General features: G+C 40.4%; 1 protein-coding gene across 1 annotated transcript; it reads left to right on the top strand.

Annotated features, from left to right (window-relative positions):
• Positions 1-12658: 12658 nt before the first annotated feature.
• OFCC1 (orofacial cleft 1 candidate 1) lies at positions 12659-41745 on the top strand (the record flags this gene model as incomplete). Its single annotated transcript, XM_010086934.1, has 6 exons — positions 12659-12670; positions 18792-18858; positions 19174-19350; positions 32651-32737; positions 35940-36023; positions 41576-41745. Coding segments are annotated over exons 1-6 (597 nt in total), but the record flags the coding sequence as incomplete, so codon positions are not given.
• Positions 41746-56639: the final 14894 nt, after the last annotated feature.

Here is a 56639-nt window from a genome sequence, read left to right as displayed (position 1 = left end):
ACCAGAAGGGAGAGAGGAGACATGATCTGGCTGGGAAGAGTTGCTCTAGGTGCTGCTGACAGACCAATTGCTTCTTGATACTAAACAGCCTGGAGCTGGAGGAAAGAGAGGTTTCTCCTGCAGAGCTGGGGAAAGACAGGAGTAGAAAGAGAGGTAAAATCACTTTCCTTATCCTCCTAACAGCCTGGAGCTGGAGGAAAGAGAGGTTTCTCCTGCAGAGCTGGGGAAAGACAGGAGTAGAAAGAGGTAAAATCGATTTCCCTATCCTCCTTTCCCCTTCAGAGGACTGGGGGATTAATGTCTTCTGAGGAAGGGATACAGTGAGGCATGGTAGAAGAGCACAGCTTAGAGCTGCTATCATGACGTTTCTCTTGGTTCACTTTCCTTTGACCACCAGTCCCAAGAATTCCCAATGTGAACTGAAACCAGAAGATTTCAGAGTCCTACTTCTGAACTGAGTCATGGCTGAGTCACATCCTGCCTTACCTGACATTGCACAAACCATCCAGAGACAACAATATGATGTGACTCCTCCACGGTAATTTAAATGAGAGGGATGGTTGCTGGCATGCGTTTCTCAACATGCAGTACAGCAAAATACTTTTCTGCAGAACTGTCAGCAAAGGCCAGCATAGAACAAAGGAGACACAGGCATTAATCTGGGATAATGATGGACAAGAGGTGGCAGGAGGAGCTGGGAGGATTTGAGTCTTGTAACTCGTGACAATTTTTACTGGAAAGCCAGGAGCACAAGTTTGACAAGTTCCCAAATGAGTCTGAATTTTTTGGCTTGTATTTAAGAAGTAACTTACAGTATTAATGGCAGCAATACAAAGGAAAAGAGGAAGCTCTTTATCAGTCATTTTTACTTTGGTCTTATTGAACTTTATATATAAAAATATTTAAATATAACTGTGTAAGCACACATCACTCTGTGTTGTTAGTATCTGAGTTAAGGTACTGTTACATGGGAACAGGAACAAGTAGGAGCAAAGTATTTAATTCCACAACATCTGCAAATGCAAACAGAGGTTTGGCTCAATGCAGCGTATAGTGTTGGCTGGCAGGTTCAAACCTGGGACTATCACTACCACCAGCCTGTAACGTTTAGGGTTTGAAGTGCACTCTCTCCTTAGGTAACAATTGCTGGGAGAAATTGCTTTTAAAAAAAAGAAAAAGTCTAAAGAGTTCCCCCACAAATCAGAGACATCCTCTGTGAGTACAGGACGATGTAGCTCTATTAAAAATTGTGGTAACAGCTCATGGAGGCTGAAGACCTGCACCAGATCCCTGTTAAGGTTTATGATTTTTCTCCTGTTACTTATAACTACTTCATGCAAGAACAGGCAGATTTACTGCTGATACAAAGCCCTATCTGATTGGGTTTCATGTGCCCTCCTTCTTCTGTATCCGTGATCATGGCAACCTATTTCACACCCACACCCAGTTTCTCAATTTCCTCCACTGCCCCTTTCAAGTATCCTTCTGCTATATAAAGCAGCTGCAAGTGTTTAGTAACTTTCTGCACCTGTGGTGCTATTGGTTTAGGACACAGCAGTAGATTTTCCTCACTTGGGCATGCTAAGATACAAACTGTGCACCTGGGCTGAGTGTGGGAAAATATTTGGTATATTCAGTAGCACCATCTGCAGATGGTGTGAAGAAGGCTGCTCTCAAGGCATCTTGTCAATGTCAAGGCTGAACATTCATGGTCCAAGCTGAAGCAAATTCTTTGACACCCTGATACGAAACCAGCCTGTTCCTGTTGTCTGTGTGCCAAAGGAAGCTGTTTTTTTAGTTGATGAATAGGGTATGAAGTGTAAACTTCACAGTGAGACACATGCAATCCCCTTGTATGTTTTCAGGAGAAGGGGGATTGTGAGTTCCTGGTCAGCTTGCACCCAGATGTCAGCATAGAGGTTGAAATTTCTTTTTGAAGAATGGCATACACGCTTGCTCTTGATTGAAACTCAAGCAAGAGTTGCATCTTGCTGAAACTCTTCAGGTTATTTCCCTTCTCACTCCAAATTTAATTTTTAAAAATGCCTTTCCCCCAGCACAGGAAACCTGTGACTGCAGTAGCTGTGCCCAGGTACAGTGATGGCCGTGCATGGGACAGCTCAGCTCCAGTGCCAGTCCAACTGTGCTGGGGCAGAGCACTGCATCCTTTCCTGCACTGCCAAAACAGCTTCGCCTCCAGGGAACGTCTTTGATGCAAGGTTGTTTTCCCAGTGGCTATTCCAAAATCCAGTCTCTGATTCAAGCAGGGAAGTCTCTTAAGGGTTTGAAACAGATCCTCCAATCTGGCCAGCTTGACCCAGCCTTTCCCAACTTGTATGCCCATTCTGTCCACCAGTCTTTGCAGTTTAGCTTGGAAACTTGTCCAAGATCACACAAAGCTGAAGCAAAGCCAAAAACTGAATCTAAGTTTTTTGGGTCCAAGTAGAACATCTTGGTCCTGAAGCCTACCTCATTCCTGTGATTTTTCTCCTTGGTGGGAGGGAGGGATAGGAGGAAAAAATGAACAGATAATGGTTTTAATACACTGAATGTCTGCATGTTCTTTGTTGTGGGATATATGGTGTAGTGAATTTGGATCCATCTTTTTGCTAAGGTGAACCCATCTTTGAACTTAACCATTCTGTAGTCTTTAATATTATAACTCTTGTAAGAGGACAAAATAACCCTCTTGAAATATATTGTGCCTATTGTTTTTGAAGATGGGATGATCAAGATGACTATTGGTTCTGATCTGTACTGTTGCTGTAAATGGCTGATGGAAAAAAAGGAGTCGATACACTGATGCATCATTGTTAGCATCATAAAACCACCCCCTTAAAAACTTGTCATGCATTCCTTCCATCCAAAAGTATTGACTTCAGAATCTGTAGCCTAATACCATAGATGGGTCTCATTTATTGGCATCAAACAATGTATTTAGGGCAGGAACAAAGTGCCAGGAAGTTTATAGCATGCTATTGAGGGCCAGTACTCATATTTATTGCCATCTCAGATACATTAGCATGGTTTAGTACAAGGGAAAGAAAAAAGTCCTCTGAGTTAAAGGCAAGCTTTGTAATGCCCAGTCTTCCTCCTTATTCACATAAGCTGAAAATCCAAAATCTGTTCATCTGATGCAAGTAAGTAGCTGAAGGATCTGTGTATGAACAGGCAGTTAGAGGTGGTTAGTCAGCCTCACAGCTCATAGTCTTGCAGTCACGCCGTTGTGGAGGACCTTTGGGATCTCACGAGGTCCTGCTGGATTTTGCTTGAGGAGTGGCTTGCCAACGCACAGCTCACTGCAGCATAAACTCCTGAGATGGGTTATGTTTTGTTTTCTTTGGTCTTAATTAACTGAAATGCCCAACAATCAGTTGCAAGAAAACATGTGAAAGATCCGTCAGCTTCACCCATTCAAAAGATGAAGATATTTCCTAATCCAGTTATTCGGTGCTCTGGAAACATCTCCAAAAACTCTTGAAAGACAAGATTTGACGTTCTTAATTCAGACATTAAAAAAAGGACAAAAAAACCTCAACCCAACCCAAAGGGAATTTTTTAGGCATTCTTTATGGATCGTAAGAAAGAAGAACAGGCCAGAGCCCTTTCTTTTTCACCTTAAAGATCACCTTCAGGGAAGTGTGAAGTATTAAAAGTAACTAACCAAAAGCTTAAACTTAACCTATGGGCATATCAGTATCTTCAAACTGAAGTGTCATTCTTTGTGTTTCATGAGAGTGAAGTGGAAAATGGAGAAGAATTAATCCACCCATTCAGAGACAAACAGCCACTTGCAATACGGTTTCCAATGGCAGCATGCGAAGAGCACATCAGCGAGCCAGGGCCTGCAATGGGCATTGTAAGCAATATATTTTGCACTTTACTACTACTTCCTTTCTGTGAGGGCTCAAGTACAGAGAAAAAACATGGGGGTGGGTCAGGTGGAACTGAAGATCTGCTGAAGGCTTCTTCCAAGTCCTCACGTGATAAGGCATGGTGGCACTGTACAGACTCACCCCCTTGCCCACATGTGGTTCAGGGCTGTGTTTGTCTTTTCAACAGATTTATGAAGTCTGAGGGAGAGGTTGAATCCACAAAAGTTTAACATGACCTTATGCAAATTCTAGTTTAGTTTTGGTGTTAGCAGTTTAGGAGATGAATTGACTTTATAGAGAAGGAAGTAAAACAGAGATGGTTGCGTTTTAATATTTTGAGCTATTGTGAGAAAAACCCACAAGAAAATGTCACCTAAGGTAAGCATGCAGTGTAAGTGTTCAACCTGAGACACACCCCTGTGTGAGTATTAGTACTTTACAAAGGTCACTTCTGCTGTTTCTGCCAGCTTCTCTGGACTTCCTGAGGTTTCTAGTTGTCCCTACGTTTTGGACAGGACTTGTGTAGTTTTGACAGCATGCTCTAAAATTTTTCAAAAGCAATGGTAGTCTTCTCATTGATTGCAGTGGGCTCTGTGCCTTATTTGACCTCTGCACAGCACCATGCATGGGCTGCAGTGGGATAGTCTGCAGTGGCAAAATCAGTCTGGTCTAAAAAGTTGCTGCTCATCAATAGCTGGAGGTTACTACTGCTCTGAGCTGTAACTAACAGGGACCAATCTGTGACTCGTGTTGCAGGTATGTAGTAAATCAGGGCAGCATAGGTTCCACTTGATAAGCAAAAGCAGTAGCAAATGGCCAATGGTAAGAATTTTTAATCTGTCAATTATAGTTTTTTTGATTCAGTTAGATAGCTACTGCCCTTGTCAATAAATGAACATGAATTATGGTAACAAGAAAGCATGTATGTTCTTGTCATACCAGCATTCTGTTTAACTGTTAGATCTGCTGTTAACATTTGCATTATGGAACCCTCGGGTTTTTAGGGTGGGAAAGAATCATGTTGAAATTTCAGGTGGAAGAGGGCTCAGTATTTGAGCTATCTTATATCCACTTTAACGCTTTTAGTTTTTAGAGTGTGACTGATCAGCAGTAAGTATCTGAAACTGCTTTCATCTTCACCAAATGAGAAATAGTTCTCTCAAGTCAGTGAAGTTATACCAGCCTGATACTGCTGAAAATTATGTTAGAATGAGCTCCTGAAGTCCTTAATCTGGTATTTGGGGGGAGGAAGGAAGGAAGGAAGAATGAGAGATCAGGAAAAATGAGATGCAATCATGCCTTTTTAGTTTGACAGAAAGTTTTACACATTCTCTTACTACAAATGTTCTCAGTTGGGAGTGGGTTTATGCTGCATTCAGTGAGGTAATTCCTGCAAACAGAAGTGTGTGCATAAGTATTTTTCAGGATTGAGACCTATAAGGTATAGACTTCGCTTTCAGTTCTTCTCTTCCACTTATTACATAATATATTTTTAAATTATAGTAATTGTTCAAACCAAATCCTAAATGGGCAATCAACTTGTAGACTGTAGTACCTTAAAGGAGTAAATGACAAGCTTTGTAGAGTTGCTCTTCAAACCCCTTTTCAGTAGTGGTGAAAAATCCAATGTCAAAAGCTATTTTTTAGATTGGACTTTGGGTGTGACCCAAGCTAGTGAAAGCCAAGCAAGCAGAATGTCACTTAGTCTCCAACCAAGCAAGTGATGCTGGGTAAACAGCTTCTTCTGGCTCAGCTTACCTGCTTCTCCAGTGAAACTGGCTCTTTCGAGAGAGGCTCTCAAAACACCAGTATGCTGTTAAAACCTCAAAAGACTTCACTGATCTGTAGGCCTTCTGCTTACTCTTTACAGAAGGGCATATTTCCTGCCTTTTTACTTGCAGCCTGCCCCAGTCCAAAACTGAACAACCAGCTGTGGGGCAGCAAGTGGTTCCTAACAGGGTGAGAAAGCAGCAGGGCTGCCCCATTCTTCCCCAGGCAGTGGACAGGTGAGAAGACATGCTATGTGTGGGCATCCTCTCTGGGGACAGGTGGTCTGGACTGCTGGGCTGTGTTAGTATGTTTTCTCACTGGTTCTATATCCTCAAGTCATTGCTGCATGCTACATTGTTGAAGTCTTGCCTTTGCCCCCCCTGCTTTTACTTTTTTTTTTCTTCTTTTTTTAAATTAGCAATACCTTTTGCAATAGGGAAGTGTTAGTAAATTCTGTCCTAGCTCTCACGACATCAATCAGTGCAGTTTTCTGCTTTGTTGTGATGGTGGAGGAACGTAAATATTCTCAGATCCTTAGTTTACAGGGCTAGCAGCAAACTCTAACGTCATTACGGTGTCCGTTTTCAGGATACTTTTTCTCTGATGGGAAGGGTCACTTGAGGAGCTTCTTTTTCCTTGCTGGAGTTCCTTGTGCCTTGGTTGTGGTGGTACAGCCGTGTGCAGGACCAGTGAAGTGGTTCAAGGTAAATAACAAAAAAAGTGCTTTGGGGACAGGTATTTTTAACCTGGCTTATATCTACAGTAATATCAGCCCAATGAGACTGCAGTGAACTGCAGCCCAGGGGTGAGAATGAACGGCTGGAGAGAGGAAGGGGACAGAGAATAGAAACTTATTAAGCTGCTTCGTCACCAAGGAGAACATCATGGGAATGCTGCTGACTTCTGCTCTACCAGATGATGTGCTAGTCATGCAGAGCACATCTCATTGCTACAGCCACTCCACTGGTTATAAACCAGCTTCAGGCCTATTAGACCTGCCACCTATCCCAAATCGCAGCAATTTGGCCGAAGACATGTTTGACTGTTCTTTGCCTGCTCAAGGTGGCTGTTTTTTACACATAATAAATGAAACATTGGTAGCATTTTTTTTTTCAAAGGGAGATTTGGTTCAAGAATTCAAATCCCAGAGTCAGAATCCCAATTGCTGATTTTCTGTCTGGAACAAAGAAAGTGCACCTAACCCTGCTGGCTGAGGATACCCAGTTTTGAAACATGCTAGGGATGATTTTCCTGCTATTATTGGTTGAAAACTAGTGGAAACTATCACAGAGTTCAGGTTGTGTGTGTCCAGATCCAGCTAACTGGATCTTAAAAACCAAGCTGCAGGTCTGTTTGCTTATTGGTCAAAATACGTCTTTACACAATACTGTTTCTAATTACTAGTATGCAAACAGTGGTGTGAAGTGCCTATTTTGTGTCACTTACTCAGTTATAAACCTCATGCCTTCAGTTTTCCTTCATTTATGCTCCATGGTTATGTCTCGTTAACAAGTACCTGACAGACGAATGCACTCACTGGGTTGAATATATTGATATATATGTATAGTCAATGTCAGCTGGCATGCAGAACAACATAAGTAGGAATAATGTGAATGTATAAACAAATGGCCGCTGTTGGTTCGTGTTGACACGTCTATGACACTAATCCAGCAACTCATGCCAGAGGCAAGTGAAATATGTTTTGAACCACCAGAGGTGTTCCTTCTGGGATTGTTCATATGGTGTGATTTCTGTCTCTTTGACAGAAAAAAAATTCTACTGATCTATTAGCAACGGTATTGATATGTGAAGTGGTATAGGCGTAAAAAGTGTTACTTTTCCAAGATGCATTTTCTTGTTTTTTTCCAGTGTATTCTTGCTTATATGCTTGCTTAACTCAGAGAGAAGACCCTTTAATGTTACATTTTTATACATATATTTGAAATTGTAATCTGTAACAGACAAACAGCAAAGCTGACATTTTCCCTAGTGCAGATCACATCTGCTATTTGCAGGGAAACTTTCCTGGAAAATGGTGTTCCAATAATCAGAGGCCGATTTGCTAAACTGTGGAGTTGCATAAAAATAACTTCTGATTGCTTGGCTTTTCTTTGTAGCAATAGTGGAAAACACACAATGCATAGTAGAAGTTCCACAGGAATTGCTGGTATGATGTTGTGTATTGCTTTTGGCTGACAGTTAAATTTCTTCATAACAGCTTGTATGGGGCTGTGTTTTGGATTAGTGATAGAAATGTTGATAACATGGGGATGTCTTAGCTATTGCTGAGCAGTGGTTATAGTGCCAAGGCCTTTTCTGTTTCTCACCCCACCAGTGAGTAGGCTGGGGGTGCACAAGAAGTAGGGAGGGGACGAAGTTGGGACAGCTGACCCCAACTGACCAAAGGGATACCCCACACCATACGATGTCGTGCTCAGCAACAAAACTGGGGATGAGGGCATCAGTGAAGGTTGGCCAGGGTTGCTGTTGCTTGAGGATGGGCTGGGCGTCAGTTTGTTGGCAGTGAGCAATTGCTTTCTTTTGCATCCTTTGTTTTTCTTGTGTTGTGTTTTGTTTTTTTTTTTTCCCCTCTCTCCCATTCCACTGGTGAAGCGGTCAGTGAGCTGCTCAGTGATACTTAGATGCCCACTGAAGTTTATAGATAGAAAAATAATTTATCTACTTTTTCAAGCACATAGGAGAGGGCTAGGAACATTACAACCTATCAAGCAAAGTAATTGAATGTGAGCTTAATTTTGTATGTTAAGTATGTTAATGATCTTTATAAAAGCATATTTGTAGTAAACTCCTTACTTTTTAAATTAAAAAAGAAAAAAGAGAAAAGATAGAAAGGATTTGAGATTACTTTCAAGGACCTGCTCCAAAAATTGGTGATTAAAGAAGGATAAGCACAGTGCTTGTGGCTCTGCTGAATTCAAGTGACTGATGGATTCTCTTCACCAGAGGTGCAATTTTCCCCTGAAGAAATGCTTCTTAAAGACCAATGCTGGCTAGCTGGTATTTATGAGAGAGTCCAAAGGGAATTACAAGTAGGCTGTTAGGGTTATCATTTACTCAGTGGTTTCTGCTGATATTGTAGCACAGAGATCCCACAGCACTTCTTCTTAACATGTGATAAATTGCGTACCAGGTGAAGGTAAGAAAGGAGCGAGGGCAGCTGCTGTGATGACAGACTGCTGCTTTGCTACTCCTGCTATGAACCCGCTATTTCTCCACCAGCAGTCACCAGCACCTTAGCTGTGCCCAGAATTACTCTCCTTGGCCTGTGATAACACACCTGCATGTTTGTGAGAGCTTTAAGGAGATGCTGGGTACATAGCTATAAGCAGGACAGTTTTTCTTTTGTATGCCAGCGTGGCTGTGACAGTACATTTTACGGGTACATTTGCAAAACCCTTATTGTATACCAGCTCCTCATGCAACCCAAGTGACTTCCAGTAGCTGATACAGAATAAAATATCAGCTAGTGTCAAAAAGAGGTACGTCAGCCTGCGCCAGGGGAAAGGTGTGTTGTTTTGATCTCTCCTAGATCTGTGACTGGTGACAAGAGCCCGTCAATGGGGTTGTGGTGCTGTAAGAGTAATTTTTGTTGCACCTCTCTGTCTCTAATTCCTCTGTTTTTGGATTAAAAATAGATTATTTTCTCTTCGTAAAGCTATTCAGGTATCCTGCATATTTGACGTAGCTTCCTTAGTTATTCCTCTTGGGGAAAAAAAGCATAATTGGCAGAAAAATTAAAGAAAAAAGAGCAGGTGAAAGTATTGAATTAAAGAACTTCTAAGTGCTTGTTTTGCTTTGCCATTTTACTACAAATGTACTTTTAACTAAAGTCCACCCCTAAATCATGCAGAACGTTGTGTCAGCTGTGTATAAGATAAAATATCTGGTGGGATCTGAAACAGGTTTTAAGTTGGTTTTTGATTGACAGAAAAATCATGTGCTTTGTTTTTACCGTACCCTTTCAGGACTGCAAGACAGTTTAGTGCTAATGATTCAGCTGTTATCCAGCTAAAGTAAATAGGCTGATTAGGTTAAGTAAGGCCACAGTCAACATCAGTTAATGCAGTGTTGAATGTGTTGCCTGATTGATATTAAAAAGAAAAAAGGAAACGCAGTGTCTAGCACCTTCATTTAAAAAACCACAGTGTTCCCCACTCAAACAAATTCCCCAGAAAATCCAAATAAACAGAAGTTCCTAAGAAAATCACTGTTAAGGTACTAATTATTACTAATGTCTCCTTTAAACTTGTTGTTGAGGTTTAAGGCTGCCTATCAAACTAAGCACCACAGCAACCTCTTGCTAAGAACCTCATGGGCTGAGGCAAGGACAGGGAGGGTTCACTCACCACTTCTAGTCACAGGCAAGAAACAAGACTTGACTTGGGAAAACACCAAAACCTCCCCCAATTTAATTTTTTAACAATCAAACACAAAGCAAGACAATGCAAAAGAGAACTACATCTTCGAAGGCACCTCTCCCCCACCCCTCCCTTCTTCCCAGGCCCAAAGGCTTTGTTCCCCATTTCTCTATCTTCTCCCCCGTGGTGGCACAGGGGACAGGGAATGGGGGTTGCGGTCAGTCCATCACGTGTTGTCTCTGCTGCTCCTTCCTCCTCGGGGGAGGGCTCCTCACAGTCTTCCCTGCTCCAGTGTGGGGTCACTCTCATGGGAAGGTCCATCACAAACTGCTCCAATGTGAGTCCTTCACACAGGTCACAGTTCTCCACTAACTGCTGCAGTGTGTCTCTCTTCAACAAAATTCCCAGCCGCCTTCAGGCACAGCCACTTCTTCCGGTGTGGAGTCCTCCATGGCTACATCTCCATGAGCTGCAGGCGAGTTCTGCTCTCCATGGGCTGCACAGTGACAACGTGTGTCACCATGATCTTCACCATGGGCTGCAGGGGAATGAATCTCTGCTCTGTCACCTCCTCCCTCTGCTTTCTCTTCACTGACTTTTGTGTCTGCGTAGTTGTCTCTCTCACATCCTGCTCCTCTCTCCACCTCAGGTTCTTTCACTAACTCCTATATATTCTCTATATATAGAGTAATATATAAAAAAATGTTTGTCTATTATTATTAGAGAGCCTTTGTTTTCCTAATTTCATCAATCACACTCTTTAAGATGAGACTCCAAGTCTTCCCATTAATGTTTGGATACTCAGGACTATTGTGGTTTTGATAGTCCTTATTGCTGCGTCTTTGGCTCCTCTTCAATGAGCAGATGTTGACCATGGATGAAAATGCTGAATTTACAGCTTACCTCTTTATTATTTCTTTCTGCTGGCAGCTTCTTGCAATTCTACTTTGAAAAGGAAATGAGCCATTTCAAGCTTTTACTGTCTTTGGTTCATACAGGTTGCTCTTTTTTGCTACTCCTGTTTGAGTCATAACAAGGAATGTGCCATGTCATGGGGCTCGAAACTAGTTACCTGTTGTGTTCAGTTGACTTGCAATCAGATTGGAGCAGCAGCTGGAAGAGCGATGCGGATATTAGCTTGGCCTGGAAACCCATCCCAGGTTTTGGAATTGAGACTCTGGGGTTGTTTTCTAAGTCATATGATGACTAGATGTGTCACCTGAGCCTACCTGCATGATCTTGGTGGGGCTTTATTTTCAATATCGCAGAGTGCTATGGAGCAGGGGAGCTTAGGCACGGTTTCTGCAACAGCTGTGGGCTACAGCACAGGGCCTGTTTGGGCAGGGCTGGTCGGAGGAGGAGTGGGAGTTGCTGGAATTGCAGCCCCTGGCATTGCTGCAATGGCCTTGGCACCCCAAGGAGGGCACTGAAATTGAGGAGCGATGGCAAAGGTCAGCAGACTCTCAGCGTCAGCAAAGCCTGGGCAAAAGCTCAGCCCTTCATTCATTACTGAGCAACCAGAGTGACAATGCAGCCTTTTTCCGTGGGGAATTTGTGGCCCCGTCCACTGTCCATTGTATTGATTTCAATGAATCTTAAGCACATACTCAGAATCAAGCACTTCTTTGCCTGGTGCCCTCAGGAGAGTTTCCTCAACTGGGGCCAAACATGTACTTTGTATGGGGCATCTTCTGAACCAGAAGGTCAATTAAAGCTTCTGAGGGACTCTGAAGGGATATTTTTAATTGTTAAAAAGTCTTGTTTTGTTTTCAGGCTCTGCAAAATAATCTGAATGTGTGTTTGTACAAATGCACAAGGGGAAAGCTGGCAATGGAAGAAGGTTGCTATTCATTGTGGTTCAGGTCCTGCGACTGCAGGCTCAGACGGATTTTGCCATTGATTTCAGTGGGCGCAGGGGCAACCCGTCTAGCTGTTCTGAATGAATAATTTTCTTTCCCCACATAAAGACAAAAGTAGCTGATACAAAATTGAGTCGTTTTTTGCTGATGTGGTATAAAACTTGTAAAGTTATTGTGTGTTTGCTTAACAGTTATAACTGCAGAGTGGAGGATAATTTCCATCCTTCTAATGGAAATCCTAACACAGAGTGGGGCACAAGTGGGACACACCTAAATGCCAGATCACAGAAGCGTTCCTGAGTCTGGTTGGTATTGTAATCTTCAGGTTAGGTGTATTCCACAGCAAACTGTCGTGTTTCATTAGTTAGTGTCTGGGCATGGGAATTATCTACTTCTGGGCTACTTCATCTCAAAACCCCATCTTTGGTGTTAATTCATCTGAGCTTAAACTATGTTTTTTTCTAGTTTATCTTTGTTTGTTAGCTGTTTTTTTTTAAGATGATCTGATGTAAAGTTGTTTTCAAAAAGATGAAGTGAAGAAACAGCACTATATCCTCTCTTTGGCAAGGCAGGAGCAGGGGCTGCAGCAAGAAAGGACAACTCCCCTCACCCTCCCCTGTCCTGGCAGGTTTCTAGGCTGGTGCTCTGTAAGTCTGTGTGTTAAACCTAAGGGTATTAATGATTGTGTGCAGGCTTGAAAACTCAGATGCTCTTTCTCTCCTTTGTTGCAGGAGGAAGCGTTTTCTGCTGCAGCATTGAGAAAGAGCAGGCTGGCATGGAGAAAGAGGTAAGTGAAGAAAAACCCTGTTTTAAAACAGAAAAATGAAAGGGGCTATTCCTAGCATTGCTATTTCATAATATTATTTGTAGTGTGATGGGAGGGAAGTCAGAAGACGCGTAGGCTCCTTTATATCATTGACAAGTCAAGGAGATGATTAACGAGAGTACCGGACAATGTAAGGGTAGGAGAAGGCCCACAGAAGTTAAACAAAAGTGCCTTCAGAATTTGGAGAATTCCCATGATCCATAGTAGGACCTCATTGTGCTTGTCTACTGTTTCTATTTTTGATTAGATTTATAAACACAGCACCACATATTTTCATGTGGCTCGTAGCCTCGGGGCAGAAGGAGATTGACTGTGCTGAAACTGTGAGGCTTGTGAATTTCGGGCAAGGGATGGAGTGAAATAAGTAGTGTAATTGTTTTTGTGGAGTGACCGTGGGACCTCCTCTGTTCTGAATTACACATGGTTCAACCCTTTGACCTAACCAACCTCGGCAATGCCTGGTAGATCTCCTAAAGCTGTGCTGAAAGGTCCTATCAGTGACATGTTGGAACATTATCTGTCAAGTGAGATGTGTGCCAACAACCATATTAAACTACATTAATTACTAGTGAGGCCATGTTTGTGACAATCTCAACTTAATTTAACCCATCATCATGTTAGTTATTGTTTAAACAGGAAGTACAAATGGGGACAATTTATGAAATCAAAATGCAGCAACAATGTTTTCTTTAATGAATTGTATGTTTTACTTTATTTCCCTTCTATTTTTTTTTTCCCCTCAGCATTTTTGTTCTTGTCATCAAGATCACTGTAGCTTGAGTTTTTTGAGGACTTTTCTATATTAAGAGCAAGCAGGAAAAAGAGTATTACTTAGTAACTAAACTAATATGCCAGTGAAATTGGTGTTTCTTTCAGTGCAATTGTAAATGATACCGCAGTTGACTGAAAGTGCCATGATTGTTTTCTGGCAAGAAGCAAACATGTTAAGGTAGTTTATGTAAGGCTGAAAGATCACATGTGGGTTATTTGCTTGATGTTTACCTTCACTGGTTTATGCTCCAGCTAGTGCGTCTCTGCATGGCAGTGCTTGCACACCTCTGGATCAGGAGTGAAGCATGCATTTCTCTTTAATTCTCAGAGAACAAATTCTCAGAGAACAATTTTCTCATAGGCCTGACCCTGTAGGATAGCAAAGCATACAGTGAGTCCTCAAAAGACAGCCCAGTATGTAGAAATTCAGAAGGTTTCTTTGGACATGATTGTTCACCGAAACAGTTTTGAATTTTACAGGGGAAGTGGAAAAAAACTCTCACACGTGCTCCTGCACGGGCAGTGTACACAGTCAGTCATGCCCAGCTGTGCCCAGTGTTGTATTAGACTGGACGGATAGGGTTATGTCTTCCACCTACACACTGAGCTCTTCTTTTCCCACAAGGCTTTTCCTTTAGCCTCATTCTCCACCTAGAACAGGATTAAACGAAGTGGGTATTTATTTATTTATTTTTAATTGCTGCCGAGTCAGCTAAAAAATACATTTGACCCTCCTAAGTGTCATTCTCATTAGCAATGAAGAGTTTGCTCTCTGCAAAATCTAACATGGAGTGCTTGAAGCAGTCAGGTGCAAATTACAAGCTGTTTCTCTTTGGCTGCCATCCCTTAAGTAGACAAAAGTAATAGGCTAGGAGAAGGGAAAAGGTTCCAGCTCCAGCTGCATAAAGGAAAGCCTTAACAGGGACTTAGGAGCTGGTTGCAAGATTTAAATGCTGTAAATACCAACTAACACATTTGTGTGTGCATGTCCACGGAGGAATATGTTTTTAGTAGGGCTCCATCCTTGTTTATGAGAGAGAGGAACGTTCTTTGAAAACTGTGCTTTGCTTTATGTTGAAAGGCTAATGCTCTTGCTGAAGTGAATGAGAATGGAAGCCAACATACCTGTTCCTGTTTACCATCATTACACTCCTTAGAGCATTTCAGGCATTATTAGGTTCTTGGAGCCTGACCAGATTGACAATATTTCCAGCTACTTCTCTTTTGGCTGTATTCAAACAAGGCCCCAAAGGAAAAAAAAAACCAAAACAAAACAACCAACCCACAGACAAAACCATGGATGAATCTGCTGAGCTAGTTTGCTGATGTTAGAAACAGTTGTTCATATTAGAAACACCTAATTTAATTTCATGAAAGAGACATAACATGCCAGTACGTGTATGAATCTAAGGTATGCATTTCCTAAAAGGAACTAAAACTCTGTCATTCCAAAGTTGCTCTTCTTTTTGACTTCCAGCTTGCGTGGGGACTGCTGTCTGGAAGCAGTAACTTTAACTTTAACTCTAAGGCTGCTGATGAGGTCTGTCTGTGTGATCTTCGTAAGCAGATAAGGGTAGGGAGACAGCTCAGAGCAGAGCTTGTTTACAGCAGGACAGAAGAAAACAGCTAGACATAAATGAGGGCTGACGGTTTCATGAAGCACAATTGGTTGATCACAGATTCAATATGACTGCCCTGAACTGAGCGATGATCCGTACAGTATGCAAAATTCACTTTCTTGCTGGTCTGTGCCCACCAGCCTTCCAGCAGCTTTCCCAGAGCCCCTCAGAGGTGGCTTTGAGTGGAACCAGAGCTGAATGCAGCGTTGTTGTACCCAATTCCTTTTGACAACAATCACATTCTTTTAAAAACTTCATAGGTTTTAGTTGTCACTGGTTATAAATGAGGGTTTTTTCCCTCACCATTGCTGCTGTTGCTGCTGCTGTTGCAGTGCTCGCTGCTCTCCTGCAGATCCGACCGAATACGGTGGGTTCTGGTACTCCTGGTTTTCCTTTGTTTCAGCCGGTATCGGAAAGCGGGCGGTGCGTTTTAATGACGATGGCATGCAAAAAGGCATTTAAAGGTTTAGGTCGCTTTTTGAATAGTATGGTGATTAGTCTGCACTGTGCTCAGACACTTCTGACTCCCCTTGTCTTTGCCATAATGTAGCACACTCAAGGTAAAAAAGCATTTAAAAAAAAAAATTAAAAGGCAAGACTTTTTGTTTTCCAACAGCTGTGAAGCTTTGAGGTAGGATGAACTGCTAGCAGCAGCAGCATCACCCTTTAAATTTGACTTTGCAAGCAAAGGACATCCCCTTTCGATGTGCTGGTTGTGGATGGACAGGTCTGACGTGTATTGTTTGGGGATGCAAGTTGGACCACCTCCACCGCAGCTTGGCCTCAAGCTGTGTCAGTTGGCTTTTTTTGGTAGGAATGCTCTTTTTATGTTTATTTTTGGATAGCGTTCTGTAATTAGAACGGTGGATTTCTGTAGGGGCGTGTGCTCACCTACAGTCATCTAGGTATGCTCACACAACTGGACTTCGCCTGCAAATATGGCAAATGGTCACTGAAAGAGTTTTATTTAATTTGCCATTGGAAACCCAAGCTTTGCAGGTGCATGTGAACTGATTAAAGAGCAATTGCTTTAGACATAAATTTGCATAAATACTTAAATTAACGAGTACTGAGTAATGATAAAATTAATATAAAATGCCACTGGATAATTTCCTGCCTATTCTCTGATGAGAAGGCAAAGTATTATAAAGGTAGGGGGGCTGGGGAAGGAAACCTAAAAAGGAGGAGGGAGGGAGAGTGTAATTTACACTACTTAAAGGTGCTCATGTATAAAAAAGAGAAGGATGAGGAAATTGGCCGGAGACAGGTATGAAAGGAAAATGTCTTCTAATTTCCTCTGAAGTACCGTGTCAAGAACATGTGTTGATTACACAAAGGCCACTGCTGAAGTACCCCGTTATTCTGTTATGTTGAGAAGTAAACCTGTAAGAACTCCTCTCTGCTGTTGAAAATCAGGTGTTGCTTTCATTCTAAAAATAAGAATTCATGAAAAGCACCTTTTCAAAATCTGATCAAATTAAGGGACAAGGGCATTATTTCTTTTGAAGTTTTTTGTGAGTAATTAAGTGCCTCAAGCCTGCACATCAGCTATTTAAAAGTACTAATATATGTTTGAGAGAGTGAAGTGCCAAAGAATGCAGTCCATTGTGTCCCTGAAAAAACAGCACTTGGCGCTATCTATACTGTCTGCTTTAAAACAAGAACAAAATCCAAACACACACACACACTCCAAAACATCAAAACCCACTGTACATCTTTATTAGGTAAGGGGGAGAAGGAACACTTTTTATTCTCCCTGCGGTGAAAGGGGTTTTTATGTTTTATGGACTACAACCATTGAAAGGTGACTATGGCCAATATAGCCTGCAATTGTTTTTGCTAGGGAAGTCTGACATGCAGAAGGAATACATGAAGTGGAATGCAGATCATCTTAATTCCATCAAAGTTATGGATGTATACAGGTTTACACCAGTTAAAAATTTGTCCCAGAATTTTTGTCTAGATGTTGTTTTCTTTAGCTGTTAACGTAAAGTTTAAGGGTTTATGTGGGGATTATATGCAGCATAATAAGAATAATAATCACGCAGCGATGTTGCAAATACTGCTGGAATCTCTAAAATGGACTCAATTAAAATTTTATGGTATGCAGGAATGCAGCCATACCTTACTATTGCAAAAGGGACATAATTCTAAAGATACTATCTGGGCTAATATATAATTGTGTAAGATTTTTCAGTTAGGAAAAAATCAGCAGCAGTAGGGTGAATTTCTGAACCTATTGAACTCCTGTCAAAATTATCACTGACTTCAGTTGTGCTGCATGTGGCTTGTAGGAATTAATTCTGTTATGGTATTTATTTACTGCAGTTTCTGGAATGTGCCTAGTCATTTTTACACATATTTGCTTTCTAGTAGGACAGTAGTGTTAATTTAGAGGAAGGCTACTGTTTTTAGACTGACATATACGTGTGTGTGCATATATACACATGTGAAGATATTAATATATGTATTAATCTGTCAGTGCTATGGTTCAGTTATTTTTGACAGATTTATTGATCGTGTCTGCTTCAAGTGTTGGTTTTTTTACTGGAAATTGACACCTGCAATCAAATGGAAAAGATGGATGCTGTAAAAACTGCAATTTTTCAATGATTCTTGTAATTAATCCTTTTGTATTGACAGTTTCCAGGAGCTATGTTGCCAGGAGTGGTCTTTATCACTGGACAATTAAGCAACTGGCTTGAAAAAATAATGCTATATTTGGAAACTGCCACGTGACATTCGAAAATAAATGGGTCTGAACTGTTTTCTTACTTGGGTTTTGGCCTTGATTAATAATCCCAGATGTGCTTTCTTTTAGGCAATTTCTGCCTGCTTTAACTGTTAGTGTCTATTATAGGAGTCGTAGCCACGCACGTGCCCACATGTGACTCTCGTGCTACACTGCTCAAGGTGTTATACAAAGATGGAGTTTAGTATTTGGGTCTTCCTGATGGTAGTAATGTGACTGAGGTTTTTTTTGAGCCTTACTTCCCCATGTGGAACATGTCAGAGTTTAGGTCCTCCAAAATCTACTGATATTTGTCTTCGCTGTAACTGTTGCTGACGTCTCTCTAATATTAAATGAGCTTTTCGTCATTGTAATGAGTCCCACTTCCCCTCTCCCCTGGACTGTCTCTTTTGTGACATCTCATTGTAAATTGTTTTTGGAGTTATTTTTATTTTATTGCTTTGTACAAAAGGGTAGAGCTCATTCATTTTTAGCTGCTCTGTGATGAACAAATGCACTGGTTATGTAAGTGGACCTAGAAAATAAGAGAACAGGGGATGTCAGGGAAGTGTGTCTATAAATATGCTGCATAACCAAACTTTTCTAAATGAAGCGCTGCTGTTCTGCAAGTGAAATAGAGCAGTTGCTGCCGAATGTGTACTGTAAAGACAAGGCTTATAATGTTCTCAATTTGTTGAGGTTTCTTTGCATTAATTAAAATTGGGAAAAAACAAAGTATTTTAATGTGACCTTCATTTGGCATTTGTTTTAACTTTTCTTCTCCTATTTTATTTAATTCTTCCACTTCTGTTGTTCAATTAGTGTTTGACCCCTTTAGCAGAGATGTAAATTAAATGACATTTCAATACCATCCCATATTTAAAATACTGTGTTAGTTGTGGATCATAAAGGATGATCTTCGTTCTTTAGCTAATTTATTCATTTAACAATTTCCCTCCAGAAGTTCCAGCAGAAGGCTCTGAAGCAAACTAAGCAGAAGAAATCCAAGTCGGCTGAATTTCTGATGGGTGAGCCTTGCTTGATGAGTTATTGCTCATAATTTGTGTAAGGATTAATTAACTAATTACAGACAAATGGCTGTGGGCGAAATTTTGCTCTTGCTTGTCAGGGTGCAATTTGTAATTATTTTAATCATTTATTCTTTTTTTCTTTTTTTTTTTTTTTTTTTTTTAGAGTTAATTTTAACCTAGTTCTGTTTTGGCGACATTTGAGGACGATACACTTGAGTCTTTCAGCAAAGGAATTACTAGAAGGAATTTTCTGCTTGTCATTGAAATACACTTTGCTATAATGTGCTCTTCTGACCTCCTTGTTTTCTGCAGTAAAAGAAGAGAGAGCAGCAACAGAAGGCATTGAAAATCCAGCTTTTAACATCAGTAGCACAGATCTTTCAGCAGATCAGCCTTTAGAAGAGAAAGTTATTCGACATGACAAGTCAGATAGCACCCTTGCAGCTCACCAACAAAAACTCAGGCTGCAAGCCCATGCTCAACCAAGAGGTGAGACATCAAACCCGATTAACCTCAAACGCAGCGACAGCGGTTGTGTTCCCCATCCAACCTGCGTGCTCCTTGGCCCACACTGGGCGTTCCCGTCCTGACACGTCCCAACAGGCGCCCCTGGAAACCTTGAATGCGAAACCCAAAATGCTGCCAAAAATACTGGCTGTCTAAATATTTAGACACCAGGGCTGTGTTTCCATGCTGAAGCGACTCCCCGTATAGGGGGGTGCAGGTTGGGTGGTGCTCCCTGCCAGTGGGGATGGGGGGAGCGCAGGGAGCGGGCGCTCGTCGCAGCGCTTCCCCCTCATTTGTGTCAGCTTGGCTTTTGGAGGCAGTGCAGCCAGTCCGAGCGCACAGATGTTGCTCTCCCTCGCTGGCTCCCGAGCATTGAGTAGTTTTAAACAGCTTACAGATCCATGATTGATTGTTGTCTTTAGGTCCCCCATATGCCCTCAGTCAATCAGCATCTTGCCTCTGCTTCATCTTTTGTTATTTATTTTTTTTTTGTTCAGCCAGTGTAGCTCAGATACTTGGAATGGAGAGTCCTGTTTGCTCTGCTTGTCCAGGAGGAGTGATCCTGGCTTTTAAGCTCAGCTTTGCTGCAGTACCCAAAAGAGACACCGCCTCAGGAAGCAGTCTTTGTTTATTATTTAGGTTCATTCACACAGGCTATAAGGATCTTCACTCATGTCAGTTTTCCTTTTGCAGATGTTTGGTGTCTTTTACCTATTGTTTAATTACTCCATTTTGAATTATTATTACTGATGAATGTTTCAACAAATGGTTACTTTTACTTAGTAATCCAATGAGTTAGAAGGTGAGGAAAAGAATTAAAGGCATTGTGAGTTATATGAAGAAAATCTTCAACCAAGATTTAATGTAGAAGAAAAAAGGCCCAAATTCGGACTCAAAATCTTCCCTAAATACCCATGGAAAAAATTACCTTGTTGGACTGTGTGGTCTCATTAACTTTAAGTGGACTGTGTGCATTCATAAACACGTAAATGTGCATCCAAGGTCAGAGACCTCCCAAGGTACCAAAGTAACTCACACGGCTTTGAAAAGTCCTTATCACCTAACATTTCCCAATAAACTCACAAGCCTGGATGCTGCTCCCTGAGTACCATTGCGTGCCAGCCCAGGTATTTAAATAGGTGAGGAGCAGAACTTCAGGCATTTGCTTTTTAAATGCTGGACCTTGTTGTGTTAAGATTTTATCCTTGTGGGACTGGAGAGCCCACGGCTCTTAATGGCCCCTTGGAAAATTAGGTTTGGCTTTCCATTTAGCCTTCATGTGACTCTGTGCAGCGCCGCACGGAGCAGGAATTCTTCGTCTTTCCTTTGCGGCCTGTCAGAACAGTGATTAAGCAGACAAAGGGATTGATTGTTTTTTAATGAAATAGTCTATCTGGCAAAAAATGAAGTTGAGCTCGCTGGAGACTATCCATGCTTTCAGTCGCCTCTTCAGAAATTCATGAATAGTTCCCTCAAGAAAACAACACTTTTTTTTTTTTTGTTAAAAAGCCTGAAATGTGTTTTTAAACATTTTGATTTTTCATCCTAAGTAGCATTTTGTTCAAAAAGCCCTAACTGAATATAATCTTTGTGAAAGAAATAGAAATTGTTACATTTCGTCTGGAATGAAATGCCTTTACACTATTTCTGTAATGGGAGAGGAAATCTTATTGAGAGTTGGAAAATTTTGTTTCCCAACACTGTGTCTTCCTCCTCGACCTCTGTTCATCCAGTTAACCAAAAGATCAGTTATTCATGTAGCTCTGCCTTTAAGTCATGCAGCTATTAAAAAAAATAGTCATCCATTTATACCATCATAAAAAAGTCTAGATTGGAAGGGACCTCTAGAGATCTTCTGGTCCAACTTTGCATTAAATTATTCTTAGTCTAACTTATGTCCCGACTTGTTTGGCAGTCACAGGGGCCAGTTTAAATTTATAAAGGGCTGCTAACAAAAAAAACAGCTTCAAGCCTGTCCAGAAACCTGGGAAAAAAAAATTGAACTAAATCTTCTGATACCTCACGAGCTAATTTTCCCCATTCCAAGTGTAAAAATACTTCATTAAAGAGCAAAAGGGAAAAGCCAACTGCAGAGGTAAGTGCAGCATCACACGAAGACTAGGTCTACAGGTATCTTACCCCTTCTTGTGGCAATCTGTTGTGGTTTGGGACTGCCAGAGCCAGTGGGATCGGTTCCTTGAGCCTGACTTCCTTTGCTTTGCTCCATGTTCATAGCTGCTGTCATTTCAGCTCTCAGCAGAAACACACGTGGTGTTGAAAACTGTCACCATCCTCTAGCATAGGGGCAACTCTTCTACAGCTGCTTCTCTCCTGCCCTGCAGATCTCAGGAGCCACTTTGCAGTTCACGAAGATCTTAGCACAGAAGTCTCTAGCCCGCCCCCCCTTCCCTGGGAGGCAAGACTTGCACCCACACTGGAAGATATTTTTCTAGAAGGGGGTGCCCACACACACCAGCGCAGCTTGTTGCCCCAGTCTTTACTGGTAAAATGGCACTCCTTTCTCCACCTCATGCCGGGCTTTAAGGGCAATGCCTGCCAACACACCACCACAGCCTGTTAAAAATGTGTTTTGGCCCCCTCAGCTACTCTCTTTCACTTTACCCCCCCTTTTTTTCCCAGATGCCAATAAAATACTACTTCTTTTGGGGTTTGCTCCCCTCCAGAGCTGTTGGATGCTCTTCCAGCTCTTGGGCTCTAGGCTTAGGTTTGGTAGCTTAATGGGGAATAGTGTTTGTAAATTCTAACTCTCAGTGCTAAAGTGTACAATTTAAAAACAGTTATAACCTTAAGCACAATTATTTAATCACAGCATTTAGCAGATTACAGGTTCAAAACACTATATAAACATTAGGCAGGATTTTCAGGCTATGCACTTGAAGGCAGGACACGGAGATGGCACTGCCTTTCCATTACCTTTCAACCCATCACCTGTGTCATTAATGGCAGCAAATAATAGCTACAGGGGTGCTATCATTTCTTCCATCTTGCAACAGTGTCACAGCCTGTTCCTCTGTCAGCAATTGCTGGAGGGAAGAGTTCTCTAGAAAAACCTCCACCTACTTTTGAGATGCCTTCTCACACACCTCCGTGCTAAGGATACAGGGAAGGAGCGTGAATAGTCACCTGTGTGTTCAAGACAGCCTTAAAACCTATTCCTGGAATTTGGCTATGTCTGCACAGGATGCTGCTGTGCAGACTACACATTGCTTGGGGATTGAATAGCCAGTGCAGAGGTCCATGATATTGCAGCTTGTCTTGCATCTGTCCCCTAAACAGCTCAATTCATAGGTATGTTTGTGCTATATTGACTTTTCCATTTCTTATTCTTGGTAACAGAACATCTCCTGAAAAGGAGAGTTTGTGAACTGATTCTTGTTTTCAAAAAACTGATCATTTTTTTTTTCCAGAGTATTTTTTTCCTGAGTTTTTTTCACCTTTCAAGACAGATTGGTGGAGCTATTCTTGTGAATCAAAGTGCAAGGCTCCTGCATGCTTTGCTTGTGGGGAAACTGAGGCAGTGCAAGAGGCCTTATCTGCAGTCACACTGCAGGCCTCTGGTGGAAATGGAAACAAAACCTCGGATCCCTAGTCCATTGCTCTGTCTGTTAGGTTGTTCTGCATCTCACACTGTCATATTTTCCATGACGGACAGTATGTCATATTTTATCATCATTAGTAGACCATTGTTCAGGAATAGGCCATTAAGCAACACTTTCTTCTGTATGCTTTCCATCAATGCTCTTACGTGATGAAGACCTGGTACTGCTGCTAAATGTTAGAGTGAGCCAGGGAAGCTGGCTGTTTACTCAGATTAATTTCTGGATTTTCAGCCAGCTAATTGGTTGCAGCGGCTTATTATAGAATCATTAAGGTTAGAAAAGACCTCAAGGATCATCAAGTCCAACCATCAACCCACACCACCCAACCCACTAACCCATGTCCCTAAGCACTACATCTACACGTTTCTTGAACCCCTCCAGGGATGGCGACTCCACCACCTCCCTGAGCAGCCTGTTCCAATGCCTGATCACTCTTGCAGTGAAGAAATTTTTCCTAATATCCAGCCTAAACCTCCCCTGGTGCCACTTGAAGCCATTTCCTCTTGTCCTATCACTTGTTACTTTAGAGAAGAGCCCAGCACCCACCTCACTGCACCCTCCTTTCAGGCAGTTGTAGAGAGTGATGAGGTCTCCTCTCAGCCTCCTCTTCTCCAGACTAAACACCCCCAGCTCCCTCAGCTGCTCCTCGTCAGACCTGTGCTCCAGACCCTTCACCAGCTTCGTTGCCCTTCTCTGGACCTGCTCCAGCACCTCAATGTCCTTCTTGTGGAGAGGGGCCCAATAGGCTTCTACCCTATTTTCTCTTCTTGATTCTATGCTGACTCTTTGCTGATTGCTCCTCACCTTCATTTTTTTCACGTAGTGCTCATGAAATTGTTGTCCAGCAACCGTCTTGTCTTTGCCAAACTGCACAATTTATTTGTTTCTGAAAGTACTCAGAGCTTCCTTGTAACTAAATCGAACCAACTCTCCTGCCTTTCTTTCCCTCAGCAAATATTGAATTTGCTGGAAATTTTCAGATTGACCATCTCAATAGGAGGTCCAATAGACAAATTTCTCTGAGAGAAATATCTGGGGTTAGATCACCCAAACCCACAGTGACAGGAACCTATGCCTACCTATTCTTCCCTTGCCAGGCACCTGATCTCAAGGTGAGCTGGATTTGGCTTTTGTCTTTTCTTCAGAGGAGTTTAAACCCCCAAAACACTTTGGAGAGTGCCTTAATGTTCAGGCTGGCTTGGTAAAGTCTCTGCCCAGCAAAGGGCTTCCAGCAAACTGTCATGACGGAAGCACTAAACCTCCAGGACCACACTGTCTTTGGCTGATGGCAGAATATGAGGGCAGTTGCTCAACCTCAGATGGATGATGTATGTCACAAGCAATCCCTTAACATAGGACTACTGTACTTAGCATTTTATCAAAGGCCTGTAAAACACATGTTAATCTATTTTAACATTTGATACATTTTGTCCTTGGCTGTGATCAGAAAATGTGCAAGTGGTTTACACCAATTTGTACTATTTCATGTTTGCCACAGCCACTTAGTTACACAGATTTGGTCCAACTAATCCTGAGAAGAGCCCTGTGGGATGGCATTGCTCAAGTTTCTATAAGATAGGTAAAATTTCCAACCTGTGCGTGCAGAGGGAATATGTGTCAGAACAAATTAGACTGTGATCTTTCTGGGGTGCCCACCATGCATGTGAGCCACAGAATCCAGGCAGCAGGCTTTTTGAGCATCCTCCCACTGTGTGGTCTGCCTTGCACCTGGTGGTTGCACAGACACCTTCCGAGGCTGTGATGCTCTGTTGCTTTTTTATGGAAGATGAAAGAAAGGCTAATTGTGTTCTCCTCTGTCCTGCACACCTTGTACAAAGGCTAGAGGAAGTCTGACCCCTAAATGTTGAAGGTTCAAGTTAATAGTCTCTAGATGACAAGAAATGTTCATTTTTTCTCTGATCATCCCCAATACACAAATCTTTTTTCAAAACTACTAAAATAAAAAGCTCTAATTAATTCTACCATTTTTATCTGCAACAGGCACTGTTAACATCTCACATCATGCTCCAATAAATTTGCCCACAGAGGTTAACAACATGTGAGGGGGTGAAAAAAATGGGGAAAAAGAACCCCTTTCAACCGAAGACCAGAAACTACTCCTCTAGTAAGCCCAGGTACGGCATGACATTAACATGGCTATACTGCTTCTGTGAGTAAATTAGCGTGTCCACATGGCACACTGCTGCACCACCTCCCCGCTGCAGAGCTAGGTTGGGTTGTATCTAACACAGAGCTGCGTGAGTCCTGTGGGGAAATCCCACTGTAAAATAGAGCAGTTCTGCTCCTTATCAAAAGCTACAGTAGAGAGAAGCCTTGCTAAAGAATAGTTACTGCTGAAGGGAGTTGAGCTGCGGCAGGGCAATATAAGCCCTTTCTTGCTCAAGAGTGTAACTGGACAAGGACCGTGATGCGGGAATACACAGGCAAAAAAAAACTATGTGAAGATGCTGTGTGGGATATCAACTTGATAAAAATATCAGCAAGTGCATTGAATTCAGTCTGTTTACAGAGAACTGGGGGCTAAAGCTTCTAATTTAATTCCAGAGAGATGGTAGGTATGCACTGGAGGAACAGTAAATGTGGATGGAAAAAAAAGTATCTGCTGGAAACTCAGGTTTGTGCTGCACATGAGGGAAACAGGAGCTTGTGACGCTGGCTTTTTGTGTTGGACAAAATGATTCGCATAAAGGGTGGGTCCAGAAATATGAGTCAAAACTATGTCCTTTTTTTTTCTTAAACAATGGCAAAGTCTATATGTAATAATTCAAGCTCTGTGTCTGTGGTTCCATGCTTTCTGATTCCAACAGGGACTTGAAATGGAAATGCCAAACCCGGTACGCAGGGCATGATGGATCACCATGTATGCATAGGAATAAAAGGGTTGTCATTGGAAGTAATTTTGCGTTGAATTACACAATGTGTAATCCAATTGAAATCAGCAGAACAGCGCAAGGTGTAATGTAGTGTGCAAAATGTGATCCATTGCACGCAATTTTGACAACATGGATACCGCACCACTCATCTAAGTAATGTGCTAAAATTGAATTTGTGAAAGGTAGGGGGAGAAGAGCTGTGAAGAATGGATGCGTTTCGTAATTGGGAAATAGTCTTTCAGAAGGTGGATGAAAACGTGTTTTTAAGGCAAATTTATTATACTTGGAAGTAGTTTGCTTCATAATAGTGCTGCTGGACCCTCAAAATTCAGCAAGTTCACTCTCTGGCATAGTAGGGGACCAGCTGAGCCTGCCAGCCTGGGAGCACTCAGTATCTATTTTCCACATTGATGCATGTCACTTTATCTGACAGTGTTCTTAAGTTAATTCCTTCATCACCAGTAAGTCTTTCTCACACCTTCAACCAACAGTGTTTTCCCAGGAAAAGCAGCAGGTCTCACACTGGTGTCCCTTGGCACAGTGCCCTCTGTTGCTTGCAAAAAAAAAAAAAAAAAAAAAAAAAAAATTCCTATGCTGTACTTGTACTTAAAGAGCAGCAAATGTGGTAAGTCTTCTAGGAGTGGAGTGGGGGCTGGAAAAAGTGGGTGCTGTGAGTACGATACGGTGTTTTTCACGTGTCAGGGAATATGCAGCATGGTCTGTGCTGCTCAGGCTCATGAACGGCCCATTTGCCAGCATCCTGTCAAAGCTGACAGGTGAGTTAATTCAAGGCTTGCAATAGAAACATGAGACACAGTTATGTGGTTTGGTCATTGCCTACGGTCTCCGCTGAGCATAAGGAAAATGACATACAACACCGTTAAAATGAGAGTGGTTGCCTGGTGATGGTAGCATTTAACAAACTGTGTTTTCAAGATATCATCTACTGTCCAGTCACTTGCTTAATGCTCTTCAGTTTGAGAATGCCATTAATGTGTAACTTTTTGTTGAGGTCTGCTTGGTACTCACGAAAATTTGAAGCTCTATGTAAAATGCTCTACCCCTCCGTGTATTCAGCAATAATCTGGGATAACTTTGTGCTTCCCAGGAATCTTATTTTAGATCTACACCTAAAATAATATAGATAATATTTATCTATACTTGTAATATGGATGGTAATGTTAGATGTAAATCTAAAATAGTAATAATATATCTTAATTAAGGTATTCAGCTTCTTTATGTAACCTTGATCAGCCTATATAATTAAAGGCATCTGTAATGGTCATGAGCTGAGGTAAATGTAACAGATATCACGGTTCAGTAATGACAATTAAAAATCCCAACTAAAAATATAACTTCTGGTTAACTCATAGTAATGCTCTGGTTTTTTTCTTAACAGAATGAGAATGGAGGGTTAACATTGTTTTATGTATTGCATATCAGAGAATCACAGAATGTGAGATTGGAAGGGACCTCGAAAGATCACCTAGTCCAATCCCCCTGCCAGAGCAGGAACACCTAGATCAGATCACACAGGAACGCATCCAGGCGGGCTTTGAATGTCTCCAGAGAAGGAGACTCCACAACCTCTCTGGGCAGCCTGTTCCAGGGCTCTGTCACCCTCACCATGAAGAAGTCTTTTCTCATATTCAAGTGGAACCTCCTATGTTCCAGCTTGAACCCATTGCCCCTTGTCCTATCACTGGATGTCAATTCACCAAGTTCTTCAAAACTAAAGTTTTATTTTTAATATCTTGACACTGTTTAGATGTGATTAAATCTGGCAACACAAAATTTTGTAGTAAAAACTCAAAATGTTTTCTTGTGAAAGTTTCAAACTTTCCTAAATTATTTTCCAGTTTTAAATCATTGTTTAAATCAACTAAGAACCTAATTCACTGGAAATCCAGTCGGTTTGTCACTGACCAGGAACTCTCACTGTTTATGCAGATTTGGTTGATGATTTTTATTTGTTTTCACTTCTTCATTCTGTGAATTATTATTTTTTTTAAGAGCAGGCTTCTTTCTCCTCTTATGCTTTAATTGTATTGAATGATTTTTAATTCTATAGAGATTTTTTTCCAAAGTGCAGATTAGAAGCAAAGGCCTATATCTACAAAGAAGCAACTTGCAGCTAACAACCTTTGTAGGTAATGAATCATGAAAACTGGTAAGCAGGAGTGCTAGTCCCAGGGCCCACCATATCTTGAGGAAGGGTGAATAAGTGAAGCAATTGAAAATGCAGGAGGTGGGACCCTTCTCTCTCCTTCCTCCTGACCCCAGGTCTTACTTCTTGCTGGCCAAGTTGAGGTGGGCACCTATCTTAGAGGGGATTCAGCTCTGACCCCAGGATGCTGCTTTGGCTCATGTGGTTGCATACTCTTCTCATAAGAAAACTGGGAAAACTGCTAGTATAGAATCTTACATTTGGGCTGCCCAAAGTGACATATCTGCGCAGTAAAATGAAAAGTATCCCTAGGGAAATAAGTTCAATTCAGCTGAATGGAGACACTGAGGATTTACCATGATGTTCACAAACAGGAATTGCTGCTGAAATCAGTGCTTTAAGATAGCTGTGTGGAAAGGAGGACTACTCTTTTCCATTCCCAGCTATGTTGCTATATTTCAGAACCACTTTGGGTCAAAATCCTGTGTCAGACTGGAATTTCATCTTTCCAAGATGCCTCTGTCTTATTCTATCATATGCAGAAGGCTTTTACGAGTTGCCCCAGTAATGTTCTACCAAGTCATTGGCAGGGACATGTGTTGACCACACTACTACGTGAAAAGGTAGAGCTGTTACTTAAGGCAAGTTTACTCAGACCATAATCTATGTTCTGTCTTCTAATGAACGCTGGCTCATGCCAAATTTTTTCTTTCTTCTCTAAGACCCACTGTTACTCTGGAAACAAGCACCAGTAAATGCTTATTTAAGCTTTTGGTAATCAGTCACCTGGCTACTAATAATTCTTTTGTTTTTACATTGGCCAGGAGACCCTTAACAAATCCAACAGAGTTTTGTCTGTTTTTTCATTGAACTAAAAACGTAGATTAATAGCACAATATGAATGGAATAATTGTCTGTCATCTAAATTCTATGCCATACCCTTTGATGTGATATTGATATAAGCTACCTCATCTCTTTATGGAGAAGACGTTGTAGAAATGCAGCTTAGTCGTGTCATTTCTGTGGTATTCTCAGGACATAGACTCTGTAACTGACTTGTCCTGGGTTAAGTTGAGACAGAGTTAACATTCTTCATAATAGCTAGCAAGAGGCTGTGTTTTGGATTTGTGCTCAGAAGAAAGCTGATAAAGAGTGATGTTTATGCCGCTGCCAAGGTCTTTCAGCTTCTCTGGCTGTCTGCAAACAGGAGAAGCTGGGAGGGAGCACAGCCCCAGTTACTAGCCCAGGATTTGATTTTAGGTTTGGGATTGAGACACAGAGTGGCCAATAATCTATTCCATAACATACACGTCATGCCCAGTATACAGGTGAGGACCCTCTGGAAGATCGGCCCTTTTGGTTCCAGATCTCTTTTGCTCTGGGTCGTCCTGCTCCAGGTGGTCGCTCTCCCAAGGCCTCCTCCCCCCTCCCCCACCCTGGTCAGTTCTCCGGTCAGCCCTCAATCTGGGACGCTCGGACTGTTATCTCTGTTCCGTGAGTGCGGTTTCGGGACTCTCCCTGCTCCGGGTTCATTATCCAGGAACAGGCTGAGCCTTGGTAATCGGGTGGGGGGCAGTATCACTGTGTATCACTCATTTGTATATTTGTGTATGGTATTATATTCAGTATTATTGTAGTTTAGTTATTAAATTGTCCTTATCTCAATCAATGAGTCCTTTTTCCCTTTACCCCTTTAATTCTCTCCCCGATCCTCGGATGGGGAGGGGCATTGGGTGAGTGGGAATGTGGTTTAGCCCCCAACCAAGGGCAAACCCATCACATGACTACAGACATCTTAGCTTAAAAGACATTTTAAGAGTTTCATCCAGTCCTTGTAATACATGTGCAATCCCATGGGCTGTATCCAAGGATTATGCTAATTTTATTAGCAACTCCTCTTGCTTTAATTAAACTGCAAATTCCCACCTGGTCACTGTAGTGCCCACACCCTTCTTTTCATTTTTATTTGAATGTATAGATAATCTGTCATTTTGAACATAATTTCTGATTTCCTGAATTATCCATTGTGCTTTCCACATGACATAACAAGATTTTGAGGGGTAAATAGAGTTTTAAAATTGAGTTAAGAGGTTTGAGCAGACATCTGTATCAAAGCAAAGACCTAAGTTTCTAAAGTTGGCCAGGTGGTTGTGGGAGAAGGTTTTCAAAGTAACTTGCTGTCTGAAAGCACCAAGCTATACACTGCTGTTCAAAATACCTGCCAGCAAGCTCTGCATTAACATTTACTTTACTGTGTTTATACCATGAAGGAGAGCAATGTGAATTCCTTAGTGGACTGTTAATTTGCATGTTCTACACTTTCATATATTTCCAAAAGCAAACGTGAAATGATTAGTAATCCATTCACATGCTCACAAAATACTATTAGCAAAATGCCTTGGGCAGTATGTTATGTTGACTAAAATTGATGATTTTGTGTTTTAAAACTAAAGTAACTCCACCTGTCCCCAACAGATCTTAGGACCTTCCCAGAGCCCAGACCTCCTGGGCACACCAGTTCTCAAGGTATATATTGAGCTGAAGAGGGAAAAAGACGAATAAACCCCACAAAAACCTCCCAAGAGCAGCGATCTAAGGCTTGCAGTGATTTGACTCTTCAGAAAGCCTCACTCAAAGTCTTCTGTGGAGTCCTGTGGTTTAAAATGGCTTGTTATCTATAAAATCACCATAAGGAAGCGATTCAGGCATTTACCACTCATCCTACCTACACAGGTTTTAAAGTGCGTATGTTGCTCTGGAGAAAGCAAACCTGGTTCTTCTTTTTACTTCTGCATAGCTTTGTCTCCAGCTGCGTGCAGGTCTGACAGAGCCAAAGACCTGGATGAAATATCTCATACTCCTCAAAGAGTTCTTTTTTTAAAGAGGACCAAAAAACCAAACTGTTTTGTCAATGCATCTCTTTTCTGAATAATGGTTTCCATGCCTTGTAGACTCAAATAAAATGATGTTTCCTCCTAAATGCTAATTATTCTGTCCAGAAGAGTTGCCCAAAAGTGTACTCTTCAGAGTTTCACATCAGACCCATGGGGGGGTATTAAAATTCAATAAGAGCTGTTGTGATATTAAGACTGTATAAAAAAATCTATACGCTAGCTGAGTATTGGTTATATGGCTGCAATGCATTTTTCCAGCAATTTACATTTACAGCTATGAAGTAATTGAATATATGAATGCATCATCATTTTCTTTTTTTAGCACATGGGTGAATTATTTTACCAACATGTGAAGGGGTGTTCATATAACATTGTAGTACTTTGTGCTAGAGAAAAACAATTACAGTGAATAAGGTAGAATGGCTCTGTTATTGCAGTACATAAGACTTTGATTACATACTGCCAGGATTCATACCAGCCTAGTAGTTGTTGACAGATAAAGTAACAAAAATGAAACTCATTTATTTTTTCTTTATTGAGACCTCAAGGTAAAGCAAATTTTCAGTTCTTGTACTTACTACATTGAAGGAACAGAGACTGACAGTCAGAATGTGCCAGTCCAGAAATATAAATTAAACCTAGTTTCATATCAAAGTTTCATTTAGTCTCTGAAAAGGAGCTGCTGTTTGGATTATTTTTGATCCTAAAAGAAATACACTGTAGACTACTGTAGTTTATCTCGGATGAATTAACCCCCTCATACATTCAGTTCTTAAGTATTTTCTAGGATAGAGATCTACATCTACTCAAGAAACTTTAAAATTTGGCATGGATTTAATTATTTCACTTTTTTTATGTTTAGTAATAATTTAATGTGTTTGCAACCCCAGTAAACATGAGGATGGTTTTAACAGAGTGTAGCACTTTTGCTGAAGGAAGCATGTATTTTGAGGAAAAAGCCCTCCCTCTCTCCTTGTGTAAAGAAAATTATTCTGGTTTTTACTGGGAGTTCCTCTAGGCAGTTAAATGCTGCATTATTCCTTGATAAGTCTAACAAATTACTTTTTTTCATAAACTTGATTGGTTTCTAAAGAGCAAATAAAACTAGCTGTTGAAATGGAAAGTGCTAAAATGAGTGTTTTTATCCCATCAAAATCTTGGATTAGTTACCCTACCTAGCCCAAATGAATATAATTGCTGTTCAGTTTAATGAGGCAGTATTCTAGTATCTCCTCTGTAATTAAACACTTCTCTGGTTGAATACAGTATTAAAGATGCACCAGACATTGAAACCTCAGTGGTAAAATTTAAAACTGTTGAAATTGGATGGGTCAGCTGTGAAACACAATTTCTTCTGCAGCTTGGGTAATTTACTTGTAAGATATGTTTCAAGAATAATATGGCTTATCTTGGGGATGCTGGATTTTTAAAATTTTTCTTATCTTTCCATCATCTAAATTTGAGAATTTTTTTCATTAGTTCCTAAGCAAAAGTGACATAGAGCGCACTTGTTTCCAGAATTACCTTTTCTGACCTTTCACAAGATGATAATTGCAGTACTAGTAGGCTTAGAGGACTTGTTAAAAAAATTAAGCTTATAAAGTAGCAAAAAATGCCCCTTTGCTTGCTGGTGTCAATTTCAAAATTAACATTTTGGTTCATGTGCTTCTAATAATCGCTGACCCTTACTTCATGTGCCTTCCGCAGGAAATGAATACAGCAAAAATTGCTTTGACCCATTGATGGATGAGGAAATAAACCCAAGGCAGTGTGGGATGGAGGTCAGTGAAGAAGGTGAGGCAGAATTAAGTATGTAATTTTAGTGTCAGAATATTATTTTCCATTCATGAAAATGAGGTGACAGAGATCACATATGCAGTTCTATTTAAATATTGAGGTTTACAATTTAAATTATAAGCCTTAACTGCTCTGAACACGGTAGGCAGTATACATAGTCTTTGATCAAGGACACAAAGTTAATGGACAGGTAAAAGTGGCGTTGTGCTATATTCAGTTCCCTACTGTAAAAAAATGAAGCACACTCCGAGAACATTGTCTACACCATGTTCTCTAATTAAAAAAGTTAGTCCAGAACTGGGAACTAAGCTGTAGGTCTTTTGCAACCCTGATCCCAAAGTCCTTCTTGGAGAGCAATTTGATTGCTAAGCTGAATGTGTGTTTGCCTAGCAGAAGGAAACCCCAGAGTCCATAAGAAGTTCCCAGCACATGAGGAGGGCCTTTCGGTTCTCTTTTTGCCAGTTTAGCCGAGATGTTTAGCTTTGCTATCTGTGGTCGATAGCGAGAAGTCGGGGAGGGTGTGACTGCAGAGCTGGGAGAGCAGAAGTTATGCGTTGGTATGAGGGAGATTAACCAGGAGGCATTTTCTTGCAGAGAAAGTTCTCTTTTGCTGTCATGGCTTTTAGATAAAAAAGGGTGGGAATGGGCCTGCCTGAATCTGCGTGGGCTTAACAAAGAACATCCTTATGGCGCTGAAGTATTTAGGTATGCACTGAAGGCTTTGGCCCAGCTCCTGTTGTTGAGCACTAACACCTAATAGCACGCAAGACCCAGTTGTCCTGTGTCATCGCCCTAGCCCCTTGCTTTTTTAAAATCTTGTGCTTATTTGTACTACAGAGACTGACTAGATATGCGGTTGTAGTCAAATTTTAAAAAAAATTTCTACTGTAAAGGGTCTCAAAGTACATAGTTTCTGAAATTCATGAGAAACGTGTCAGATATAGAGGTATAAACTTTTGAGGCAAAAACTTGTGTGACTAGGAAAAGCAGGCTCTAATGCATGCCAGTAACTAGAATTTCTGTGTAATGGTGAAAAAAAATCAAGGTTTATCAAGGGTGAATTGTCTCACCCCTATAATTTGTCCATTCATTGTGTAAGACAGCAATGTAATACCTTGGAAGTCAGCTTCTCGCTCAGAGTTTTCAAATGAAAGATTGTTTTCCTGTTGGTACTGCCTTTGTTCATCTTATGAATAGGCTTCATGAGTCATGATGTGCTTCATAACCAGAAAATGAAAAGTGATTAGGTTTCTATAACTGTATTGGTGTGCCTAAAAACATGTATGGATAGTGTGGTGACATAAGGGGTACATGGAAGGACAGTTTCCATCGGGAGAAATACTTTGCTTGTATTGAGGAGGCTGAGTGATACACACTTAACCTTAAATGGTTTTGGTGTGGGTATTTTTTTGTTGTTGTTATGCTGTTTGGTGGTGCTTGGTTGTTTGGTTGTGGGGTTATTTTTTTTTTGTTTGTTTTTTTTGTTTTTTTTTTTTTTTTTTTTTTTTTTTTTTTTTTTTTTTTTTTTTTTTAACAGATGAAACCTCTGAGAAAGTCCATCCAGTTCTGCGGGTGGGGTGGAGAGGTGGTTTTAGGTTTTATTTACCGACATCTCTGCCAAGAGTAAGCCTTCTACCCCGGAGATATTCAAAAGCTGGCAGCTTGGTCCTGGGCAACTTGGCTCTAGGTGGCCTTGCTTGAGCAGGGGGTCTGAACCAGATGACCTCCAGATGTCCCTTCCCACCTCAGCCCAGTCCGATTCGATAATCCTCACAAACCAGTCTCATTGTCTGGTTTCCTTTACCTTGCAGAAGTGTTTAATAAGTGGAACTACATTTGTATGTAGCAGATGGAGTCAAAAGGACAGTCAGAACTGAAGTCTGGTCCTGTGTGGTCATCCCCTGATTGGAAAACATTTTTGTTTACCTTCTCTTTCCAGCTAGCAGCCTGTCACTAACAAGAGACAAAAGCAGAACAAGATGAAGAAATCAGGGCATGCTATAGTTAGACTCTTCTTATGACTTAAGCAAGTCAGGCCCAATGCCCAAAGAGAATAGCTGGTGAAAAGCAAATCTTCAGCCACTAACTCTATTATACAAAGTTAAATATAATTTTAATGTGTTCATCATATGGGATTCTTTAATGGGTTATTTAGTGAAAATGAAGATATTAGCAATTATCTTTTCTATATTTGATAAAATAAATTTGTTCTGGAAATTTGTCTGAGTTGTTAATGCCCTGAGAACAAACACCACCCCACTATGGATTTGCTTCCCCCCTCGCCAAGGGAACATCTCAATGTTACATGCTAAAAGAAATGTGAAAGATTCTGTACTTGCAGAATAGGTTTGCAGAAGCCTTCCTCTGCGAATGCTCAGTGTAACTGAAAAACTTAGCTCTGAAATTTCGTAGTAAAAAAAAAAATATTATTTGAGTTTCTGTTGGGCACTTAAAAAGAGCCACCCAGGGTCGCTTGTAGCTGTACTTCAATTCACCTGCCTTCTATGCATTTGTTTGGTCTTCTGCCTGCCTGTCTTCACTGACAACTTAGAGAAGCCAGGGACTGTGAGATCTGGAGAGAAGACAGTCTCAAATGGTCATTTCTCCCTTGAATATAGACACTTAAAGTGGTTTTTTAGGTTTTATGGAAAAAGGTATGTGTGTCTGTCCTTTGCTCCTTTTAAAAATCTGTAGATTATACTGGGAATTTAAGTGACTGACCAGCCACAAAATCAAAATTCATAGTATACTGTAAATAACTACTCATACTAGATAACGTGTTAGTATTATGGACAGTGAGGTAAAAGTTCTAATAAAGATCCAAAATCACATTAGAAAATAAATTAGGTACTCTGATTTTTATTAAGAGTAAAATAGAATTCATCTGTCAATTTGACTATAAGTAACCATTTCAACTACTCTATTAGCAGAATTAGTAAACTAATTTCAGTCCAGATCAAAGTATAATATTCCTCACCATTTAAAGTATACCATCATGTATTTTTTTAAATTCAAACTGTCTTTCACAACTCACAAGAAAATCACAGTCACCTCTGCTATGAAACTAGCACTATGAAAACTATTTTTAAGTATCAAATGGTTTCTTTTGTATTTTTATATCATTATTTATAGTTTAAAATAGTGTTTCTTGAAATACTACTAGAAGAAACAATAGATGTTTCACTACTGTTTTTTTAAGATCCTGTGGAAGTCGAGAGGCAAATCCTGTATAATAAACTGATGAATCTTCTAGATGAAGAAAACAACATGCTGGACTTGCAAGGTAAATAACAAAGTCACTTGTATAAAGAAAAATAAAAGCCTTTTGAGTCTGGATGCGGGGAGAATGGGTAATCCATCCCCTTGAACTCAGAAGCAAAAGGGACATTGATTTTAATGTGAGCCTGTAAGATATTTTTCCCCAAATGTTTTTGTTTTGAGTCATGTTTATGTGGTTTTAAGTGTAACTTAAGTGGCATGCTTTCTCCAGGCTGCTTCATTGCATGCTGAATTCTAGCCTTATGAAATAAAACTAGAAGTATCATTGCTTATGTGCTCAAAGCTACAGATCTAAATCCTTATTTAAGCTCATAAATGGGTGGACCATTTGTCACACGCATGAGTCATGCTACACAGTGTTTGAGATTATCTGTGTAAGGATTTACACTACCAGGTGAGTAAGAAAATGCTTCCTTGGCTTTGTTAGAAAATACAAATGGATGTTCCATCTACAGTAAAAACAATGGAGCGCAGGAGAAGAGATTTCTTCACCCCAAGCCAACAGCCTTACTTTGGCTTCACTTATTTTCACAGGCATTACTTAACACCCAGTTGATTCACAAGACCATTACAGCCCCAGCCTTGACACAAGGTGCATGTCTGCTGCTCTCCTCTGGTTCATCCTAGGAGAAGTGACACATGAACAAGTGTTGGCTCAGGGTTACTGTTGTATTTTTGGGTATCCCTCCTTCCTTTTTCAGCAGAGGTCTTTTGTATGAAAATATTTGCTGTTCTTTGTATCTCTATGAGGTTTCCTGTTACGTTTCAGTTATACACAAGACTTTGTCAGACAGAGCCGGCAGTTGTGTACAACTTTGGAACTCCAGAAGCTGCAGCATGTTACATGACTATTTCGTTTGTGAGCAACTTTGTTCTAGAAGAGGCGAACATTTAAAATCCCTTGAACTGGCACTGGTCATACCAGTATTATCTTTGAAAACCATTTTGTCTCATTTTAAATGCAAGAAAAAGAAAGTACAACCATCGCAGCTAAATTAATGCAGATAGTTTAAGCATAAACTTTTAAAAATTATTAGCAAGCTCTCTGTTGTTGCATGTTAATGTAGAGCTGTACGTTGCTGAGAAAGACTATAGCAGTGCTTGATGTTGATTGTTGCTTCTATCCTGCAACAACATAGATTAAAATAAAAACAAGTTTGGCCGTGAAGTCAACATTATTTCTATAAGAAAGATTAACAGGCGATGTCTATCTGTTGTACTTAACTAGTCCTTGTATACCAATATTTGTAGCATCTAGTATTCTTCAATAGCTTTATCATCAAAATAACCGTCTATGATGAAGGAAAGTGTCCAGATGTCACTTTACAGGCTGCCCCAGGGTGAGGTCCGTTAGCTTTTTGCAAGTTAGCTTCTGGGGCTCCCCCAAAGTAGTGGGAAAGGGAGAGAGAAGCATCTCTGGACAATTGTTCAACCCACCTCACGCAGACATCTCTTAGCTGATTAGACCATTTGCACCTTGGAAGAAGTTCTTCTCTTTCCTTTGGCTCTAGAAGGGTATTGGACTTAGACTTGAACACTGCATTTTTCATGGCTATAGGTTGGTGAGACAGATTGCACCATGTGTATTTGTCCACTTTTAAGCAAGGGAACCAGGGAGTGAAGGGGAAGCCTTCCCCATCAGTAGTTACTCTCTCCTTCAACTAGGTGCTCTAAAACCTTATGTTACATTACACACAACGTTAATGAATATTGTTAAGATGAACAGTTTTTATAGAGGATAATAGCAAAAAGCATATTTAGAGAGAAATAAGGTTTCACCAATCTCCTCAAATACTTATAATTTAAACTCACCCAGGTATGTTTGAACTAAAAATGTCTTTTTCTCCAACTAGTTTTATCAAACCACCATGCGAGGCAAAATGGTGGTTATTAATGTTTATCTACATGGGGTGTGAGACAGGTTCAAATCTCTCATCCATCCAAAGCTATTTGTGTGTACACGGTGTGCTCTGCGGAGGGAGATCTCACTCTGAGGCTGCTAAGCTGCCAGTCACTAATTCGATTCAGGGGCGAGCAAATGCATTAATGCACGTGTCTCGCACTCCGGGAGCACATCAGGGTCACCCATGTAGGCATGAAGGCAGTGAGTAAGAGGGACACCGCAGCCCAGTGCTGACTCGTATCTTGAGCAGAACCTCAGTGCTTTTATTTCTTAAAAGTACCTTAATGGGTATCGGAGCTAGTCCTGCAGATGAATGTTGCACTTTGTCCTGGCTGAATTTTTTACTTTTCTTGGCTTGGGTGAATAAAATCCGGAAAAGGGCAGGATTTTCCTGAGGATGCGGGGCTTGTGCAGACTCCACCTCTATGTGTGTATAATAGGCTGTTGTTTCTGCCTCTCTGTGTTTCTCCCTCCCCATTTTTGAACCTGTTGTTCACTTTCAAGCCCTTTTTTTTTAAACAGAGAGCAAGTCTCACAGGTCTGACCTCCCTACCAGTTTTATGGAAGTGGGCAGCTGAGCAGAACAGACAAGCATTATTAATGTCTCCACTGAGGGAAAAGCTAATATGGGAGTTTGACCCTTATTAGACATCAGAAAATCCATAGAATATTAGGATTCATTTGGTTCCACTCTTACAGAACTGCTTTTCTTCATTTGACCACTGAGCTGAAAAATCACGTAGTTGTACAGTCCTAATTAATAGATGATCCCCAAAGGAAAGGAAAGAACATGTCTTAGAATTTATATAATTGTATATTTAAAGCATTTTGTCTCTGAGTAACCTGTTGGTACGTGTTAATTCGTAGTAAAAGGCAACATTGGTTGTTTGTGTCTTAGAGAAAAATGTAGACTGTATATATTTACCTGGGGATAAAATCTCTCAAACAGTGTAAGATCATGATCCGTGCACATCTGAAATGATGCTAGATGAATACCACTAAAAAATATTTTCTATTATATTATTCTCTGACAACAGCTGAAGAATTGAAGTGTAACATTTTGCAGCATTTTAATTGTTTGAAACTGATGCTTAAACCTTTGCTATGTACTTTTAAAGCTATAATTTATAAACAGAATCTTCTAGAACCAGGCAGCCAAAATACATTTTCCATGTGGAGTTTATAGCTGCTTTGTACATTCAAACCCACGCTGAGGCGTAGTCTGCCCATGAACCTACCCTTTAAATTCTCATCTCAGTATATAAACCACTGGTATCTGTTGGACAAATGCAGAAGTAAATCAAATTACAAACAGCCAAGTTAATACCGGAGAGCTTATTTTAATTGCAGCACAGCATCTGCAAATACAGCCTGTGCTAAGGAGAAGAAGTGATTTAAACTATGTGGAAAGTATGACTTGCAGTGTTAAGTACAGCCGAGGCAATGAAAAGTTTGATGCAGATGCTAACAACTTGAAGCAGACAGTCTTTAATTACTTTATCAATCTATCAATGGCTTTCCTCATAAATTTTCAGCCATTTTGTTCCACGTGAATAAAGCAGTAACATTTTTAACACCAGGGCTGCTTCTGCACATCAAGGAGGTGGAGGCTTTGTTTCCATCAAGCGTTGCTCTGGGGCAGCAGCTCACGCTTGTAACCTGTGGGGCAGTTCAGACAAGGAACAACCTGATGGTGACCGAGTTTCAGAGGTCTTTTTGTAAAGCCAGCATGGAAGGAATAGACCAGCTGAACAAACCTGTTCTCTCCCTGTCTCTGGCTCAGGCAAATGAAGTTTTTCCAGCTGTGCTTCAGTGAGCATATGTATCTTTTCATCAAATATTTTTCAAATCTGGATTGCAATTTATCTCTGTATTTTTAGCAGTTATTTCCCTCAAAAAGGCTTTTTGAAAATATTATCTCTCTTCTTTTGCTCTTTTTTGCACAAAACATGTGCTAATGAGCCCAGTGTCTTCCACCAAGACTGAGTTCACTCACAAAAATAATAAACATAAACCCCAAAAATGGTATTTTGATGAATCACTGCATGGTTGTCATTGGTTGTCTTTGTGAACTGAATGTTTTTACTCCTTTTTTTTGATATATAAGGACTATCTCTCTACACCCAGAGGATCCCAAGATAGGACTGTACAGTCTTGTACAAATGACAGGGTGTAAATTTGCACTGCTCCTGTGAAAGCAGTAAAGCAGCTGATTTATACCTGCTGAGCATATGGCCCATTGTGTACAACACAGCACCAAGGGGAACAAGCGGTGTTGCATCTTCTGCTGTTGGCAATGCTTCCTTTTCCAGCGCTTCCTGGATTTTCTCTCTGCTAGCCAAACCCTTAATGTTACAGTAAATTTAAATGTAAATATTGTTTTGTTTTTTGCAGTTAATAGTTGTAGGTCAAATCACTTTTCATTAGGCTTGTAAGATGCTACATGAAGAGATTGTGTACCCTAAGGTAATGGTTTTGGTTGTTTATATCTACTGTACACTTCCCCCAACATGATTTTGAATTGTGTCCTGTTGTAATTAAATAAAAAAACCCCACACTTCCTGTGTGTTGGTGGCACTGAGGCGATTTAAGTACTTGGGAGGCTCAACAATTAAAGTCTTGAAACAATGAGGAGTGAGCAAAACTGAAAACCTTAATAGCCTTAGTTTTATCTTTCCTTTTCTGGTCTTCATTAGAGAATGAGACACTTCAAAGGGGAGTGAGGAAAAAAAATACCTTTTAACCGCTTTCATGTCTCAGGATGGACAAAGAGAAAAACAAATAACTAGAAATGGTAGTCTCTTGCAGAGAAAGGCACAGAGAACTATAAAAAACATGCACTTACAGAAATATGAGGCAAGAAATAGAAGGTCAGGTCTAGATAACCTGATATCTGTCGTTTCTTAGTGATCCTAATATGGAGAAATGAGCAAAAATATTAATCTTTGTTATTTAGGACCTAAACTAGTATTAGTACTGTAGCAGATATCAATGAGAAGATCTATTTCTTACATAGCATGATGAATTAAACCGAAAAAAAGGACATAGCTTCACTCTAAGGTCAACTTTATGAATGGGTTTTATTTTCATTTACGTGCAGCATTTTGGTTCTGCATACATCACTGCAGTGAAATCAGGGGAATGATGTGGGTGAGAGCAGAACCGGACCCAGTTAATTACGCAGGAGCTGTGTGCACACACCTTGGGGGAGGAATCTGATCCTCCTGGGCTGAGTGGGAGGAAGATGAAATGCTCAGTGTGGCTCCACCTAAAACTCCTTTTCAATTGCAGTTGTTCCTGCTCTTTCTCAGGAGTGAAAGCTAAAGTCATTCCAAATCCCAATTCCTTTAAGATTTATGGGGGAGAAAAGTGACTGTCAGAAGGGAGAGCATCCCTTTTAAAAATAATTTAAACAACAAGCTGCACGTGCTAAATTTGTCCCTCTGCAGACGTTGCTCTTGGGGAGAGTTTTCCTGGTAATGGCACTTGGAACCTGCCAGATGTTCTACTGCTGTTATTTCTCACTGATCATTTTATGGCATGAATTGTTGTTTTAAAATGTTGGTGGGCCAAACATGTTAGCTGAGAATGTACTAACCAGTGAATGAGCTCCCATTTGCAAAGACATAATCTACCACTTTTGTTTCCAGCAGCCCGTGTCGCCGGTGAAGATTTTCCAGACTCCGTGATGCCTGTCAGCTCCAGTAAGGCACGTGACCTTCACAGGGAGCTTGAAGATGAAGTGATTCCTTCATATATTGAACAGTTCGAGAGAGATGTTCAGGATGACATAATTCTGCTTGGCAGCTTTTCACTGGAACAGGTCAGAGTTAAGAACTATAAGACAATTTTATCGCTTGCTTCATAACGTGATGCTGGCTTGTTAACCTTGTACACTCCAATTCTATTTCACTTCCCGGCGATACATATATTGAAAGGGGAAAAGATAACCCATTTCATTGGCTTGCTTTATGTGACTGGCACTTTGCTAAGCTAACAGCAGGACCTTTATCTTCATCTCCATTTCAATATGAATAAAAATAGATTGTCTTCGTTGCTTCTTCTCTAAATAGTGGAGTGTCTCTGACTGCTATGTGGTAAGTATTGCAATTGAGTTTCAATCAAGAGCCTAAGCTTAGGACATCTTTCTCTGCCAAATTTAACAGAGGCTTATTCATCTATCAATGAGCAAGTTCAGATGGGAGCCCAGGAAGGATTTATGTAACAATATTAATTGTACAGAGGATAAGATTATTCCCAAATTATAATTATTTTGTGTTTTCCAGAGTAGTAAATTTTCTTATGGTTTTGTTTTTGTCATTTTATAGTCTAAGGAGACAAGGTTGGGTTCATGTTGATAAGGGCATGAGTTTTCAGGGCTGAAATTATACTTGTGGACACCTAACTACCATTTGTCCCTTTGAAAAATCTCGTACCAAGACTAGAGGACAGGAAGAGAGATTAATTGATGAATCTATCATTTTTAATTAGCAGCATGAGAACAGCTCTGTCTCTGATGGGCTTAAAATAGGTTATCTAGTGACTGATGGTGATCTAAGCTTTCTTTTATTTTCAGATGAAGTTTTTAGAATTTTTTCATTGCAGGGCTAAGGCTCATCATTGCCTTCTGCATGTTGGTGAGAGACACAATTCTCTTCTTTGCTGTTTCCCTCTAAATCCTTCTGTAGCTGTATTTCTTTCTTCTTGAATTTTTTGTAGCAGTATGCATCATGCATGGAAGATGGTTTGGGGAATATTGTCCAGAGAACATGAAATGGGAAGGAAACATGAGAGAAAAGGACTCAGATGGTGCTAAGAGCCTCACCTGCCTCAGGGGACTGATGGAGTAAGGACCTGGGGACAAGTGAACAGACTATGCTGCATCTTTCCAGAATTTATAATATGTTGAGAGTTTACACTTTAACTAAATTTGGGCTATTTGGATGGCTCTATGGCTCTGTGATACTGGAAGGAACATGATAGATTTGTCAGTCCTTTGTTTACCCTCCCTCTAAACATAATCACTAGAAGCCTGTTTGTCATAGGCTTTTTGAAGGTGTTCAGCAAAGCTTGTTTCCTAGGCAAGAGTAAGCTATCCAGTGATCCTGAAACTACATTCTGCTTTTTAACTGGCAACTGCATGTGAGAATCCACATGTCATACAATATGATATTTACAAAGAAAGAAAATCCTCATTTAATGTGATTGATTGAGTTGGTCTACCATGAGCTTACAGATAGGGACTCAGTACTTTCCACTGCACGGAAGGGGTCATGAATGCCTGTGTTTTCTGTCCCTTCCTTCCACACATCTCTAATTTCGGTTATCCATGCCCTGTTTAGGAATTCAACCATACTGACATGGTATCAGCTCTCACGTCTGCACCCTGCAATGCAGAAGGTAACAGGAGGATCACTGTACGATCTATAGTGGTTTCTTTATCAGTGACATATGTGTCCAGCCTTTCCTTGGAAGCACATGGAAATAGATAGAAAACTGAAGGTGACGTTGGAAGTACGGGCTGCAAACATGCACCTCTTACATCATACTGGTGTTCAAAGACACCTAACAATAATGTGAGCATGCTTATTTTTCTTTAATTGACCTTCTTTATTCTTTAATGTAACATCTTTACTCTTTGATCTGTGGATATACCCCTGCAGCACCGTGGTGTTGATGCCTCTCCACAGCAGCTACAGGTTCAGCATTAGACTTGCTGCCATGGTCTTCAGAATCTGTCACTGTCATCTTTGGGATGCTTTCAGCTTTTATTGTTTGTCTATATATTTATTGGTTTGAAAAAGTCTTTGATTTGCCGCATGACATTTACTACTTCAGAAAAAAACCCCTTCCCTTCCTTCTGCAGGTTTAGTGAGTAGCAGATGTACTTTAGCCAGCATAATTTATGATTAGTTAATTTAATCTGCCATAATGACATAAAGTGAGCCTGAAACAAGCTTCTATCAATTTGGCCGTTAGAGGTAACATAATATTTTCAAATGTCTACCAAACTAAGTAATTAACCCTCAGGCTGAGTAAAGGAGTCTAACAGACATCTCTCTTACATTCTTTTGCTTTGACGAAATGAAAGCAAAACATGGGAGACCAAGGGTTAAAAATAGCAAGTGAGAGTTTACAGTACATGAGACTGGTTTTGTAAGTGAGGTTCAGAAACACACTTGAGTTGCTGCTGTTTTTCTTAGGCTGCCAAAAATTCTCTCCAGTGAGGCATCTGATTTGCACTGGAGCTTTGCTGGCAGCATTGGAATGGAGAGGACAGCTATGTATTAGCTATCTATCCCTTACCTCATTGCTTTTTGTCTCTGCTTTGTAGATTTACAGTAAATGAGTGGTTTTTGTTTAAACAGCAGCTCAGTGCATGAGATCACCATGATTAAAAGTTTTTGAAAGATCAGATGCACTTTCCATAATAATAATAATAACAACAATGATAAAATTTATGCAAGATTTTAGCTCTGGTACTTTAAGCTGTGTCATTGCTTATTTCATGTTCTGCTTCGTAAATGCAAAAGCTGACAGGTGAGGTTGGCAAGAAATACATCAGGGGAGATCTGATAGATTCTTGTAAAGAAAACATTAAGCAGCTGTCAATGTTCTGTTAACAAACACATTAAAGAATATTAAATTTGGAAAGCAGCACTGTTTCCTGTAGCCTACTATGTAGGCCTACAGATTTCAAAAGTCCCAATGACTTTTGCTTTTAATAAGGAAAAGTAGACATTTTTGAGAGAAAATCATAACTTAGGGACTGTGTTGTGGTAGAAGCTAAGCAGGTACAACCAAGGCAGGGTATGCAGAATGCCACAGAAAATCATCTGTCATGAGACAATGCAAGGACACGTGCTTATGGGCAGAACTTGATCTTACAGAACACGGAAACATGCAAAGAAAAACCTGACATAATGCTGGCTTAACATGTTAGATTAAAGGCAAGATGGTTTCAAAACATGAGAGACTGTGCCAAATATGAAGAAAACACTAGTGATTGGGGTGAGATTGCACTTGGTGTGCCTTTGGCAACATAATCTTGCCAGTCATGAATTCAAATTCTGTGGAAAAGTACCAGCTCTAGGATTTTCAGCTGTTTTGAAACTGAGAAATTAAAAGCAATTACTCAAGTTTTATATGGGTTCTCTCAGAATAGATTGTTAGTGGGGCAAGTGTAAGGATCGATACTTTCCCAGAAGTCAGTAACATCTTTCCTGCTTGTCCATCTTCTTCCTGCAACTTGGTCGGTATTCTTAACTAAATGGGATTTGTTCAGAACCTCTGTCTTGCTCAAGAGAATTCATCACTCTGTGCTGGGTGTAACACCTTGCAAGACGTGGTCATTACAACTATCGTATTCAGTTCTGGTCTATGACCTCAATGTGAATTACTCAACAGCCTCTGAAAGTAAAGGGCAAGTTTTGCTCTTCAGTACTGGCAGCTGAGTTATGGTAGTAAGAAATGAGCTGTTTGTTGCAGGTAGCTAGTAATAAAATGTTGCCTTTCATCAAGAGATTTACCTTTTGGTTAAACAAAGATTAATGCCTCTGGGCATTAGACCTAGTATTCTTACAGGGTCAATATCATCACTGCTCTGACTCCTTGCCAAGTCACAGAGAGATCGATTTATATGATGATGGAGCGATCAGTTTTTCCTTGGTTAATGGTGGGTAACACGTGGGTAAAATTTGGTACTATGTAAGATGATGACAAATCTGTCCTCCAACCAGGAATTTAATTAGTGGGATCAAGCCTTGATTATATAAAACACCAATGCACATTTGCTTGCATGTTCTACCCCTTTGGATAATGCTGTTGTTTATATCCTGATGGTACCTGCAGACCTCCTCTCATCAAAGCCGCAGCCTACTAATCATTGTACAATCCTGTGTGATGGTTCTTTGTGAATATATTTGTGCGAATACATGCACCCAAGAGTGATGCAGAACTGAAGGTGACCTTTCCTCAGATGAAACCTGGCTACTCCTTTTTGACATTTGCCAAGATTTGAAATGTCTGTGATGTTCAAAGGAGTAATTTTTTTTGTTTGTTGTACTGAGAATTGCAGGTTAAGAATAGAAAAGATGACAATGTTTCTTTTACACCATTTCTTAAAAGTTGGTGATTTCATTTTAGGTGAGCTACCTATATGCTGCACTCATTATTTGAGTGTCAAAGCATCTCTGCAGTCTATTAGTATAATGGTTTCTGTTTCATTTATGTGATACAGTAGGAATTATGAGTATCTCCATTTTACAGAGGAAGAACAAGAGCACAGAGAGGCTGAACTCTACACCCATCAGAAGTGCTTAACACCTAATGTCATTTTGAAATCTGTCGCTAGGCCAAGCTCTTAGAATTCTTTATAGTCCTGCCAGGTAGACTGCTCCTGGACTGGTGAAAAAGCACTTCACTGAAACCTGTGTTTGAGAGGAATAAATATAAGGTGAACTTCCCAAAGTGTGGGGTATTGGGCTTCCGGCACTTGGACTTCTGATGTCCTGCCTAGTGAGCATCCATGGTCCTCAGATGTGTGTCAGCACCCACCCATCTGGACTCAAAGCCTGACCAAGACCCCAGTACGTGTAGCTAGAGGACTTTTCTACCCAGTAGGCTGGCAACCTGATATTTCTAAGTATCTTTGTCAGGCTTGCTCCTGCTGTCTCAGTGGGAAGCAGGGACACCTCCTGCCTGGGGACACTCCCAGTTTCTAAGGTTCTTCCTCATTTCTTCTGAACACTTGGATATACATGCCTCTTTTTTTTTTTAGAGGTGGGGAAGATGGAATGGGAGTATGGAAATGAGTGTCAACATAAGCAGAACCGTGGAAAAGGTTTTTATGTATTTATAAAGGGCTTGTCACTGTGCTGTCACAATATCCTTAATATTGATATAGCTGCTGGTTTTAATTGAAATTCTATTTTGATTGCTTTTTCAGGAGTTACGTGGATTTTAAGTCAAGTGAATATTTAGATGGAAGTAATGAAAATCTTCTGTACTTCTAACATTTTTCAGTAAAAAGGAGTTCTATTTTTTACTGTGTTCTTTCGTTCTGTAAGATCAGAGGGCAATTAAACAACTAAAGCAATTCTTGATATTCTGTTGAGCTGAGGCAATGAATCCTACAGCTACTGTAAATGATGATACTGCATTTACTGCTGCTTAAGGTAATCTGACTGGTCAGCTTTCTGGCTCATTATCCTAATACAAACTTCCGTAAGGAAGTCTGTTTCTATGGTTCAATAAACAGAGGCAATTGGAAAGAGTCTTCAAAGAGAATCAGTGATTGCCAAGTCCTGTTGAAGTTTAAGTGACTTCAAGTACTGACCACCTGTTTAAAGACACAGAACTCAGATGGGCATTGTAAGGAGTGAGTAAGCACTACTGATGTAAAGAGGCATGAACCTGCAAAAATAAATATAATGAAAAGAAGTTTTTAGTGCTCACATATTCTCCAGAGTTACCTTTTTTTTCCTTTTCCCCCCAGGGAGGATTTATTTGTATATTTAGTACATTTGAAGTGAAATTGTAGTCATAGGTGTAGCTAACTGTTAGTTAGCTTTTATGACTAGAGACTCCTTAGCAGCATTAATAGACTACCACAGATTTTATGAGCTACAGATAAATGAATTACTCTAAATGTTGTAAATTTTTTGCTTCTGCAGTCTTACAGTAGATCTGAATTTGTCACGCAGACCCTATGCTGGATGGTAGTTTTGACCTCTACTTTCCAGAGTAGATTAACTCAGTTGGGGAAGAACCAGACCTCTGGAAGCTGTCTAGTCCAACCTCCTACTCGAAGCAGGGCTAACTTTGAGGTGTATCAGGCTTTCTGTATGCAATCTGAGTTTTTAAGGGCTTTGGAGTTGTTCACACCAGTTTGTTAGTGTGAAACATAACCAGGTCATCTCTAAGTTGAGAGGTGTAGAAATACTGGGAAAGACAGTCTTGCTGCATTACATGTATGCTTACTTGCTTAGTACAAAGGTGGGAAATTATCGATGTTGCTCAACCTTCTGGCAATCTGTTAGCACAGCTGGTTTCTCTCACTGCTCTGCTAGACCCTTAGACAGGATGCAGCTTTCAGGACTAGGTGGTTACAATGAGAACATACACTAGAACGCATACATTCACTCAAAGCTGTGTCAGCACAGAATCATGTTATGATAGAATTGCTCATGTCAGCATCCAAATCAGAGAAGGAGGGCTTACATTTTGGCTGAAAATGTGAAATGATTTACACTTATGACCTGGAGCAGGATGTGGGCTTGCAGGAGGAGATCTGGTCTCTACAGAGAAAAATCATTAGGCATGGCAACTCGTCATTTCTACTGTTGTATTTAAGACAAACATATAGTAAACTGTTCTTAAAGCATTGTTTCCTTCTCTCTAATTTTCATATACTAATTGTAAGCAAATGTCTCTTAATTATTAAGTGTTTAAGTGCATGTCTGCACACTTGAAATACAAGATGATGTGAAAGCCACAATAAATGGAAGTTATTGGATAAAGCCAAAGCCTGTGCTTTTAGATTACAATTCTGGAGACAAATTTGTGAGGCAATGGTATATTGACAGTCAGAAAAAAGCATGAGGACTCAAAAAGATGGGACAGACTGCAACCTTAGACCGAAACATCAGTTTTTATGGGGCTGTAACAAGCAAATTGGTTATTATAACTCAGTTTTCCCTATCTACAAAACAGACCTAAAAATAGATACCTGCTTTAGGGAAGAGTAAGAGGAGTAAAGTTTCATGATAGACTTTGAAAAGGCTATAGAAATAATAAAAACATTCTGTGCTGAAACTAACAAACGTTTTTAAATTGAGGGAGAATGGGGAAAAAACCACAAAAAAAGTATTTCCGGTCAGTATTTCCTTTCAGTTTTTCTTCAGTTGTTTGTGTTGTGATTTGCTCCCAGTATCCAGAAACTAGAAAAAATTGTAAAACCCTGAGGTTCATTACATTGCTTATGAACATTTTTTGGTTTTTTTTAATGTAAACTATTCATTTTAGATCCATAGGTTGGCATAGTTCACTTGGTTTCCATTGACATTGCTTGTGCTACATGAGTTTGTGCTGGAGGGAATGTGTTCCCTAATAAAGTGTGGTTATCTTCCATTAAATCTTGTTGACATCTTCCACTATATTTTGTTAGTATCTTCCATTATATCTTGTCATTTAGGCTTAAATTACCTGAAGCTGCTTAGTAGCTGGTGATTTCTAGGCTAATGTGGAGACATCTGAACCTGTGGAGCTTTGACAGGCTAGCACATTTCTGCTTCAAGTCTTCATCAACGACAAATGCCATTTCAGCATTGTGTGTTTTCTGTGCTCAGCTATGGTTGTCAGACACTCTGATAAATGGCCCTGCATACACTTACAACAGTCTGGAGATTTTGATGAGGACATCAGAGCTTTATGACCTTGAAGCTACATCTTCTCAACTGTGAAATAAGAAGCATCTGAAGGAACACCTGATGGTTCTGAAGACACTACAGGTGGTCTCTCCGTGAACGGCAAGATGGAAATGAGAAGGATGAGTCCTCTGTTTTGAGGCTGGAGTGGTAAAATCCTTGTTTCACAGAAGCTGGGTAGCTCTGCAACAGGCATCCCTCCAGAGTTTCCTCAGTGCATCTTAAGAAAAGTAGTCCCAGTTCTTTAGTTTGTTAGTCCTGTCATCTTGGATCAAAACCCTGAATGAAAACATCTCTGAGTTTTGGGGAAGTTCAGGTCTTTGTTTATCACACCTTCTTTACAGCCAGATCTGGTTTCTATAGCTGTTCAAAATTTGTGTTTTTAACACCTGTGTCTTACAAAAGCATCCACCTTGATAGCAGGATACTGCCTTCCCATGTTGGTTGGTAGCTCAGTCTTCACTGCATTGTACAGATAATGCAATGCTTTACAAATTTATCAAAATTATCAACCTATAATGTTGTCACTAAATTTATCTGTATTACTCAGTGTAATAAGGCTGTAGCATGAAAAAATCTCACTTTGTGTTCTGTAGTATAGAGTCATAGAATGGTTTGCGTTGGAAAGGACCTTAAAGATCATCAAGTTCCAGGGATGTCAGTTGTAAAAGAAAGTATGAGGTGTGTTTTTTTTTTTTTTTTTTCCTAGCTGTTACAAATGGCTATTTTTAATTTTATGCTCGTGACCAGTAAATTGGTTTAATTTTCTATTTGGAAGGAAAGTTGCTGGGCCAGGGGGAAGAGTTGCTTTGTTGCTTTTTCTCTTTCCTTTTAAAAATGTGTCAGAGTTTATGGCACATTTTTGGCAGAGTACACTGTGAATAACACTACCATGTGTCCAGGACTTTGACACAACTTTACCTTCTGGTTTGTGGACAAGGTCACCCAAATTCCAATGTGCAAAGAGTAGTGCAGTTTTCAGAGCAGGTATTATTGAGCTACCAGACTCTTTGCTTTGAATGAAATGCACCCATCCCTCTTAACTCTCAATGCTTCACTTCCTTGCCATCTCTCTGTAGTTAACATGAGGAGGATAAGCCTCTCAAAATCTCACTTTGCCTGAAAGGAATGTTAACTTTTCTTGCAATATTTTTTTTTCTTCTTCATCTCAAATGGCTCTTAATTTTTCACTTGTTTTGTGGTATACGGTGCACTAGACGCTGAAAATCTCCCTCGGAGTGAATCTCGATGCAGCATCCAGAGTGTGAAGGAGGAGGACTAGGTGGCACCAGTGGGACTAGAGACTTTTTTTTTTTTTTTCTAGTCCTGCTGACACTTTGGTGAGCTCAGGCAAGTCACTTCTCACTGGCATCTTGCTTCTCTCATCTGCAAGAATGGAGCGCGCAGGGTTTCCATCACTGCAGAACATTTTGGGATGCAGAGATGGAAATCCTAGGTAAAAACTTTTATTTGGGCATTTGTTTATGGCTGGAAAGACAGCACTACCTGTGCTGTACCAATGTGATTTCTCAAGATGTGGAACAAAAGGGAAGCACTGGGATCCTCTGCTTGTAGGATTCCTGTGGGCAGTGGGAGGTTGCTGTAGACCCCTCTGGTGGTGTCTCCATGCTGCCTCTGCTGTGCCCTGACATGGTGAGGAGGACTTGTGGGAAGGTGGACCCCCCCAGCTCTCCTTTCAGGGAGTACAATTTCATCAGGGTCAGGGCTTGACTGGCTGTTTCAAATTGCAGTGGGGTGAGTACCTCACCAGAAGGTTGTAACACCAGTGCTAGGACTGACCAAAAAGGGGAGGATAAATATTTTCCCTAAATGATCCATTTTTACTTAGTGACAGAAAACCAATTTAATTTTGTTTCAAAGCTTTGCGGAATTTTGTGGGCTGTCTCCTGAGAGGAAAGGATGTGTTTGGGCAGGGTTTTGTTTAATTTTTTCCCAATTGAAAATAACGATAGGAATCAATTAAATCCTACCGTTTGTAAAGTAAGTTCACAGTGAAAATAGCCAGTCAGCGCTGATTAATAGTATTGAGTCAGGTTCTTGTTTCTGCCTGCAATAGAAACAATACTTACCATTGTGTGTCTCTAGGCTGAGCCCGGACCGAAAGACCTTTTTTGAATGCTGGTCTTGATCACGCTCTCTGAAATCAGTACATGGGCCATTTGTGTAACTAGACCTCAAGACAGACGATGAAGAAACTGAAAAAGATGTGTGAAGGAGCTGGCTCACAGCTAAAGCAGTGCCTGGTATCAGGAGGGGGAACAGGACAAAGCAGGGCGGTGATTGAGCTGTCCTGCCTTCAAACAATGTCCTGCTTTCTCCAGTACATCCCAGGATATCCAGTGGTTCACAGATTTTAGTCACTTTTTTTTCTAAGGGGGCCCCTCAGTGTTTACCTCAACTTGAAGCTAAACCACATTTCATACCTTCTTATTGGGAACGCCCATTGTCAACAATGGGTTGTTTTAACAGTCTAGACAATGCTGGTGTCATGATGAGAAACAAGTGGTTTAGCTACGTGTGAGATGGTATACGCCACTGAGAAAAAGCACTTGGGTTTATTCCAGTAAATTTCTGATTCAAGGGATATTGCAGCAATGATTATTCCACATTGAAAAAAAATTATATGGGCTGTTCTGTTTTTGAAAACTTACACATCTCTTTTCTTTATTAAATTGCTTCCTGGTGATGGAAATGTCTGAGATTTTTTTTTTTTCCTACTGCATCTACTTTCCTTTAGCTTGCACACCCCTGAGGTAATTAGTGTAGGTTAAAATTTACATAACTGACTTTGGGGTTTTGCAAATAGGAAAGATGGAAATTCATTCAAGGTGGTGAATAATTCATTTTAAAGCAAGCTTCCTGTTTTTTTTAATCATGTAGAAGATGTATTACAGACTCATAGAGGTTTTCTGAATAGGACCCTAAGCACTGAATTTTTGATATATTTTATTTCCTAGTGTAGGTAAAGAAATATTAACCATGACTCATTGCACTTTTCCTGTTCAATAAGATTTGAATAAACTTAACAAATTTATTAAGTAGATGATAAAGCTTTTTAAAAATTATCATGACACGCTGTGACAGATATTTTACTAGGATCCAGAAGAAATAGTTTTAAATCATATTCCCATTGCCACTTCAGAGGCAGAGAGATGGAAAACAGTGCAGTTCATACAGGGAACTCTGATTCATATTTTCTTTTGAATATTCATTATTTAATTAAGATTAAGAAGATAAACAAGGGGATTGGATAGCTATGGGAGTCTGATAATATAATAATTTTTTAATTTTTTTGAAATTCTCTACTTCTAGCTCAGCATAAGCTTGGACTGGTAATGTCTGAATGTCATTGTAATATTATGGCTACTAGATATTTTACATGAAGTGAGTTTTCTGTTACGTGTTATTTCTTAATCTAAGTGCCCACTTCAGAAAAATCACACTCTCAGGCGTCACCGACAGTGCGATTCAGGGGACAAATTATGAACCAAACCCTCCTGCTTTCTGAACTTTAGCTTTAACTGCTTCAACCCAACTCTAAACCCCTTCCTATCTGCCATCAAACTCTGGAAATGCCCAGTGTCTTTCGGTTGGCAATATTTTGTCATTAAACTTTCTCAGGGACTTTGAGCTCTGTTGCTTGGCACCCTCTCAAACACCCCAGCCCTTCCTGGGGAAGCAGTGTAGGTGGTGATTCACTGGGCTGGAGAAAGAAAATCGGTGACAGCATTTGTGGGAGCAGGAAAGAAATGAGTCCTGGTTCCTGCTCCAGGGACTCCTGGTGAACTTCAGCCCAAAGTTGTGCAGGAGTGGGAGGGCTTGGTTCCCACCAGCCGAGGAACACTGGGGAAGGGAGCGTTGCCCATGACACAGCTGCCATGGGGAGAGCTGGAAGGTCTTGCTTTGAGCTGATTTGGTCACATCACCTTTGTAATTGGGTATGTGTGATGCTTGACCAGGGCCTCGAGGATTTATTGCATCCATCTGAGGCTCTCTGCTGGGACTTCCAACAAAGTATACTGTATTTTAAGACAACCATGTTGCCTTTGCTTTCATTTTACAGGGTTTAAAAAAGTTACGTTAAAAACTGCTCACGCGGGCTTTTGTAACATGTTTTGAGAGGTCTGCTTTTGTACTCTGATAATTTTCATTTTGGAAATAAGCAGGATGTTTTGCAAATAATTTTCCTAATGTCTTAGCCTTCAACAGATTTCTAAGCTTTCTTGAACCAGCCAGATACTTGACAAAAATTTTAGAGAGTTGGAAGAAAGGAGATACTTCAATAGCCAATTATGGAGCCTCCAATGGAGAATTTTTCTCTATTGACTATTACATTGTTTCCCTACCAAAATGTGTTTTGCCTTTGAGGTTTGATGCAAGTGGAAGGGGACATAATTTTACACTGTTTATGTGACAGTGTAGGTTATACAGTAGGAAGCCTCCTTGTATATTGGTAGTATTGCGTGTGCATTTTATGATGGTCTCAGGAACACCAGTGTGAAGCCTGAGATATGTCCTTGAATATTCAATGAGATCTCTGAACTGTGCACGTCAGGGAGAAGAACTTTGTTTTCCCAAGTCTATAACTTTCAGCAGGGTGTGCTGAGTGTTAGGTGCAGCAAAAATGAGGATTGTAGGGAGCTACCATGCACAAATGTACATTGTAACACTCAAACTTTTAAAAGAAGATTAGAGCTCAGTTTCCCTTGGAAGTAATGGAGTACACATACAGAAAAATATATGATAAAAAGTTCTGGAAAAAATACTGGAATAAAGTAATGATGGCTGAAATTCCTATTTGCTTCTGAAAACATTCAACCAGAAGACCTAAGGCAAACCTTTGGCAAAATGCACATTTATGGCTTTTATTTCTGTGTTCTTTGTGTACATTTGGAAACAAGATGTAGTTTTAATTTTTTTTTTTTATTTTTAATTTTTTTTTTTCCCCATGGGATTCAAAGCACCGCAAGGAAGTCTCTCACCACAAGAAACAAAAGTGGCAAGCCAGGATTCACGAACTCTTTCAAAGGTATGTCAGATAAGGGCTACTTCGTACTTGTATCTAATGTGCTTTCCTTCCAAAGGTCTTTCAGTGTTTTACAGATATTTGTGAGTGGAACTTCTTCCAGACAAAGGACCTCAGGCCTAGAAAAATCAAACATATGCCTTTGAAAGAAGCCTCTGTTTTGGATGCCTCCATTTTCAGACACCCAGCTTGGGCTGTAATTTTTAAGTGCTACATGCAGTGTACTTCAAAAGGTGACCAAATGGCTTCTCCCAGCTCCCTTCATCCCTGCCTCTGAATTAACCTTAGAAAAGGAAGGAAATATGAATCGGAGCAATGTTTTTGTGGTCAAGCTATAGGTGACCTTCAGATAAATACATACATCAAATTACCTGTAAAGAAATGAATGGAGGAAACGAATAACAGCCATGGATACAACCAAGGAAGCTATGTTCTGCTGCCACAGCTGATGAGCATGCTGGTGAGAACAAAAGAGGCCTAACTTCACTGAGTAAATTATTCTCTTGACTCTAATACCCAGCAAAAGGAGGGAAAGGAGAAAAATGATGCAACCCGAAAAGAGATCAAATGTGGTTATTTAAATGTTTGATGTTCAGTAATGAAAACTGTTTACCTTCATAATTGTGTATTAGCAGCTAATAAAGGCAATAGATACAGTAGTTTAAAAGTAATAAAATCAACAACAAAGTGTATTTAATTTTAAATTGAATTGCAAGCAAATGGGTGTCCTAATGAACCCCTGTGTCAATGCAGCTCTAACCAAATTAAGTGAAATAATTTCCATCATGAGAAACTAAATAAGTACAAAGTTCCAAACAGACCGTTCTTCTTGAGGAGAGAAGTTAACTTCTCAGATGTTTCAGCTTTACAGATTAGCTAGAGACATTCAAGAAGCATTTTCTGTTGCTTCCATTTAGGACAACTGGACCCAAGTTGACTTGGCTGCAGCTGAGCGATAAAACCTCAAAGGTGGTTGACCCTGTGGTTCTTGTATTCAGTCCTTAGCACTAAAATTTTGTCCTGAGTTCTCGTTGGTACTGGCTTGGGCAAAATTCCCATGTATGTCTTTGGGACTAGGATCTACACGACCTTCCAACTGATTTAGCTATTGCCTGGGTGTTTATGTGACACAATTCTACTGGTAGGGGAATCTGCAAAACAGCTGAGTTATGCACTGGTGGTAACCTTGCTGCTGTAAATGTGTTTAAATGTGCTGTACATGATTTACAGCAATGTGCCAGGAACTTGGAGACAGACTGAGATGTTTAGCATGATTTGCAGAGTCTCTGTAAATAGTTTTCTTGATAAAGAACCATGTTAATTGCACAAACGTGGAGGTTTCTCGCATTATCGCCTAGAATGCAAAGGAGGAAAAATGAATGAGTAGACTGGAATTGAACTGAAAATTGAAAACTGAAAATGCTGAAAGAATGCTTCAGAAGTGCAGTCCAGGGTAAGGGTAATGGTGGTTTTGATTTTTTTTATTTTTTGAACGAACACCAAATTTTAGCACTTTTTTTGTGGCTAATAATTGAATACATGTCTTGGCAACCTAACAGAGACTTGTCTTCCAGTTGCCTGTCTTGTAGATACCCAAGCTAATCCTGAATTGCAGCTGTATCTGATGCAGTGATTTATTTTTGGTCCGTATGACTCCTCTCAGGACATTGCAGGCAGCACCTTTGACCTGCAGGGTGGCATGTGACTTGGCCCTCGGCCACCAACATCCCAGTCAGCCTCCAGCTCCTGAGAGCCACTGTGTCTTTCTCTGTGCTCTGCTGCCTGCCCCAGTTCCATGTGCAAGGGCAGCTGGAGCATTGCCAGTGCTCGTGTGGCTGACCGATCCTACCCAGCCTTTTAAGCGTGTTGTGTAAGCAAGAGCTGAAATGTTTTGAAGCCAGCAGAGCATCTACAGAAGTTTTTACTTAGGACCATTTCTATTTAGATACTGGTGCTAAGGGACAGAGGAATTGCTCACAGTTCTGTGTCTGTTGGAAGTTGGGATGGCTTTGCCAAAGCATTCAGCTTTCTGGTGCTTGTTGTAAACGACTTAGTTTTGCGTTTGCTCCTGCTTTGCTCAAGGAACAAGTCTTCCTCTATAGGGTATCGTGCCTTCTGTGTATCCCGTGCACTAAGCAGGGCAGTGCTGGGGTATCCAGTGTAGGGTTGTTCTTATGCTATTTGATGGAGTTCTGTGTTGCAACAGGGACATCACTTTAAAAAATACATATTTGAGTCGATATA

This window comes from Pterocles gutturalis, unplaced genomic scaffold, assembly GCF_000699245.1.
Source record: "Pterocles gutturalis isolate BGI_N339 unplaced genomic scaffold, ASM69924v1 scaffold24641, whole genome shotgun sequence".
NCBI classification, from domain to species: Eukaryota; Metazoa; Chordata; class Aves; order Pterocliformes; family Pteroclidae; genus Pterocles; species Pterocles gutturalis.
Note: the sequence above shows the minus strand (reverse complement) of the source record. Positions and strands in the feature narration are given on the sequence as shown.